The 64,007-nt window shown below is 32.7% G+C and overlaps 1 protein-coding gene and 1 pseudogene across 1 annotated transcript; both read right to left on the bottom strand.

Annotated features, from left to right (window-relative positions):
* Positions 1–8,860: 8,860 nt before the first annotated feature.
* Positions 8,861–29,024, bottom strand: LOC145241634 (protein FAM200C-like; annotated as a pseudogene).
* Positions 29,025–30,753: 1,729 nt separating this feature from the next.
* On the bottom strand, positions 30,754–31,500 carry LOC145241633 (uncharacterized). The gene has a single exon (XM_080104715.1). The coding sequence runs from the start codon at positions 31,498–31,500 to the stop codon at positions 30,754–30,756; it is 747 nt and encodes a 248-aa protein (XP_079960841.1).
* Between the last annotated feature and the right edge of the window lie 32,507 nt (positions 31,501–64,007).

The following is a 64,007-nucleotide window of genomic DNA, read 5'->3' as shown; positions in this document are numbered from 1 at the left end:
TCATGGATGGACTCTATGAATTCTGACGATGCTAGTTGGTTATTTCCTCTTCCTTTTGAGGATGTTTCTCTAGCTGAAACAATAGGTAAACTCATTCTGGACTCACAGTAAAGAATTTCATATATACACTTGTGCCCGATATTATTCATACCCCTCGGATCTTTGAGATTTCTATAAGATTATTGCTCAAACCAGAAGGTAGACAATATTAAAGGGATTTCAAACAATAAATCAAGCATAAGCATTTAATTTAAACTGAACAAATAAATAAATTATGCAAGTTTGAAACATTATACAAAGAAAAACAATAATGGCACTAGTTCAAAATTATTCATACCTCTCTTACTAATAGTCAATAGCATGCCCTTTATTCTTAATAACTGCCTGTAACCGTTTTGGATATTTATCAACAAGGTTTTTACAAGCATCAACACTGATTTTTGACCATTCTTCAATGCAGTAGTTCTCCAAATCCCTCAAATTTCTAGGTTTCCGCTTTTTAACCTCAGTTTTCAATATGTGCCAGAGGTTTTCGATATGGTTCAGGTCGGGACTCTGGCTAGGCCATTCCAAAACATTAATTTGATTATCCTCAAACCATTTCTTGACTATTTTGGCAGTATGTTTTGGATGATTATCCTGTTGAAGGACCCAGTTTGGTCCTAAATGGAGCTTCTCCGCATCCTGTCTAATGTTTTTCTGGAGTATCTCCAAATATTGCTCCTTCTTCATGGTTCCATCTATCTTGGCCAAACTACCTGGACCACTAGCCGAAAAGGAGCCCCAAAACATTAGGCTACCACCATCATGTTTCACCGTGGGTATGGTGTTCTTTGGATTGTAAGCTTTTTCTTTCTTCCTCCAAACGTAAGAAGCATCCATATGGCCAAACAATTCAATTTTTGTTTCGTGAGTCCACAAAATACTTGAGAAAACGGACTCTGGAGAATTCACATGGTTCCTAGTAAACTTTAGACGTGCTGCAAGGTGTTTTCCGGTGTGCAATGGAGTCCTTCTTGGTCTTCTTCTTTTCAGACCATTTTCATGCAGAGTCCTTTGCAATGTTTGCCTTGATATTTTTATGCCAGAAGACTCCAGATTTTCTAAAATGTCCTTAGTAGTGGTGGGTGGATTTGCATTAACACTTCTTACAATATTCCTGGTGGCTCTAGCATACAGTTTCCTTTTCCTTCCTCTACCAATCAAGTTGTTTGTTGTGTGGTGGCTCTGGAATTTTTTGATGATGCTCTGTACTGTTGCTGTAGGGACCTCAAATTTCTTGGAAATTGACTTTAACCTAAACCATCCTTATGTGAATTCGCAATTTTAGTCCTAAGATCATTATTAAGCTCTTTTTTCTTCCCCATTCTAATAATTTTTATTCTTTTATTGGTTTTCAGTTGATATCATTTTAATTTCTGAAAAATGCAAAAAACGAAATGAAATTAATCAAAGGTTGTATAAAAGCATTCAAAATAAGAATCAAACGGGAAACAAACAGTCAGAAACTCGATTAATACTGAAAAAATAAGGGGGTATGATTATTTTTGAACATTGCAGATTTTATAAATAGCTGTATATTTCTTTTATTACAACTATCCCGAGATTTTAAAATGACGAAAATGATCAGAAGAGGTTTATTAAGAATATGTATCAATATGGACGTAAACAATAAATTCTAACAAAGTTACACCTAATAAACTCAATTTTCAAGGGGGGGGTATGAATAATATCGGGCACAACTGTATATATATATATATATATATATATATATATACATGTCATTCTAAGAAGACGAGATGGAGAAAAACAAAGACAGGAAATTCGCGTCACCTAAGAAACATAGAACGGCAAATTTGAGTCAAATTAAAGAATCTTTATGACGGAATAATTCCGATAAAATCTAAACTCCATCTCGCAAATCAATCCAACAAAGTGTGTCAAATTCACACTATCATAGAAATTTACGCTATACGAAGTAGTATGTTTAGGATTTGTGGCGGACATCACAAACGCATACATATACTGTTCTTTCCAGTTTTAAATTATCTCTATGTCAGCTTCTTAAACCCCCATCCTTTCCTCTTTAGTCCCGTATTTCAACACAGGCAACAACCCCCACGGCTATTTCCTCTTCTTTACAAATAGATGTATATAATTACACACACCTATATATATTATATATATATATACGTTTACATATATATATATATATATATATATATATATATATATATATATATATATATATATATATATATATATATACTAGCATGGGTGTAGGGTGTATGCTGAACAAACAAAACGGTCAATTTTTTTAAAATTTGTCCCCTATTATTACCCTTAATTTTTTTTTTAGGGCTCAAATCAAGTTATTACGTAAGATCCATGTCCATTTCAAGTGTTTCGACCCAAAATTGTCGCAGGAGTTAGGTAGAGTTCTCAGAGGTCAAATCGATGAACATTGATCTCTTAACAGCTAAATTTCTGGCCGAAAACTGTTTACAAAAGTAATGTTTTTCTCGTTTTGGATTTATTAATTCTTTTTCAGCTTTGAGCATTCAGATTTCGATCTAAAAACTCGCGTGACTACCACATTCTCTTTGTGCTCAGTATTATATTCCCTACGTCAGATTTCGTTACTTAAGACAAATATTTTATCATTCGTCTTATTAATGCACGACATTTTCCGATTTCATACAGAGTGTATATATATATATATATATATATATATATATATATATATATGTGTGTGTGTGTGTGTGTGTGTGTGTGTGTGTGTGTGTGTGTGTGTGCATGTGTATGTGTGTGCAGTCAGTACCGACCCTATTCAGAGTTTAACCGGCTTTCTCCGATGGAGGAAGTTTTATGGGAGTATGAAATTCACAAGCGGTCCCCAGTCGCATGTATATCCCCGTCAGATGAGATGACGACGTTAAGTTTTTACAAGTTTTGGCAGGGAGCTGTCAACGTCCTTCTACATACATCACCTGCAATTAAAAAAGCTAAGTATAAGGATCGAATCCGGCCCGTTGAGGCAAAATTGTAAAGTAAAGTGTGAAAAAAAAAAAACCTGCGACGTTAACCATTGCCCCACCGCGAGATACTAACAGAAACACGTTTGAATTTATTTAAATACTTGGATTCAGCAGGTACCCGTTTATATGAGTTAATGAGGTCAAGTTTGACTGCGGGATAGTATTCATTTACTCCTGAGCGGTTTTTTCCCCTCCCTAAAGATGTTATCGGAAAAAGACTAACCCACATGCGGCGAGCGACAAATATTGAATATTTATCTTCCCGAAATCGACAAATTAAATAGGCAGGCGAGCTTCGTTGTTAAGTGTGAGATATAACGATTTATATTTGATATAAAAAGTTTTTAAAGTTGTGAAGCGAGCAACCGCTTCTCTGAAAGAAGCCTTTTGTAGACACACAGAAAAAGCGAACACACATACATACATATATTTTCGCTTTTATATATATATATATATATATATATATATATATATATATACATATATATATAATATGAATACGTATATATACTACATATATACGTGTACATATATGGATATGTGTATACTATACATATAAAAACGTACGTATACAATATATATATATATATATATACATATATATATATATATATGGGTGTGTATACATCCATGTATATATATATATGTATATATATATATTTATATATATATATATATATATTGATTACATAAATTTCTATCTGAACCAATGTAACGTAGGTTTTCAACAAGAGATGTCACATACAAATTTACTATGTCAAGATTATGTGACACTATTTCATGCAATTTAAAACGACAGTAAAAGAAACATTTAGTCGTTTAAATAAAATACTACCTTACGTCCTAGGAGAAAAATCATACCTATCGCAACCATCTTACGAGCAATGACTTCCTATCATTCCTTCTGAATAACAAGCCCTCCTAACGCTCCCATTGAATTTATATATAAGATCTACCTCAACATTTGTCTTTAGAACGATTGCTTTTATATGTTTTCGACTACGTTACTTAGGGAAATTTCATTCAATTTTTGCGGAGACCAGTAATTAGAAAACTATATAATAATATTATAGAAATATAAAATGATAATAAAATAATATTAATAATAACAATAGTATTATTATAGAAATATAAAAACATGGTTCATGCATTGTCATTCGCGAGCTACCAGGTTAGTACGAACGCGCGATAGAGAAATCTACATTTCTCCTACCGACACTGCTACCCCAACATGCTGAACATTGTGAACACGATTATCACGGTATTATTATTTTTTTTTATTCAATTTTCACCCCAGACAAGGCACAGTGCCACTTTGAAGCAGGGGGCTACTATTAGGGAATTAATTAGCGGGGTCATTATGAAGGGAGAAGAGTAGAAAGATGTTTGTTAACATTACACTTGAACTTCTGCATATCATTGCAGTTGGGAAAGCAGAATCCTGGAAGGGAGTTCCAAAGACCCGCAGTTCTGGGGAAGAAACTATTGGAGTAAAAGGCTTTCTTGCACCTAGGGATCTCTACTGTAAAGGGATGAGACTTAGTAGCTTGTCGGGTTTGTCGGGGGTAGTTACGTCGGGGAGGTACAATTGTTTGCAGTTCGTCAGAGCATTCACCATTAAAGTATTTGTAGAACAGGCAGAGGGATGCAACATCTCGTCGATGGGACAGAGGTTGAAGCCTAGATGACAGTTCAGGACCTATCAGGTTGGCGACTCTCTTTTGAACCCTGTCCAGGAGCGAGAGACAAACAGCAGATGCACCAGCCCAGATGTGACAACAGTACTCCATACATGGGCGAATGGTTGCCTTATAGAGATATAGGATACTGGCAGGCGTAAGTAGTTTTCTAGCACGGTAGAGGGAGCCAACCTTCCTTGCAGCAGCCTTGGCAATGCTCTCAATGTATCTATTCCAGTTCATATTCCCTGTAAATGTTATGCCGAGGAGTTTAAATAAAGTACTTTCAGGCAATGTGTTCTTGGCCATTGCTATTGGTGGCAGAGAAGGTTTCTTGTAGTTATTGAAGGAAACAAGTTTTGGGAGAATATGTTCCACACCACGCCAAATAAGGAGGTTTTCTACTCCGAAAGCAGTTCTTTACATTGTGTGTTTAGTGATATCTATTTCGAAAGCCGTTCTTAACATAGGGAATTTGGGATGTATATTCCAAATGCTGTTCTTACCATGAAAATCCTCAAAAATTCGACGTGAACAAAGTCGTAAATGTTTTGTTTCATATGTTAAAAAAGCTGACATTATACTTTTTAAGGAAGATTCGAACGGAAACAAAAACTTTAACAACAAACAAAAATATCTTGTACCTCGTCCAATTATTTGGATGACTCTGAACACTCAATATAAAGTGACAATCCCTTACTTTAAAACTTCTGTTTTTACTTTCCAGAATTATTCTAATTGACCATTTTCGTAATTTTATTAATTTACCCTGATTTACCCGTATCTTTATTTTTTTTATTTTTTCTAGTCAAGGAGTATCTGCATGTCATCGCCCGAAACTATCATTAATCACCAGTGAATACCAAATTATTTCATTCCGGCAACGGCCGCCAGTGTCCGAACTTGTTCAGAGACGGCTGTGGCCACCAACAAAAATAACTGTAGTTCACTTTTTTGCAAAGTGGGGCAGGCTTCCAGCGGGAAACGGCAGTAAACGGGTCCTGCGAATATCTTATATATATATATATATATATATATATATATATATATATATATATATATATATATATATGCATATATATATTTATATATACACGCATTTACACGTACATATATATATATATATATATATATATATATATATACTTCATTTACTCACATAAATTAATATACGAAAGTATAAATTTTTGCGTAAACTTTAAGTATTTACTTCAAAAGTGATCAATACGCATCAATTATGCATAAGCTGAAGAGTCCTAGAGTGGATGAAACGCGGCATATTCAGTGTAGCTTAATCGCCATATATACTTTATAACTTACTATATTTATATATATATATATATATATATATATATATATATATATATATATATATATATACTGTTTAAATACAACGGCTATTCTCACTTTTTAGGAAAGTTACCATATGCCATATTTAATAAAAGCATAATACACATTAATATTAGTTCATGGAAATCAAACGGCGAGTAACTTTTATGGCTTAAAAAGGAAATAACTACGACAGCTTTAATTAATAAGCTCATTTCTGATTTTAAACGCAACTGTAGTTAATAACTGAAAATGTATTATCTTAAAAATAAATTAAATCTAAAATAAAGTTAATTAATTAACTTAAAATATGTTATTATATAACGATTAAACAGATTTTAATTCTCAAGGAAAGTCAAGCTAATTATTAATGTAAAACGAAGGGGGTCCGATGAATGTAGATTTCTTTTTAATACATACTATATGTAGAAGTCATGTCGGTGATTTTCGGAAGTGATAGAGTTTGAAAATATGAAGAAAGACAGACAGACAAACATATGTAGTGAGTTTATAAATTATATGTTATTGTATGAGTTTACTTTTCACTGAAGCATGCAGAACAATCGTTTGACTGAGTTTGATGACCTTTAATAAAAAAAAAATCAGGTTTTTAACTATCGGAATTTCAAACAAATCTCCTTTTACGCTTATCGTTCGCCTTCAGATTATCTGCCTGTAAATCTGGACGAAGTAAGCTTAATGGATGGTAATCTTTTTGCACTGTACACTATATCTATCTACATATCTATCATTATATAAAAGTGTTTGTGCTTGAGAGAAAGAGTTCATTTGTTATGGACTCGGGAATAACTGGGCCGATTTATTTGAGATGTCACTTGAAGATATTGATATAGGTGGGAGTGTTCTTCCGAATGTTTTCTATCGGAACGCTTCTGATAAGTATCAAAAATCGATTAAAAAAGGCTAATTAAAACAAGAAGTTCAATTTTCACAAAAGTTATCATTTTATGCAACCTCCTCATCACAAGTGCATTTATAAAGTTTTATTATTGCCCTAGAAAAATATCCAACCAACAAAACCAAAGTGTACAATTTTTCATGAGACGGTATAGAGCAGGGTTTCCCAAACTTTTTTCAGGCTGGCGCCCCCTTGGCTTCCAGATAGACTCCAAGTGCCCCCTACCCCATAAACACCAGTGAGCTTTTTTTTCCAAAGTGAAAACAACAATAGTATACACAAAATATGTATTTAAAAAACAATGATGTAGTATACAAGCTCGACTTCGTTAGCTTGTAGATATTTTATTTGATCTTCACAATACCATTAATAATCCCATGCAAGCATTTTTTTTCAAACTGAAGACAATATTAAACACAAAATTTGCTTTTCAAAAATAATAATCAATCTAATAAACCATTTTACCCTTAATTTACACAGGCAACTTTTTTTTCCTTTTTTTTGGGGGGGGAATTAAACACAACAATATTAAACACAAAATATATATTTCAGAAATAAATAAACCATTTTATTTGGTCTTCACAATTACCCTTAATTTACACAGGCAACTTTTTTTTCTTTTTTTTAGGGGGGGGGAAATTAAACACAACAATATTAACCACAAAATATATTTTTCAGAAATAAATAAACCATTTAAATTGGTCTTCACAATTACCCCCAAAACAAACATACGAGCATTTTTTTTAAATTGAACAGAACAACATTACACACAAAATAGGTTTTTCAATAATTAATTTAATGAACCATTTTTATCTAATTACCCCAATACATACATTCGAGTATTTTTTCTTTTTCAAACTGAAAAAGAATAACATTAAACACAAAACATGTTTTTTAAAAATAATAACTAATTTAGTAAACCATTTTATTTGGTTTTCACAATTACCCCTAATGCACACAATGCGAGCATTTTTTTTCAAGTTAAAAAGAACAATATTTAATACAAAATATGTTGTTCAAAAATAATAATCAAATGAATAAACTATTTTATTGTGTTTTCACAATTTCTGCTAATGGGAGGGGTGTACTTGGTGTAGGGATATTAGTTTCTCCACATCAGGTTGGAACTCACTAAGAAGAAGACGTAGATCCCTACGTTCAGTAATTCTAAGTCTGTTCCTTTGATTGGAAATAAGCAAGGCACGTGCACTGAAGCCGCGTTCTACCAAATATGATGTAGGAAAAGCAATAAAATATATCTTCACCTTGTTCCATAATACTGGATAGAAGTCAGAGATTATTTTTTTGTAGCCAAAAATCTTGATATGATTTCTTGAATTTCGGACTTAGCTCAATGTCATTTTGGATTGAACTTAATTCTTCCTCTGCCTCTCCTGCTTCCTCATTGCTGACATCTAAGAATATAGTGATTAGCCACTCTGGGTTTTTTAGCAATAAAAGATCCTGAAATTTTTCAGAAATCTCTCTTTGCAACTCTTCTAAGTGAGCACAATACACTTGAAGGTCATCATCTGCTTTTTTTCTTTATCTCATTCACAGAGGCTTGGAAACTGGTAGAGTTCATGACGGGCTAAGTTTCATTTAAATAACTTACACTTATACAGGAAGGTGGAGATAGCAGATTTGACTTTGATAAGGTTGACATCATTTCCTTACAACTGCAAATTAACTTCATTGAATTTTGTGAATATATCTGACAAATAAGCAATGTCATCCTTGATGTTTTTTTTAGATAATCACAGAGCCCAGTATTAAAGTCTTGGAAAAATTCTACAACTGTATCACACAAAGAATAGAAGCGTTTCAGGCAGTTTCCCTTTGAAAGCCATCAAACTTCTGTGTGCAGCAATAAACGTTCAAACTCTTCATCATTATCAATGCACAGCTGTCGAAACAGTCTGGAATTGAGAGAATGCGCCTTGATCCTGTTTACTGCTGTGATAACAGTATTCCTTGATTTGTAAAGTCGACCACTTAGTTTTTTTTGCTACCAGATGCTGCCTGTGGATTACACAGTGCACTGTAAGCACACCAGGTACGGCTTTTTTCAAGAAACTGATGAAGCCACTATGACGACCTATCATGGATGGAGCTCCATCAGTTGCACATGCAAGAATGTTAGAAAGTGGGATGTTTTTCCCTTTGAAAAAATTCTCAACAACATTAAATACTGACTCTCCTTTAGTGTCTGTTTTAAGTTGTCTTGCAAATAACAGTTCTTGAACCAACTTTTCATCTTTGACAAAACGAACATAAGCGAGAAGCGAAGATTCATTTCCTGGTAGAGTGGACTCATCTATCTGCAAGAATGTTTCACAATGTTTCTTCAATGTTTTCAGTCATTTCATCTACTCTTCCTTGAACCGAGTTATCACTGAGAGGTATAGCTTTCATAATTTGATCAGGTGACTTATGTACAACTGTGTGCAGAACCTCTCTTACTGCTGGGAGAATAAGTTCCTCTCCAATCGCTTGAGGCTTACCAGATCTAGCAATCAGCAAAGATATGTTGTATGAAGCACGCAAACCGTCAGTGGATTGTTGTGAAGTGCTAGCAAACATATTTCCAATAGTTTTTCGTTTCTGGAACTTTTCCCGAAGTGACTGAAAATATACTATATTTTTGTCGACTTTATCAGAGTGTATTTTTCTCAAATGTTCCAAAAGTCTCGAAGATTTCATGGCTTCATTTGAATACACTTTCTCACACAACAGACACATAGGTTGCTGTTGGTTCTGTGGTGCCGATACAAATCCATATTTCAGATATTCCACGCTATACTGCCTACCCTTCTTTTTTTGCGTGGTGTTGGGTTGCCATCCTTTATTCTGGAAAAAAAAAGAACATTTAAGAAATATAAATATATATATATATATATATAAATGCTTAACACAGAGTACATAAAGGTAAAGGTAAAGCTTAGGTGTGTGTGGGTAGGCTATGTCTGTATGTGTGTATATGTCTCTGTGTGTGCATGTGTGTAGGTGCGTGTGTATATGTCTGTGTGTGTGGGTGGAGGGAGTTGAGTGAATGAATGGGTGTGTGTGTGCGTACGCGCATGCACGTACGTGTGTTCATGAAATAGTATGAACATGTATGAACACTTTGCTAAAAATGGAAAGATAGGCAAATAAACCTATCAGAACTAACCTAACGTATTTAGGTTTAACTTTTTGGAGAGAGAAAAAACAAATCTGAAGTTTGTTGTCTTCCGAAGTTTCGAATGCTTCCGAATTTTAGTATACACTGCACCGTAACGCTTTTAAACCTTTTAGTGTTCTTACATCAATAGACTCCTATTCTGTCACATATTTAATATATTTAAAAATTCTGAACATTACAAAATTGAAATTGAAGTGAAATGTTTACATACCTGAGACGAGCTTTAGAGTCGAACCATGTAGCCATTTTCTTTTACTAACTGTGAGACTGATCAGTTTGACAAGCGCTATTTATATACGGTTCATTAGAAATTTGTTAACATTGGACTTGAAGACATCCAAGTTGTAGTTCGGTGGGAAGCAGGCAGACAGAAACATGACCGGAAATAAGTAGGTTCCAGTGAAGGGTAAGAATTGCAGGATTAGCGGATGTAAATCTTTGACCGTGGGTCACGTAGTACAAAGGGAGACCGACAATTACTTTTATCGGAACCAGGTCAGGTCTGGTTGGATGTGATTAAGAGGTGAGAATTACAAGATTAAGAGCGGGCGTGGGAACCCAAAATCTAAAGGAGCCCCAGCAGGAGTGTTGATTTCTTTGAAGTTCACCGACATCATGCAGAAGATAAATTTTGTGTAATTATTATATATAGATATAAACATGCATATATATACACACTGAAATTCATCATCGCATTCTTACAAAACACACACACATATATACATAATCTACATACACACACTTTCATATATATGTGCATTCTTTAGCATCAAATACTTTGCCTATTTTCTCTGTATGTGTGTGTGTGTGTATGTTTTTTTTACCCTTGTTGACCCTTATCCTCTTGAGAGGGTAGCCATCCGGAGCTTATACCGGCTTCTTAGCGTTAAGCTTTGTCGGGAGGACGAATCCTCCACCGAATCTGTCGCAAGGAAACTTCCCCGGAATGCAATTGGCTAAGTTGTCTGATATTATACTGCTGGGTGAACAGAGGCAATTAGTGGGAAAAAATTGCCCAAAGTGTCTACTCCGCCCAAGACAAGAATCGAACTCGGGTCCTCTTGATGCCAGTCGAGTGTGCTAGCCACTGCACTACAAAGCCATATGTACGTGTGTGTGTATACATATATATATATATATACATATATATATATATATATACATATATATATATATACATATATATACATATATATATACATATATATATGTATATATATATATATGTATATATATATATATATATATTTGTATAATGAATAAATGACAATAAACTATATTCTAAAGTTCCTGATTTCGACTCTCTTATAATTCATTTCTTTAATTCAGTGAACAAAAGAAAAGAAAGTGCGTTTTGACATGATTAAAATCCGAACAGCTGTATCTAATAATATGTTTCCACTACGCACTTTACTTCGTTTTGACGGATTGATTTTTGCTATTTCTTCTGATGAGTTAAGAGCATAATAGATTCACGGATTGATATAATGATTAAGCTATTATTTTGCGCTAGTAAACAGATACTGTCAACAGTTGTAAATGTAAACTGAATTAAAGGAATAAATTATAAGATAGTAAACATCACGAACTTTGGAATATAGTAGTTTGCCATTTATTCACTATAATCCTCTGTAAATACCATGGGCTTCTTAAATAAGGATTGGTATATAAGAAAATATTGTTCACAGAAATATATATATATATATATATATATATATATATATATATATATATATATATCGGATTTAAATAGTACTGGGGCAAATGCCATTATTAAAATTGAGGACTTTTTTTTTTTTGACGTTTAATCAAGAAACACTACAAAGTCTAAAATCAATCTCAAAAACATGTAGTTCAAAATTATTTGAACTGAATGAAGGGGGAAAAAACGTATGAAAAAAGGGGGGCTAAAAAGAATTAAATAAACGGAAGACGTCTTTCGGCCGATCCTTTTCAAGAGTAACATCGGAAATTTGAGAGCAAAAAAAAATATATATACATATATCAAAGTCTAAAGACTAAAATAAGCGAATGAGGGGGTGAAATTAATAAGGATTGGAGAAACAGAGAAGCATACTCAAACCACACCCATAAGTTCAAGATTATGGGTGTGTTCTTTTTGCCTACGCAGAGTTGGCTTCCGTAGGATAATTGTAACCGCTTCGAGAATTTTCAAATGTATTCTCGAGCGGGCTCTGTGTAAAATGGAGAATGCTCCATCCGAATAGCCTCCAGTGCAGACTTGCCACTTTAATAATGGCCGAACTATGAGTATGTAAACGCCCGGATGTTGGCCATTGTTTGTGCCTACGTATCGAAGGGGAGACATGTTGGGAAATTCTCATATTTATATATATATATATATATATATATATATATATATATATATATATATATATATATATGTGTGTGTGTGTGTGTGTGTGGGTGTGTGTGTGTGTGTGGAAATATATTTCATATATGGCATAATTGCGGTGAGTTCAGCAATGTCGAGTTAAGCAACGTCGAACCTGATTAATACCAGACGGATGAAAATTTGGGAATTCTTTGCGCTGTTGGATTTATTTGCTTCCGCACTGAGCAAATTAGGCACAAGGCCGTTTTTTAATGTGGAGATAGGGGGAGGGGGAATGGAAAGGGAGGACCAGCTCCCGAGAGGTGGGAAATGGGAGCTGGATTAGTAACTGTTGGTATGAAGGGTTGCCCCTACAGTGACCAAGGTCAGATATGTCGGGTTACCCCCTCATATGGTCTTTGCTAGTCATAGCTTGCAGCATCTGTCGGAACAGATACAACATTTTGATCTTGTCCCCCGAATCGGGGGGGGCTGTCTTTGGGCCTGTTGGGGAATTCTTTGCGCTGTATGAGCTCTACGCTTATCTCGGCATTTGTTTCCAGACGTTCTGTAACTCTTCAATGGCCATTGGTATTAAACAATATCGACTAAGGAAAGGTTTGGTTCGAGGTTGTGCCCCTCCTGTCACAAAAATGTCACGCGCAGGCACCCCTGCGTGGATATCCATAGTCTGTCAAAGCCTGAATGAGTCCTTTCTTTTCACATATATATATATATATATATATATATATATATACATATATATACAAAAATATGTATGCATATGTATGCATATATACATATATATATATATATATATATATATTTGCATATACACTCACGCACGCACACACACACACATATGTTACATGATAAGGGCTGTCCCCTGTTCATGTAAGTATAAAAATAGAGAGATTAGTTAAAATGGAAATAAGAGAAAGCAGAAATCGAACCCTGGACATAAGTTTTAAAGAACAATAGGTTTAAATGGAATGTCCAGTAAATTGTTAATTCGGATGAAATAAATAATAAATAAACTATTCAATTGTTAAAAGAATGTGGATAATAAAATATGAGTTAAATAAATTAGATATGTAGGTTAAATTCCTTTGTGGAAACAAACAAGGAAAATAGGTTATTGCGAAATCAATGTCGAAAACGTGCAAAGTCGCGCATGTTGAGACACGTGAATTTTGCTCACGTGGCCGGGATGCATGGAGTTCTCAATATAGCAGGTGGGAGTTAGTTGGTCGAGAGAGAGTCGGAGAGAGACGGAGAGAGTCGGAGACAGTCAGTGAGAAAACTCAGAGACAGGCGGACGTCTGAAGCGAGACGTTACTTCAGAAACTAAGATGTGAAACTTTGAGTTCTTAATGAGGAAGTCGACCGGTCGTCAGAAAATAAATTCACCATGTGTTTTGGATAAAGCTTATCTTTGTGTTGTGATTTCTACAAAAAGGTAAATTGTATTGTTATTATATGTCTGTGTATAAAATGTCATTACAACAACATCTCTCTCTCTAAGATACAACATCATATGTAATAAGACAAGAACTCTCACTAAGACACATATCATTACTAATAAGAACTCACGTAACATACGCGCACAAGTGGTATCGTCTAATAATAATAATAATAATAATAATAATAATAATAATTATATAACAACGCTCAATTTGGTGTTCGTGAACCTTTTGCATCAGCGATGCAGAAACCGAACCTGGGGTCGATACCACGAAAAAAAAAAGAAAAAAAGAAACACAACGTTTTAAAGGGGTCCAACATAATTTAAAAAAATAAATAAATAATACCACGGAAAAAGAAAAATTACACGATCACAGAATTCGAAAAAGAAAAAGAAACACAACGTTTTAAAGGGGTCGAACATAATTAAAAAAAAAAAATAAATAATACCACGGAAAAAGAAAAAAATCACACGATCACAGAATTCGAAAAAGAAAAAGAAACACAACGTTTTAAAAGGGTCCAACATAATTAAAAAAATAAATAAATAATACCACGGAAAAAGAAAAAAAAATACACGATCACAGAAATGCGAAGAAAAAAAAATGATGAAAAAAAAAAAATTTGAACATACACGCACACAGAGAACAAAAGATACAAGAAATATTAAAAAGAAAAAGAAGAAAAGGCCGATATGCCGTAAAAAGAAATTCGTAGTAATGGAAAAAAATAGTAAACAAGTCACCAAACGTAATTCATTGATAAATGAATTGGCCTGTTAAAAAAAACACACACACACATATACGCGAAGGCAGAGACTGTGTCACCCTAATGTTATTGTTTTGAAATTTGTAGAAGTGTCATTATAAAATCTGTGTCAATATGAAATCGTTTGGACGAATTGTTGAATTTAATCTGTCAATCAAAACAGGAATTTCAAAGGTCGCATGTACTCTCTATGAAACGGCGTGTAAATTGTTTTGAAATGCATTTTGTGTTCATAGTGAACTTTTCGGCTTTTGCGTGTTCATTTATTTTGTTTTTGAAAAAAAAAAGGGACAATTGTTTTGGACAGACTGTTGAATTGTTCTTTTTTACAGATGATTTTTTTTTTTTTTGTTGTTAAAAAAAAAAAAAAGTTATAACTGTTGCAAAATGTTTAAATGTATTAAGGTATTTTTTTTTTTTTGGAAATGTTTTTATGATGTTGAACAAATATTGTAAATTGTCTTATGTATGTAATGTTATGATTTTCACAGCAAGAATTCAAAGTTATCCGTAAATATACATTAGATTAAAATGATCTAGTAGAAAATAACTTAAGACGTATGGTTGGCTTACAGATTCAGTTAGAATTTTAGAAGGGGGACAAGAATTAAAATCACGTAAACGGGCATTTGGAGAGATTTTAGATGTGATACGCCGTAAGAAAGATGTTTTGTTTTAGCATTTGGTTTTGTTGTTTTTTTTTTTTAGAGATCCTAAAATTTTTTCTCCAAGAAAAGTGACTTGGTAGGGATTGATAAGCACAAGAAGTGCCCCTATACGAAAAATTTGGGAACCTGGTTAATTAAGTGCTTAAAATAAGCTGGTTGCACGTAGACGACTCCAAGCAAAGTAGTAAATAAGTCTTGGCTTAGTTAATAAACAGGCGTTGGAAAGAATACGAAAATTCTTAAGGGGACCAGTAAACCGATGAGAGGTAGTCCCGAGGCAATCACATATAGCTTAATGAAGTAAGAGACAGGCAAAAATATGCCGTAGATTACGTAAGAAAGATATAACCTTGTATTTTTTTTTAGAGAAGCATGAATGTGGGATATATCTGCTGGATCTTGGAGGCTCTGGTGAGAGGAAAGAAAAATCACAAAAAAAACGGGCAATTAGATAGAATTTAGGCGCAATTACGGTGTTGGGCGCGAAACGTGTTAGTTAGTTAGGGGTGATATTTCTAAATCCTCGTCGAAGTTTCAAAAATCCAAGCAAGGAAATCCGAGTGAATCCGTATGAGAGAAAAAAAAGGTATATCTTAAACTTCTGAAGCCAACCACAAAGATTTAAGTATATGAGCTTTGGTATGTCCCGTATGAGATAGTTATAGAATAAAAAAACAAAAAAAAACAAAGCCATACTTAATAAGACTAACCATGCGGAAAGAGAGATCAGAGCACTTTTGAGACGAAGGAAGTCGTCCATTTCCAGAAAGGTGAAAACCTCTAGTCTGCGGCATATGGGTGGCTGGAAAATAGCTGATGTGAATTATAGGAATACCCTACACCCAAAAAGTAAATGCCACAAAGATCAGAAAGGTTCTGATCTTATAAAAAAATAAATAATTGTGAAATCGGCCGTGAAGGGCTGACTAAAAGAGATTTTTTTTGTGTTTTTTTAGCCTGATCTTTCTAGCCGTGTGGTTGTGTAGATGTAAAAATAAAAAAAAAATGTACTAAAGTTAAAAATGCATACATTTTTTTTGTGAAATATGGAAGGGAGGGATGTTACATGATAAGGGCTGTCCCCTGTTCATGTAAGTATAAAAATAGAGAGATTAGTTAAAATGGAAATAAGAGAAAGCAGAAATCGAACCCTGGACATAAGTTTTAAAGAACAATAGGTTTAAATGGAATGTCCAGTAAATTGTTAATTCGGATGAAATAAATAATAAATAAACTATTCAATTGTTAAAAGAATGTGGATAATAAAATATGAGTTAAATAAATTAGATATGTAGGTTAAATTCCTTTGTGGAAACAAACAAGGAAAATAGGTTATTGCGAAATCAATGTCGAAAACGTGCAAAGTCGCGCATGTTGAGACACGTGAATTTTGCTCACGTGGCCGGGATGCATGGAGTTCTCAATATAGCAGGTGGGAGTTAGTTGGTCGAGAGAGAGAGTCGGAGAGAGACGGAGAGAGTCGGAGACAGTCAGTGAGAAAACTCAGAGACAGGCGGACGTCTGAAGCGAGACGTTACTTCAGAAACTAAGATGTGAAACTTTGAGTTCTTAATGAGGAAGTCGACCGGTCGTCAGAAAATAAATTCACCATGTGTTGTGGATAAAGCTTATCTTTGTGTTGTGATTTCTACAAAAAGGTAAATTGTATTGTTATTATATGTCTGTGTATAAAATGTCATTACAACAACATCTCTCTCTCTAAGATACAACATCATATGTAATAAGACAAGAACTCTCACTAAGACACATATCATTACTAATAAGAACTCACGTAACATACGCGCACAAGTGGTATCGTCTAATAATAATAATAATAATAATAATTATATAACACATATATATATATATATATATATATAGAGAGAGAGAGAGAGGGGTAGAGAGAGAAAGAGAAAGAGATGTAGATATTAGTAATAATGTTCACTTTATAATTCGTATTATTCGTTTGTTTTCCTTTTTTATTAATATTCAAACCTGAACTTATTGGTATTCACATGTCTTATTGTCATTTCTGTCTGAAGTGAAGAAGTTAGTCGACATTGCAACGAAATATTAGATGCGAGACTCATTTTCCGACCCTGTTTAGTTGTAAGAGTCTAGTGGCAATTCACCAGCCGTAATCTTGCTAAAACACTATGTGCATGTTTAAGTAAATATTATTTAATAGCGAAAGCTTAAAACGTTGCCATCACAACGGTATATTCTGAAATAAATCTTTCACCGAATGCGTGAGTCTTGATCAACACCCTCCCCAAAAAACTGTCATTTTGTTTATTTGAATATGAGAAAATCTAAAAAAAATCAGTGTTCTACTTGCAAAAAAATATTTGTTCATATTGCGTAAATGAATCTGTTTTCTTCCTTTTTTCTGTGTCAGTCTGAGCTATTCTTTATTACTGCTGAGGCGTTATGTCGTTTTAGTTTCGAAATCAATATTTTATATTTCTTCAGAATATTTCCAGGCAATCTTTTAAAAATGTTTAAAGTGCATCACCCCTCTCATCCTTCGAAATCATAAAATTAACGAATAAAAAAGAACCCAGAATCGCCATGATTTATAGAAATCTGACATGATTCCATTGGAAACAAAAATTCATCAATGCTTCCATGACAGAAGCGAATAGATCCGAGGACAGAATATCTGACCGGAAGTTCATCCGGTTTATCGCTGTTTCTTGCTTTTAATAAAAAAAATTGAAAAAATCCTCGCTATTAATACAAAAGAAATGATACCAGGAAACAGAGATAATAAAAGAGAATCAATAGAAAATAGAAAATTATATATATATATATATATATGTATATATATATATATGTGTGTGTGTTAGATTAGAAAAAAGATGTTTATTTAAGTATACATGACAGTAAAATATGAGAAAACTATTATTGAGCATATGATAAAAATGTTGTGGTTGAATTATAATACCCTACAAAGGTACCCGTCCCGAAGCAAGTAATATGATGCTTACAACCTTATGGCATATAAAAAAGGAAACAATAAGAAATGTAAAATTGAATCTATCGAAAATATAGGGCAACATTAAAGTTTAGCCATGAAATTTAACCCTCATCGCATATGACATAGAACATATGAGTAAGCTGTTATTGGTTATATTTACGTTGTCGTCGTCATCATCATCATCATCATCATCATCATCATCATCATCATCATCATCATCATCATCATCGGATGAATCTACATATTCTATTGCTAGCATTAGTTTCTTCGACAATTTCCTATTTAGAATTATATTTTAGTAACCCATCGCGTACGTATTGGAGGGACCAGGTGAAGGTTGCCAACATCCAAAGTGAAAGTGACTCATATGGGTCCAGCTAGATTAGAATTTACAACATCCTCATTATACGAATCCGAATATTCTATTTTGAGCGGTTGTTTATCATAATTGTAATATAACAATTTATAAAACTATACTCAGTTGTTGACGCCGTTTTTTTTTTGTATATTGTTTCCCCAATAATTTTACATTGAGAATTATGTTTAAAAATACATTCAATGTTTATAGAAGGAAATACGTGAAGGTTGCAAACTTCTTAATTGAGGTGAATCATTGTTATACCAATTGATTCGAACGTGCAACACATTATGTTTATACGAATCCGAATAATCTATTGTAGGCTTTCGTTTCCCAATAATTTCCTAATCAGAACCCAATAATTTCCTAGTAAGAACCCAATAATTTCCTAGTCAGAACCAATAATTACCTAGTCAGAACCCAATAATTACCTAGTAAGAACCCAATAATTTCCTAGTCAGAACCAATAATTTCCTAGTCAGAACCCAATAATTTCCTAGTAAGAACCCAATAATTACCTAGTAAGAACCCAATAATTACCTAGTCAGAACCCAATAATTACCTAGTCAGAACCCAATAATTACCTAGTAAGAACCCAATAATTTCTTAGTCAGAACCCAATAATTACCTAGTCAGAACCCAATAATTACCTAGTAAGAACCCAATAATTACCTAGTCAGAACCCAATAATTGCCTAGTCAGAACTCAATAATTACCTAGCCAGAACGCAATAATTACCTTGTCAGAACCCAATAATTTCCTAGTAAGAACCCAATAATTACCTAGTCAGAACTCAATAATTTCCTAGTAAGACCCCAATAATTACCTAGTCAGAACCCTTTGTAAAAAAAAACGAGTACTTACGACTGGGACCACGTGAACATTCCCAACATTCCAAGTGAACACGTTTCTTATAGAACCACATAGATTCATAATTGCAACACCCAGACCGACAGTCCGCGTTGTATACGAGACAAGCGGCGTCAACCTTTGAGTATGGTTTTATAAATGGTTATATTAAAATTATGAAAAAATACAATGTTAAAACCTCCAGTACCAGTAAAATGAATCCCTCAAACATTTAACATTTTTAATACGTTAATATTTCCTACTGAATACTGAACGAAAAAAACACCACAATAAACCCTATATCTAGAATCCTCATAAAAAATAGATGCGTTTGTTTTAAGAGTATATCTAAAATAAAATGTCCAAGCTTAAATATTCGGCAGATAATCATGGAAACCTGTTCAATTACGTTTTAATAAGTACATATCAAATAAACGAAAATCTTTATAAGCTGGATATTAGAATATAAGGTTAACCGTACAAATGAATACTTTACTGTCAGTTAACGCTGCCTTATTCCCATGGCGTGTTTTGTCACGACAATTTTTCTTAAGCACCCATAATTTCCAGTTGCTAACTTCTTTATTGTCTTCCATCTAAGTTATCTCCTGGCTTAGTGAGGGTATAGCACATGTGCTATGGCACAGTTGTATTTAAGTTTTCCTTGGAGGTAGATGTCGCTGTGTCCTTCTGGGGGGTACTGTAAACGCAACTTACTAACATAGGTATGGTATTATATATATATATATATATATATATATTTATATATATATATATATATTTATATATATATATATATATATATATATATATATTCCAGTACGAAGGAAAATTTGTGAATAGAAGCGCATTAAATATATCTTGGCAAAATCATCCCACAAAGCAGCAACTTTATGGCAATCTACCTGCCATATCTAATGCCATCAGAGAAAGACGCCTACGATTTGCCGGCCATTGTCTGAGGAGCAAGCATGCATTTGTGTGTGATGTATTGCTATTGAATCCACGACACGGACGCACAAGCAGAGGACGACCTAGATCCACGTACATCCAACAAATAGCACACGAAGGCAACTGTGAACCTGAAGATCTGAGGTAACTGATGGAAGACAGGAAACTCTGGAGAGGAAGAGTCACGTTGATCCGGGCAAGGAGACCGTCATGATGATGATGATGATGTAATATCTAATGTGGAATTGATATGCTTTCTTATTTTCTTTATCATAAGTCTTGATGGGATTATTATTTAGTTTCAATTTATCACTTATTCAGTGTTGTAACTATGAGCTTAGATAATGTAATATCTTAATTTTACCTTAATTTTATAATTTATTTTATTGTATTATTTTATATTAATATCAACAATATTGTGTGATTCGAACTGTACAACAGTGCCTGTAAAGATATACTAAACCAGCATGATAATTACTTTTTTATAAACACTATAAACCTGTTTGTATTATGGTGCATACACAGCCTATGGTACTAACCATGTTGGGAACACCCAGATGGCTAACGCAGGGTTAAGTTGTAATTAAACTTTTGTTAAATTCTCATGAACAACAAAAATAACTGTTCTGCGACTGGTTTAATGAATTTTCCCAGCATCAACAATTTGCATTTCCCAGCCAGGATAAAGGTCAATATATGATTTTAAGAAAAAATATGTAATATAGAAAACATGAGTAAAAAATATATTATTGAGTAAACTTCATTTTTAACTCATAATAATGTAGAAACTTACGGCAATATTTATGAATTCCCGAAAATAAAAGATTTACACCAATTTTAAATTCTATGTCAAAGTAGAATCTTAATATATAATGCTAACGAAACTTATGTCTAGAATCCTGTATTTAAAGTTAAAATAAAATGTAAGGTCATGCGTACATGTAAATTCGGCTTCAATGTTATATGTAGATACATTAGTAAAGAAAATATAATTAAAAACAAGAAAGATACCGTTGTTTATTTTCTAAGTTTCGATTCCAATAATTTTCGCGATTCTGATACAATTACCGATTCCGATTCCGATTCTTTATAAATCTCTCAATATTTAAATAGAGAGTTGATTTTCCCCTAATTATCATAAAAACGCATTCTAAATATGAATATATTTTCCTAAACGAAAAAATTACACTTGGGGGAATCACTTATTGATCTCAGTTTTACTAATAGTTTAAAACCAATAAATATTTATTATTTTATGATTATTACCGACAAAGGAAGGTTTTGCTTTTTAAATATTTAAACAATAAAAATAGACAATTATAGAAGCGTTTTGGCATCGGAAAATGTGCACAAATTTGTTCGATTTCGATACCGATTCTGTTACCGCCAAATGCTCCGATTTATATGCGGCTTCCGATTAATGACCCAAAAACACTTTCAAAGGCGTTTAACGGATCCTACAAAAATCACTTCTAATAAATTCAGAAAGGTTTCTAATCATTTCAAAATATAATTATATTTTTTTATTTAGGATAACGATACGCAGACAATATACGTACAAACGCCTCTGTGCATTTAAATTTTGTACGTGGATGTATAAACATTGGGTCTGCATTTTTATTTGCTGTTTAATATTTAAGTATAAAACTAAAAACAATTTTATTTTCAATTAAAGTGACTCTGTAAATATACGTTTCCAAAAGTATACCGCCGAATCCGTAAGAATAGCCCTTTCAACGGATACATCTGTTGTTACATGATTCGAACCTCGTAATTGAGGTTTAGAAATAGATTACGAGAAAGAATTAGCAAATGGAATGTAAAAAAAAACAAACCATTGTTTAGCGTAGTGATAAAATAGTTTTAAGAAAAGAATGTGCATTGTCAATTCTCTTATGAAAATTCAATTGAAGAATGCAACTATAAAATAATCTAATAAACATGTTTTTAACATATTGGAAATATAGGTTACTGGGAATATAGGTTAAAATTCCTTTTGTAAACAAAGGAAAAAGCTTTGGACACGCATTTCCAGAACACGTGAAAGAAGACACATGTTTTACCATGTGTATGACGTCATGGAAAATGGGAAGTTCTCGATATAGTTAGAAACTTTAGAGTTAAGCGAGGAGAAACTGGGGGAGAGTCTGAGAGAGACACTGAGGGGAGAGACGAGAGTCTGGAGTCCAGACATGGACATTCGAACGTCTAGAAGCGAGACGGTCACCTTTGAAACTTAGAATGTGAAACTTGAATTCTTGACTATGAAAACCACGACCGGTCGGAAAAGAAATAAACCCATCATGTGTTTTTATAAACGTCGTCTTTGTGTTGTAATTCTACCAAAAGGTAAAATGATTAAATGTCTTATATATCATGTGTTTTAAAATGTCTTCACTTACACAATGTGAACTCTACATCTCATATCTACACTTCTAAGTATGACAATTTTATATATATGAATCTCTTCATAACACAAACACAGAACGCAACATCCCTCTTAATAAGTCCTAACAATAAAACAACAACAACAACAACAACAACAACACTCTAAATAAGACTCTCTAAGACTGCGCTTTTAATAAGACTCCTATATATAACACTGTTAGATAAAGGAACTTTCAGGTTGTGTACACACACATTTCAGGTTAGCAGAGAACAAAGGAAAATAACAAGTCGAACGTTGACACACATATTGACTCCAGAAAATAAGGAAAATACCATGTCGGATTTGTACATATATGCTGATTATTGATGGAACAACGACATAATCTGTACAAAAAAAAGCAATAGATTCGAAGAATAAAGAGTGGAGAGAGAAAGAGAGAGAGAAACAACGAGAGAAGGAGAGAAGGAGAGAGATAGACAGAGAGAGGGGACCACGATTGTTATTAGTTCGCTAACCCTAAACAAACTTTTTAACACTCAGCCCAATTGTTCGACTACCACTACAAACAATCCTCGAGTGCCCTCTTGGCCTTGATAAGTGATGATGTATTTGTACAAAAAAAATAATGATAAATAAATAACAGGTTTGATACGAAACCGTCTCCGTGTTTGATTTTCAAACGGCTGGGATAAGCTAGAGTATATATTTTTATTAGGTATTTTTTTTGCTTCCCCACGAAAGCAAAATGTGACGCGAGGTCATTTTTAATGCGGGGTAAAACCAGGTCCCCGCAAAAAAAGGCAAAAAAGGCACTATGTTTTGGACCAAAAATAATAATTGTCTCAGTATAGACGGTTTCCTTCGATTGACCGAGAAAATTACTTTAAGTGTAGCATCAGAAGATATATGACACTTTGATCCCGGCCCAAGCCCACAAAACAGTATGGATGTTTATTTAGCAGCACGCATCCAACAGGATTACGCATATATCAGCGATAAACAGATATACCGTCACTGCATGAACAGACAATGCAACGCAACTGTCGAGAGTGAGAAGTTGTTTAGGCCCAAAGGTTGTGCGAATAACACCCACGATGAGAATAGTAGTCCGAAAAATCCAAATTATATAAGCTGGCAATTGTCATCTAAAACAAAAATCAGAAACCGTATATCTTCTTCAATATTTATTGTTTAGGATTTGATTGCTTTAAGACACAGGCAACATGCCTTTTCAGACACAACGATTTCTTATTAATTTGTAGCCATCATTGGACGTCAAAAGCAACTCATTATTAAAATGTTCTTTGCCCGGCTATGACATCACAAAGATTAATTCAGTTGCGCTGGTTCTATAATAAAGATATGCGACAGCGGTTCATTTAATTTTCCGCTTATCTAAAATGGATTTATTCGTTTTTCTCTTAATAGACATCTCGATTCCAATACTAATATGACCCAACATTTAGTTAACTGATCAAACAGTGCACCCCTGATATAACAAGCATAAATCAATAGTAGAGATACTTAAGATCGATATTAATTCAGTTGATATCGACGGATAACGGCGCCGACGAAACTGAACTTTATATTAATGCCTTTCAGAGCGTAAACGTGGTGAAAACTTGTCTTCGTCGACCTTTAGTCTTTAAGACATTGGAATCAGTACAGTAAGCGTTATCAGCGTCAGAATTCATCAAGAGCACGCTGCACAAGCTCTGCAGTTGTGGTTCAGTAGCGTAGGGCGGATAATTTACAAAATTATGCAGCTATAAAATGTAGGATAGATGTGTCCACTTAAGCATAATCGGGGAAGTTGGTCTGAATATTATAATTTTTTAAATTTCAGAAATTACCTCAAAATATTCTTACTGAGTGTGTGCGGCTTTTGAGTGGACATTTGTTCAACCGAATTGTAAAATGGCTCACGTATAAATTCTTGTATAATCGAACAAAAAATAACACGGAGAAAATCTATACTTCCATGCTATGTTTCTTGTATTGATATTCATAATAAACCCCTTTTTTCTATTTATTTAGGTATTTATTTGCTTCTGCACGGAATCAAATGTGACATAAGGTCGTTTTTAATGTGGCGGGGTAACCAGCTCCCCTAAAATATGGGCAAAAACGAGGCACTTTGACAGTATCCAAAAATAGTAATTTTCTCAGTACAAAGGTGTTCCCCTCCATTGCGCAAGGACCAATTAACTTAAGCGTAGAAACGATAAGCCTGTGTAATACCAGATAAGTGAGTATTTGCGAATGCTAGACGCTATATAACATGGACGGACAGCACTAACATAAAAATGTACAGTAAGACCTCTCTTTTCCCTCGTAAGTCTGTGAAAGACCTTTGTGTTTGATAGAGAAACCACTTAACCCCATCGCCGGGTGTTATTGGGTTCTTAGAAAGCGACTCCTGTAATGTGAATGCAAGTAGGAATAACTCCGTACACTGTTTCGTATCTCCTTGCGTATGGCGAAACATTTATTTGTTGGCTCTTAAATACCGACATTTAGAAATCAACACATACGTAAAATTCACCAGAAATGCTTGCATCCTAACTAAAAAAAAAGTATTTGCTTTATTTAAACAGAAAGATAAATAAATCTTAGGCATTTTAGTTGTATTACACAAAAACATAATATACCTCCAATAAAACCTCTGTAAAAATACTAAAATATGTAATTTACGAAAATATACATAGACAATTCTAGGACTTAGAAAAATTTCTGTAAATTGAATGGTATTATTGCTATATCTTTGTTTTATTTTCTTAAGCCAATTTAATTACAATCTACAACACAATAACACGCCTCATTTTCCTTGTTTGTTTATAATAATGAATAATTTCTTAAGAAGTTCAAAAGCACTATCTAACATTTGTATGAAACAAAACAAAGACTATTTAATGAACTTCCAGTGTGTAAACAGAAACGCGTTGTTCCAGATATCGGTCTTCTAGCAATCATTTTTCTGTGTTTTTCATAATGTGGCGTTGTGTGTGTATGAGTAGTTGGTTGGTTGTTTTTGTTTTACGGCATATCATCCAGGTTATTTAATGCCGAATCCAAAGATATTGAAGATTTTTTTTAATAGAATATATTTGTTGTTTTCAAGTGAGTTTCTATTTAACCCATACCTGGGATCCTAACAGGTTCTACCACTCCTGGTCAGAGCGGTCCTGGGAGCAATAGCAATTAAGGGGTTGCTCCACACTCCCCAAAGCCCGCAAGTTGGGGGCTCACCACTGGATATAGTTTAAGCTCATATCCAGGACCGTGTGTGTATGAATATGCTCCATAATGATGTACATATTGAATAGTGGTGTTTATATTTATATATATATATATATATATATATATATATATATATATATATATATATATACACATATATATATATATATATATATATATATATATATATATTTGTACGTGCAAATGCGTGTATCTATGTATAATATCCGCTAATGTTTATATTTTTATATTTATGCAACAGTTCTAACAGGAAACGATTGACGTGGACGTACTGAAACAGTTGTAGACAAACAGTTTTTTTTAACAGATGTAAATAACACAAGACATACCTCGATTATTTACGAACATTTATTTTCATGATTTCAGGGGACAACTTCAAAGATTACAACTTTTACATCTTTGCTGCCTGAGATAACGCCGCGCACCGCGTCATATAAAAATGAACTCCCCTCTTCAGTCGTCTGTTCTCTCTGATGCCCAGCTAACGACTGACTAGAATCTCCCCAAATGTACAGCACATTGCGTGTTTCAGACAAACAGCTGATGTAACGTCAATCACGTTATATGTTTATGCAAAGCAAAATTATGTTTACATCTATTTTCTATTTTCACATTTCTTTTGGAGCAATATTATTTCAGCTGCCAATCACTTTTTAACCAATATCATTGTTTATTTTTCTAATTATAATAATCGATCTAGCGACCTGTCGGCGCTTGAATCAATTACTACTACTACTACTACTACTACTACTACTAATAATAATAATAATAATAATATTAATAATAATAATAATTGTGAGTTCACTTATGGGCGTCTCTCTGGAAAGGGATGGGATTCATTTCCAGATGATTTCCCTTAATCCCGGCTTCAAACCAGGAACTTCAAAGATAAAGGGTTTTCCTAAGGATGTTGGTGGCACATATAATTGCAGAGGCCTGAAGGCCGTCTAAAACATCGGGGATTTGTAGCTTTTTTATTTCTTCTTCCAGACGATTTGATACTACTCCTAGTGTACCAACTATGACCGGGATTATTTGCGTTTTAACCCCGTGTATACGCCTTATCTCCAAGGCCAATGGAGCATAATTGCTCCACTTCTCATTCTCCTTCTCTCTCACATTCCTGTCTCAGTGTACTAAAAAGTCTACAATCTGTCAGTTTTTTGAGACCTTGTCAATGACAACCAAATCCGGACGGTTATGTTCCAATTGCTTAGTCGTTATGACACTTTTGTCCTACCATACCTCTACCTTGGCATCCTAACTTGTTCTCACTTCATCAGGCACGTTCTCAAACCATTTTCAACACACTTCATCCCTACCTTCTTACCCAACTCCTAATATATCCGGAGTCTCATGCGATCGTGTCTTTTGCGGAACTCTCTCTGGGCCAGTCCACTACACTCTGCTGCAAGGTGCGCAATTGACTCTGAGACCTTACCACAAATCCGACATTTTGCAGCAACTTCCTCTCCTAGGACCACTTTTTTTAACAATCGTGTTCCTAATGCCTGCTCTTGTGCTGCACAAACAAAAGCTTTAGTACTCTTAGCAAGATACCCAGCTCTAAGCCATTACCCTGATCATTCATCAGCCACTTCTGCTATAGCCTGTAAGAACCTTCCATGCAGTTTCTTCCTAGCTAGTTCCTCGGTCCTTTCTCTATCCATACGTTTCACATAATCAGCCTTGGTCTCACATACCTCCACTTCATTGGCCACAACATTTAGCATCCACTCCTAACTTCTAACCACATGCTCCTTCGTACTTATAATAACATTAATAATAATAATAATAATAATAATAATAATAATAATAATAATAATAATAATAATAATAATAATAATAATAATAATAATAATAACACAGGAAACCCCTTTAATGCGGAGAATTATACAAGAAGACAATATAACGATAAGCGTTACAGGGAATGAAGAACACCGAAGCTGCATATCTACAAGTTCTACACCCCCATCATGCATACCCCCATAGTTTCAATACCGCTCCTCCTAATAAAAAAGTGACACTAAAGAGCTGAGAAAGGTCAAGAAGGACTGAAAGCCCGAGGAGAGATCCCCAGCCACACTTCGGTTGGACAAGCGCAAAGAGAACTGGGGCTTTAAGGACGCTTAGTACCATTCAAATTCCACTATAAACCAATGGCCACTGCCGGCAAGAAATCAATGGTAAGAGGCTATTGCGATGATGCAAATTCATTTACAAATACTATCGAGGGAGTTGGAGAGAATTAGACGTCTGGAGAGACTTGTTGTCACTCAGCCTCCAGAGAACACCACCACGGGTGTCCAATCAGATCGTTTGTTTACTTGTGTGAAAGCTCTATGTGAGCCAATAATAATAACGTTTTGATCCTTTTCCTAGCTTGCAACAACAAAGATACTACGCTATGATCACAGCCAAAGGGTCGTAACATTACAATAAATTATTATATTCCCGCATGTTAAAATATTTTACAACTATGTTGACATACCGAATTTTCAACACAAGACAATTACAAGGCAAATGGACGAATATCTTCCATTCTTTCAACCGCAAAAAATACTTTTCATTGTGAATAATTTTGTCTCCAAAAAATATAAAAAAGGAAGTCATTTATATTCATATTTTAAGAACGTTGAGTCAATAGCGAATCGCCGATTGGAAAATCGGTCATATACAATACAATAGGCTACGTTTAACCATACTAAGAAGCTCTTAACAATATTAATGCTGCGTGTATCATACGGTACAATTACGTTGATAACTGGTTCTCGCCAGATCACTGAATTTAAGCAATGTTGAAACTGGCCAGTGCCAGATCGGAGACCATTTGGAAAGGTGAGGCGCCGCATGTATCCCGAGTTAAAATACCAAGTTATATGAATAATTATTTTTAAATTATGTTCCAATTAAAGTGATTGGGTTTGTCGTCTCATGAGCATTAAGGTAAACTCACACACATACATAGAGAGGCTTAGTCAGTCTTTGATAGACTATGGATACGCACGAAGGGGTGCCTGCGCGTGAAATTTTTGCGACAGCAGGTGCGCAATCTCCAAGTACATCTCTACTGAGTCGACATTGTAAAATACCTGTGGCAAGTGAAGTGAATGTACAGGAGGACTGGAAACAAATGCCGAGCTAAGCGGAGAACACATATAGCGCCTAGCCGTTCCAAATGGTCACCTATCTGGTACTAACCAGGTTCAACGTTGTTTAAGTTCGGTGATCTTAGAGGAACCGATGTGGCAACGCGCTTATGCCGTATGAAGGTAACCATTTTATTGCGTAAATGACATGAGTAGTCATATTTTAACAAGAACTTGATCTGCTATTTTAGAATTTTTATTCTATTTGTTAATTGTTTTTCTAAAGGGTTTGTATATAATTTATTTTTGTCTGTAATTTTGCTAATACAGTTTAGCAATTTGTTTATATATTAAAACTTCGAAATTATAATTTACATGAATAATCATGATGTCAATATGTAGTAATAATTGCAGTTGGGATTGGCGAATTTTGAACTGTCAGTAATGAATCTCTAGTGAATTTTTGAATATATCTCTTTACTTTTTTTCTTTTCTAATTCTTATACCTAACTTTAATTATATACAGGCTTTTCATATGTATATATTATGGCTTGTCGAATAATGTCATATGTAAATCAGTTAACGCATTCTTCCATTTTTGTTATTAGTAGTATTATTAGTTTTTAGATATTATATTCTATATAGATTATATATTATAATATAGATATTATATACAATTACTTTTAAAATCACCAACATATTTTTATTCCTTCTCTCTTTATCAGGTTTTCAAACAGTATGCCTTCTACAGTTGTTTACTCTTATTTTTCGCAGATGTTTATGTGTATACGTCCGAAAATATACACACACGCACACATATGCAAAACACATATAAACAAACACACAAGGATAGACACAAAAACAAACACATGCATATATATACATATATATATATATATATATATATATATATATATATATATATATATATAGACATATATACAGGGTGCGGCATAAATAACGCCCTTTCTTAATATCCTTTTTTTCTTTATAATATGAATGCAATTTAAAGATAAATAAAAGTAAAAGGTATATCTCAAATTTATTAAATATCTAATTCAATATCCACATTCGTGATCTTTACAGTAATGATCTTCTGAACTAAAAAAACGATTTTTGGGAACAAAATTAGATAATAAAAATAAAATCAAAATAAATTTAATGAAAAAAAGGATACCAACTTTATTAACTTTAAAATTTAACTCAGATGTTCAAAATGTTCTCCATCATGTGCCATACAATTTTGAACTCTACCAGCGACACTTTTACAAACTTTTTTACACTCTTCAATGGTAATTTCATGAAATTTATCTGAAATTGCATTTTTTAATTCCTGAATTGTTTTCGGCTAAGATTGTAAACTTTATCTTTCAATATACCCCACCAAAAAAGTCTGGTGGCGTTAAGTCTGGAGATCGTGATGGCCATTCAATTAGTCCCCTTCGTCCTATCCACCTATCTTCAAAATTTTCATTTAACAATTCCCTAACTCTTAATCCATAATGTGGTGGAGCCCCATCCTGTTGAAAAAAATATCAGTCTGATTTTCACCTCTTGGCCAAAATTCCGTTTGAAGCATATGCAAATAATTATTTTGATTCACAGTACCCTCAAAGAATATTGGCCCTATTAATCCCATACAAGAAATGGCAGCCCAAACTGTTACTCCTGGCGAATTAACATCCTTTTCCAAGATGATATGAGGATTCTCATTACTCCAATACACACAATTATGGCGATTGATATGCCCATTTAACTTAAAGGTTGCTTCATCTGACCACCATATCTTTTCAAGGAAAGTTATATCTTCATTAACTTTATTCAAAAAGATTTCACAAAATTGTAATCGTCTATATTGATCTCCATCATGCAAACTTTGAAGAACACGTGGAGTATAAGTTCTCATCTTCAGCTTCTTCAATATTCTGCGAACACTCCTATCACTGATTGCTAACTCTGTAGAAAGACGTCTACTGGATTTTTGAGGAGTATGCAGCAACGATTCTTGTACTTCATTGGACTTTTCTAAGCTCGTTGCAACAACTGGCCTTCCGGATCTTTGAGCATCTCTTACACTTCCTGTGGATTCAAATTTTTTAATCAAGCTTTTGATATTTCGGCTTTGCACTCTTGGGATGTCATATTCATCTGATAACAATCTTGCAGTTTTAGCACCATTATTATTATTTTGATAATACAATTGTATTGCTTTTACTCTCTGTTCAATTGTTATTCTCATGGTTTAAAAAATACCTGAAAAAATAAATGTTTAAGAATTAGTTAAAGAAAATATACATAAATATAATAAGATATAAAAGGGCGTTATTTATGCCGCACCCTGTATATACACACACATCTTTATATATATATATATATATATATATATATATATATATATATATATATATATATATATATATGTATATATATGAATATATATATACATATATATATATATATATATATATAAATATATATATCATAGTACCATTAACGTACATACGTAGGTCGTACGTGCCATGGATTCAAGATTATAAATGATTATCTATTATAGATAGTAAAAGTATATAGAATATGGTCAATTATAGATTAACTTAATTAGTTATTAATTTATTTATTGCGAATTATTATCCTCATCTTTCTTAGATGTTGTTTCACGACGTTTCCTCTGGACTTCATCAGATGTTTACCGCGAAGATATATGAGCTCTGAATCTCCTAAGTACATTCTTAGCAATTACTGACATCCCTAGTTGTTGTCGTCTCACCATATAAGCCTCTGCTCGGCTTTGGGTAGGGCTGAAACCACTAACGCGTATATGCACTAAGCCACGGGTCCCGAGGGGCGATCAAGATTTGATCTTTTGGTCTTATAAGTCCCAGTTTACTTATTATCTGATCTTCCACGGTCGGGGTTGTACCGAATAGTATATATATATATATATATATATATATATATATATATATATATATATATATATATATATATATATATATATATATATATATATATATATATATATATATCGGCGCTACTTCAACATTAACTCTAATAATAACCAAGGAACTTCTCTAACCACATTAATTTAAAAACTTTACTCTAACAATATCCCCTTCTCAATCAAATGGACTATCATAAAAAACTTAAGTCTTATACTTCAGGCTCTAAGTCATATCGCCTCTGCACAACCAAAGCTATAACTATAATCACTTCTTCTCAAAGTAACAGTATAATAAGTTCTAAAAATGAACTGATCTCTTTCTGTAAACATAAGTCCAAATTTAATTCAGGCAATTTTGAAATTACATAGTTGTTACTTTTACCTTTTATATAGATATAAAAAAATCCCTAACTTTATCGTTTTACTACATGCTTCTTAATACTTTATAATTTAATAACCATTTATTTATTTATTATTTCTTCTTTGCATTTAAGCATTTTCTGCTTTATTTTTTAAACTTTCCTATCTATAAATCTACCGATACCTTCATATCTTGTATGTATATTTACTTATATTTTACTATATGCATTTACTTACTTATTTTCTTGCTTGTTCCTGAATTTGCAGATACCGGCCATCCTCTTCCATTAAATAATTTTATTTTATTTACTTATTTTATATTTTATATTTTATTTTTTATTTCTATTTTTTATTTTTTATTTTTGTATTTATTGTTTATTTTAGTATTTATTTTCAATTTATTTATTTTCCATTTAGTGTCTTCTAACAGTTCTTCTGACAGTTGTTAAGGGATTACCGGTACATTTCAGTTGACCTATAAGTTTTTGCCCTATAAATTTTTCGCGCCTTTAACATTTCCTATCTGGGTTATTTTGACATTTGTGTCTCTATTTTATATTTAATTCTATCACCATTTAATTTTTCCTCCTCTTTTTTTCTCTGATTTTCTTATTTATATTTATACCTCAGCAGAAGAGTGAAAAGCACATCTTACTTTTTTTATTAATATTATTGGACTTTTTTTCTTTTTTTCCCTTGTACACATTTGTGTGAATTATTCCATAGATTTCTGGCTTTGGATTATTTTAGACCATCTTCCAATTACGGGATTTCCTTAAATTTGCCTTGTGCAAATGGAAATTCAATTAACATTCTTAAAGTTATATGTTTGGATTTTACCGTCACTAGATTATTTATCTTCCACCAGACTATCCATTCACGTGTAATCACCTTTTCCTTCACAATATTCCCTCTGCTTTACTTTTGCGTTATGAAGTAAGTCTTTGACTTAATTGTTGTTTAATCAAATACTTTTGCATGCAAAATTCGATCCCGCATTTTATCTGATTTCTACCCTCTGATGAGAAGGAAAGCATTTCTTCGAAACTCCCCGGATTAAGGACTATCCATTTATCTAGTGTTTACTTTTCAGATTAAATATGTTTTTAACTCATTTCAAAGTGTTTTTAACATGTTTTATTAACTGTTTGCTCGTATATATATATATATATATGTATATATATATATATATATATATATATAGTAATTTAAAAATATATATATATATATATATATATATATTTATAAATATATATATATATATATATATATATATATGGCGATAAAGCTACACTGAATATACCGCGTTTCATCCAGGGCGCGGTGGATACGAGAAAGCTGATTGGCTAACTAAAATCTCAATAGAAGAGGAGCATATAAAAAGGATAAACAACCACAGAATTCGAGCATAAGCCTGAGGAGTCCTAGAGTCGATGAAACGCGGAATATTCAGTGTAGCTTAATCGACATATATATTTTTTAAATTACTAATTAGCTCTACCTACGTATTGAGCATTTTGAAGTAAATACTTAAAGTTTACGAATAAATCTATACTTTCGTATATTAATTTTATGTGAGTAAAATAAGTAGTTATACATATATATGTATATATATATATATATATTATTTAATTGGAATTCATTATTGAGATGGGTATTCTGTTATTGATTTATTTATTGCGGACTATTTCATCATCTTTACTGGTTGTTGGTTCACGACACGGGCCAGAGGAATAGTTGGCCGAAGCATGGTGAAACAACAAAAAAAAAGAAAGATGAAGATAATATTCCGCAATAAATAAATTAATAAAATGATACTCATCTCAATAACTCTTAGGTAACGAGGACAGAAACTTTTAAAAAATCACATGTGTGTGAAAATACTTTGGAAATACAATGCGATGCTTTGTTTTGGAGGAACAAGATTAAATATAATTTATTTGTACTTAAAATACACCTAGTCAGATTTTTATTTCTATCCTATTTACTTTTATCTGTTTTTTTTTTCTTACCACGTTAGGTGTTTGCAATTGTCGCGCTTTCGTTTTGTTTGTAAGTTCCCTAAATTCACTAGCTTTTTTTTTTAAATGTCACAACACATTTTGCAATGGTTGCTCGCCAATCTTTCACAATAAATACCCGTGTAGCTGAAACCACTGTCAATAATTTCCCAACTCTTTATCTGTGCCAAAACCAAAACGTAGATTCCATGAACAAAGCTTCTTTCTTAGAAGTGCACGCCTGTGGAACTCTTTCGTTTGCATGTTTCCCACCTGACTATAACTTGGATGACTTCAAGTCCAACATAAACAAATTCCTGATGAACTGCCCACTTAAGTAAGACATTTTATCAAATCTCCAATACTAACGATTACTACGATACTTTTCCCATTGATTATTGTACACGCAATAACGCTTATCACCGAGTGGCTTTCGGGCCTTGATAAGTGGTGACTACCATGTAAAAAAAAATAATAAGATAACTATTTTTAACGAAAAATCGCTCGAAACAACGCAAAAAATACTTAGATTAATGGGCTAAACGAAATACTACGTACAAGACAACAATTTGCCCACTAGAAGTGTTATAGTGAATAGATTCTGACCCAGAAAACTTAAACCGTCCTCTTTTACTCAGAAACATTATTAATGGAATGTAAGAACGAAACAATCATATAATGGAAGCCAGAGAGATGAAACTGACGAACGTAAATCTAATCAATTGCGTTGAAAGTCATTTTCTTTCTTAAAAAAATCCTTTGTTTCGTGTGTGCATACATGGTTTACTCTTGGTATTTCTTTTCCGGAACAGGCCTTTTATATCTAATGCGAATGTTTGCATTTCTAATTGATAATTATTTTTTTATAGAATTAATGAAAAAAAAAAAACGAAAATAATTTACCTGCTGTTAATAGGCGTTGAAAACTTAATAAAATGATAGAAGAATGTTATGTAGGTTAATTAAAACAGTTTGAATTCGATTGAGTTACGCAATAGCTGATTCTAGTTTCGAAGAATGTCTTGACATAATTAAATGATTTGCTATAAAAAAAGAAAAGAAAAGAGACAGTTGGTTGTGATGAATATGGGAATTCTCGCAAATTTAGCATATTATTAGTAGCGGACTTCATATGTATTATTATACAGCCAATTATAACTTTATTATTTAAATATACGTGATATATATATATATATATATACTTTAAAATACAAAACTTTACAAATTAACTTAGTTTAACGTAGTAATTTATTGTTGTATGTTGAAGGGGACAGCTCCCGGTTTTTAGAGAAAGGAAGTAATTAGGATCCAATATCTTTATTATTGAAGGAGAATTTTGGAATCGAACGCAGTTATCAAAAGTAAAAATGAGTACATTTTTGTTAGTTAGATACGATTCCATGGATGCAGTGAACTTATCCATTGCAGTGAAGAATGCAAAATTTAGAACCTTTGAAACAAAGAATTTGGTACACAGAAGGTTGTGTTGGTCTATTTGGGTCGAAGCAGGAACAATGGAACAATGAAATTAAAGAATATTCTTATGTTGTCAGATCCCGAGTTGGTGGCATTTGCCTGGGATGCACATATTTTGCTCGGAAGATGTCACATAGGATTTATATATGCACTTAAGTTAGACTAGAAACAGTTAAGTCAGAGAAGAACGCGAGTCAGAGAACAGTCCGTGATGGTCCGGCAGAGAGTAAGCTGAAACTCCTTAGAAATCGAATTAAACAAAAAATGTAGCAACTTAGTCTGACAGCGGATTTTCATCATCAGCTGGAAAAATAAATGTCTTATATTTGTTACGTAAGCATTTTGTTTCGTTCGTCATTTTAAAGGCAAGTTTAAGTGTTTGTCGTTCAAGTGTATATGTATCATCACTAGGGCTGTGACAAGAGAATATTCTTATCATTGTTTCGACTCTCGAGTATATATACGTCACAGTTAGACACTAGGTATCAACTGAGAACCACATTACTCTATCTGAAAACATATGATATTAAATGCTATATACTCGAGAGTAAAAATAATGAAAAGATTATATATATATATATATATATATATATATATACTTCAGAATAGTTTTTATTTAACAATCAGTTGTTATAGAAACGTGAGATTGTAGCTTTGCAAAATATTACTGGCAGTAATATTCTATAAGTTATCACATCTAAACAAGAATTGTTCGATATGCAAGATAGAGCAAATAAATTAAATTGTAATTCAATGAATTTCAAAAACTCTCATTGAAATGAAATTAAGTGGTTGAGTTTCATATCAAAGAATTTTTATTATTCTAAGCAAGACAAAGAATGCTTTAGAAAATTAACCTCCTTAACCTATACGGTTTCGATATCTACCATCTCATCAAAGGAGAGAAAAATATTAGCAAATAGTTATAAAGGTATGCACCCTATTTGCTAAAGTCAGTGAGACATGGAAAGTCAAAGTGAAAATAATACATTTATCAGAAGCCCTATAGCAGGAGGATTTGTAGAAAAAGGATATGGATATTTTTGTAGATACAGCTTGCTTGGTAAAATCCATGTTATATATATATATATATATATATATATATATATATATATATATATATATATATATGAGTGTGTGTGTGTGTGTGTGCGTATATATATATATATATATATAATGGGCTAAGAAATTCCAACTAAAGATGCATATTTAAATAAGGGGCTGGTCACCGACAATGTGTATTTTTTAACACAATTTTATTATTCCGTGTGTTGGTTTGTTGGAAAATTATGTTTAGATCATTGTAATAATGTTTTTAAATCAGTGAAATCGTTTTTAACGCGTTTCAGCCCTTCTGTGAAGCGCAGTCTTCAGAATGTATTTAAAATGATTAGAATATATCTATATATAATTAAAAATGTAAAAAAACATTTTCGTAGTTCATTTGAAATGTTTCGAGAGGTAGAAACATGTGTAAATGATTCTACTTTTCATTCGTATGTCCAATTTTTATTACTGGTTCATTGGGCTGGACTAATGTCTTATGTTTCTCTCTCTCTCTTTCTCTCTCTCTTTCTCTCTCTCTCTCCGCTTGTGTTTCTATTTATCTTTCTTTGTTTTTTTCTTATTTTTTTTCCTTTTTTACTCTTACTTGAGTGGGGGTGTGGGGCCCATTGGCACTTGGTCAACTGGGTGCATAGGGTAGAATGTGTGTGTGTGTGTGCGTGTGTGTGGGTGTGTGTGAGGGTGTGTGTGTTTTCTTTTATTGGTTTGATGAATGTATGTTCTGTTTTATAGTATTATAAAATTATTTGCTTCCCTGGGAAGGTAACTGTGATTCAAGATCGTTACTAATGTGGGTGTGGTAGGAGGGTACAGCTCCTCTGAAACAAGGTTAGGGGTGTTTTCATTCAATTTTAATATTTATTTTTTGGATTCTTAGATTTTAGTATTGTGATTTTTCATTTCAGTCTTAGACTGTTCGGGTATTCTTAATATTATGTTTTGTTTTTTTTTAGATAAAGAGGTGTATTATTAAATATACGTAAGGGATTTTTTTTATGTTTATATTTATTTGTCTCCCCATGTGGGTATGGCCAGCCCCAGGATCGGTTCTTAGTGTGGGGAAGATCTCGTCCCCAGAGGAGAGGAGCCACTTGGAGGGGTATAGTTATGGGAGGAGGGATGAAAGAATGGGTGATAGTTATCTCACTCATGAAGAGAAATAGATAGGTTGATAAATAGATAGATTGATAGATATTATAGTTTTAAAATAAAAATAAACTGATATAATTCTTTTATCTTTATATATTTTTTTTATTTTTGGTTTGACCCCTTTCTTTCGCCTCCATTTTCAATTATGTGCAAATTGTTTTAATTAAATTGCAGCCGACGTAACCTCTTGACAAGTGTCGGACGAAAGGTACCTCGAAGTTTTTTTTTTTTTTTAATTTAGTGGAATAGTCTTTTGACTATTTTTCGTACCCATCTTTTCTCCCTGCATCGATCTTCCTCCAATTTCTACCAATGACTCCACTTATTCCTTTTAAAACTTTAATAAATATGTGTACCACTAAAAACCTCTGTATGTACATACATATATATATACATAAACACACACACACACACACACACACACACACACACACATATATATATATATATATATATATATATATATATATTTCAAGAGTACCCGTCGTTGACTGGGTTCAAAAACAGCCTACAGAAAATGGACTCTGATTTATAAAAGTATGAGAGGTTATGAAAAGGAATGGTTGTAAATTTCGGTAGAATTTGGGGGGTATCAAAACCAAAGCAAAATATGACGAAAGTAAAAATAAAATAGATAAACCCCATATACAATCACTGTGTACACTGAAAGATTTATCACAATAATCTGTGGATCTATATTAAAAACCTTGTTAAACTTTGCGATATATTTCCATTCTATGGAGGTTAGGTGCGAACGAACACCCCATAATTTTATTATACCATATTTCTTCAAACTGAAACATAATTATCAAGTTATACTTACGCACATAGATATAAAAAGTCTTTATTAAAGTGTGTGCCTATTTCCATTGTATGGAGGCCAGGCGCGAACGCAGACTACATAATTTAATTATACGATCCCTATTTAAGTTAAAACATACTCACCAAATAAGTCTCATGTGCATCTTATAAAAACACATGTAAACGTTTTTTTTAATTTCTAATTTTTTTATTTCCATACTTTGTGAATATGGCGCAGACCCCGCAATTTTAATGACACACCGTTCTGCAAGATCAAACATACCCTTCCTGTGTGTCGATACATCTTCTATCATTATATGTGATCAGTTTTCTATAGTAGTCAACTATATAGGAGCCTATTCGTGACCAGACACACACACAGCCATTCAGCTTTATATATATATATATATATATATATATATATATATATATATATATATATATATATATATACATTAGCAAACAGTTAATAAAATATGTTAAAACCACTTTGAAATGAGTTAAAAACCTATTTAATCTGAAAAGAAAACTCTAGATAAATGGATAGTCCTCAATCCGCGGCGTTTCGAAGAAAAACTTTTCTTCTCATCAGAGGGGAGGAATTAGCAAAATGCGGGATCGGATTTTGCATGCAGAAGTATTTGATGAAACAACAAGTAAGTCAAAGATCTTACTTGAAAACAAAAAAAAGTGAAGCAGAGGGGATATAGTAAAGAAAAAATGATTACACATTAATGGATAGTCTGGTGGAAAATAAAAAAAATCCAGTGACGGTAAAATCCAAATGTAAAACTTCAAGAAAGCTAAAAGAAGTTCCATTTGTACAAATTATAAGCTCTATTTCCTATTTGGTTTTATCGAGCTTTTACATCTGGCCGAGATAATTTTATAAATATTAATTCTTTAATATTTATAATATACTTTAATTGTTCCATCTTGGATCATTTCTGTAAATTTAATTGTAATTTTATTTTATATATATATATATATATATATATATATATATATATACATACATACATACATATAATATATATATATATATATGTATATATATATATATATATATATATATATATATATATACATATATACTGTAGGGACAAAATTGTTTGCAGGCCTATTTTTTCTCAATTTCATGATAAATTTTCCTTATATTTTATTTTAATACGTTTTATCATATGCTACTTTACAAAACAAACACAGGATTTTAATATTGTTTTCAGTTTAGCTAAAAAATTATGCATGTTACCTAAATTTATTAATTATGGCTAAGGTAGAGTGAGAAGGGTTAAATTAGTTGCTACGAAGTTTACATTATAAATTTCTATAATTTTGAAGCGAGATCATCGAACTGTAGAACGTTTCGTAATTGACGGCAACGATAGAAGAAAACACACAAAAGTGATTAACTACGATATTTTTTCAGATGCAGAGCTATTTTCGACCACGCAAGCGTGTCTGCCATCTCTAAAAGTACACAGGATCGGATTCCGAAACAAATAACGGACCTGAGAACACCGAAAAATTGCCTCATTTGAGTGATATCAACTGTCAGAAGCGACTAGGATTGACCACTAAATATTTGAAAACCAATTTTCCAAATGTTCTTACGACTGATAAGGCTAGAGCAACTCTCGACGGTCCCGACGGTTGGATCAAGTGATGGCTTCTTTAAAGCAATAGCTCGCGCTTGCGATTCATACGTCCACAAGGAGAAGGAGGAGTTATGATTTGGGCTCGGATTATTAGTAGTGATATTATTGGCCATTTTACTTCTCCCTGTAGATGACAAAATGTATTCTATAAACTACTGCAAGATTTTTTAGTAGAATGCATTGCCCCGGTTGAAATCAGAAAATGATGATGTCAACAAGAACCATTATTTAACATGACAATGCTCCAAACCATTCTTCTCGGTTAAAGAAAGCTTCGCTTTTAGCCCAGGCGATCTCTGGTAAACATCTGATGGATTGGACACATCAGTCCGGGTTTGAATCCGATAGAGCATCTCTAGTCGACTCTGAAAGGAAGGTTTACTAAAACGGGCATCAATTCAGCAGTAAAAAGACGTTTAGGAGCGGATGAAGGTGTATCTTCTGAAATCCCACCCAAACAAGTGTATTAATAAACATTGTATGTGGATGGGAGGCTGATTGATTTGATTAAGAATGGGAAAGGGAAGCCCATAAAGAGGTAAACTGTTTTAAACATTTGTATTGTTTTGGTAATTTTATTCGAGCAATAACTGTTGTTTTCTTGTAATATGGTATCAATATATGTTACTAGTATCATAATGATACAATGTATAAAATTAAATACTATTCCTGATTTTAAAAATCCATATTTTCCCCAAAATATGATTATTTGGTTTCCGTTTTTTGAGCATTTACTTTATATATTTGCATATCAATCAATGAGAAACATAGCTATTATATTGAACAATATTAAAGCATAAATTAATCAGAATATACGTTTTGCAAACACGTTTGACCCCACAGTATAATCTTGAGAGGTATTTAACCTTTAAACTTATGTAACCATATTTATTTTTATATTTTTGTATAATTCCTTGAAAAAATATTTTATCATTAAATCATTTATTCATCTGCAATAGTTGCATCAAATTGTTTTCTCGAATTCACAATAGTCTTAATGTTATTTAAGAAATCATAATCTATCTAACATATAACAACACTGTTTCGAGGATTTAAAAACAAACCAGTATATTAAATCATAGCTCCCCAACAAGGTTGATCAACTACCACCTCCCTTAATCACAAAAACAAACAAAAAAAAACGTTCCAGATATTGGATCTAGCTCCCTGCTCAAGATCAATTTGGTTAACCTATTTCTGCTGCAACAAAATGTCGTTCATACATGTAAGATCCGCACTTGTCTTCGAATAAAGTTATATTATTCGATTAACCTATTGCACTACCTTCCACCGCCTCTATTTTAATTAATTTATTGATATTTACAGTCTTATCTTTGTATAAAAATATAAGAAATTAATATATATATATATATATTAATATTTATATGTACATACATATATATGCTATATACATATATATATATATATATATATATATATATATATATATATATATATATAATATAATTATAACCAGCATTTTACATATTTTTATATATTTATTATTATCATAATTATATTAATAATAATAATGCTCATTATTATTATTATTATTATTATTATTATTATTTTAATTATTACTATTATTATTATTATTATTAAAACACTACCGTGTTTCAATATATGGTTAAGTAGCAGATGTACTGATTTTGCACCGCTTTAAAGAGTCACCGCTCAACAATATCTCGACTAAATTTAAAATAATTATTACAGTTTATAGATCCCCTTCTCAGCTCTATTGTGAAAACAAACTTTTAATTTTCGTTCAGTAAGACACACGTTATTTTAAAACTTCTGGTGTTACAAATCGTAAAATCTATAAAGAGGTGAGCGACGCGTTTCATGACTTGTTTCCATTAGAAGCTGTGGAACAGCAGAACACTACTGTATGTGGAAAGTGGATAAGTGGATAAGTATATATATATATATATATATATATATATATATTTATATATATATATATATATATATATATATATATATATATATATATATATCCTGCTGCGAAAGATTTCATAACCTCATTATCGTCGGTCAACAACCCATTAAGTTACCTAAATAACAGGTGTAATATGTGTGTAATAAAAGAAACAAACTACTTATAGCAAAAAGAAAGCGGATCACGACAGTAATCAAGTAGAAAATAATACAGCAATTACATAGTGTAATTTATAAGGGTTATCTAGAGTATGTCCGAATAAGGAATGTGAAATTTCAATCATTAAAACTTTGAAAAGGTTAATAGCAAGCAACTGTATATATATATATATATACACACACACACACATTCACAGACATATATATATATATATATATATATATGTGAATGTGTGTGCGTGTGTGTGTCTGTGTATGTGTGTGTATGTGTGTATGCATATCTATATATATATATATACATACACACGCGCACACACACACCCAAACACATACATACACACACATATATACATATATATATATATATATATATATATATATATATATATATATATATATATATATATATATATATATATATATATATATATACTCATTTACATTGTAAGTGGCAGTAAAACCTTCATGATCTCTTATTACGGCAAGGAAACAACATCAGAAACATAAATATTTACAAGCTATGTATATACTTGTAATATAAATTTCATAAAGGCGTTATCAAAAAATATCATATTTATTTGCGACCAATAAAAACTCATTTGCACGTTCAGAGCATATGCATCATTAGTCAAAATATAAGTTAACGAAGAATACTTATACAACATCCGGTCTAATTTATTGGTAGTATGGTAGGTTAGACCCGTATTTTTGTTGACTTGTATAGATTGGCGAAAAAATACACCAGATACCTACATACTAGATATTTTTTTCGTATAACTATACTACAGCTGGGAAATGAAATCGAGTTCTTTGAAAGTACTAAATGTAGACTACAAACTACAAAATAGTGATATGGGGCGAGAAGGAGAAAAAAGCAACCTTACCATTTGTGTCCCAAATGATGCTGATTTAAACATATCTGAGAGGAAAAAGATAACGAAAGAAAAATATTTTACGTACATCATGAGAAGAAACTGGAATCTTAGATCTTCATCATTCCAATAATTATAGGAGCAACCAAACTCTTGAAAAGAAATTTAAAAAATTACCTGGTGAATATATTTGGTGAACCAAGTGCAAGATAGATACATACAATTGCACTTAAAGGAATGGTAAGAATCTTATAAAGATCTCTCGATAGGAATGTTTGCGATAGTGGGTGGATGTTTGGAATTCAGTATGATACTCCATCCTTAAAACAACAAAAAAATCAATAGAGACCAAAATAAAATACTATTAAACATCTACAGTCATCTACATTTTCTAAATCTGGAAATATTTCGTATGAACTATACAGAAACTGACAATCTATGATATATATGGGATTCACTTTTTACCACAATAATACACATATTTTGTACTCATTCAATTCTATCCATATCATAGATTACAACTTTATTATTCTAAATAAAATTACAAAAAAATTAATCCTGAAATTCAATGAATGATTTACTTTTTATATTGCGGGTTCACCCAAGGTAATGCACAATGCCACAGCAGGGATTTGAGCAGCAAAATATCGGTTTACAATGCACTTCATCAGGTCATGACGGTCGGGGAAGCAGCAATCCGAAAGTGAATTACAAGGTCTAACACTTCGGGGGAAGAAATAGTTATAGAGTAGATGACCTTCTGACATCTGGAAATCTCTCAGGGCGGAATGTTACTACTGATCGGGTTCGTCGAGGTATTTACTTCGAGGGAGTACAAGTGTGTGTGGTTCACGGAGACTATAGAATTAAAGTACTTGCCGAGCAGACAGAGGGATGCAATATTTCATCAATTGAGAGAGAGGCTGAAGAATAGCTAACAGTTCGGCACCTATTAGCGACTCTCTTTGAATACTGTCCAGGAATAAAAGACTAGTAGCAGATACACCAGCCCAGATGTGACAACAATACTCCATCCATGGGCGAATGGTGGTCTTGTAGAGGTAAAGGATAGTTTTATGTGTAACTAACTTCCTAGCAAGGTAGAGAGAACCCAACTTATTTGCAGCATCACCGGCAACACCCTCGATATATCTGTTCCAACTCATGTTCCCTGTAAACATTAAGCCGAGGAGTTTGAAGGAAGTACTTCCAGGTAATGTATCATCCACAATAACTATTTGTGGTTGAGAATATTTTTTGTAATTATTAAAGGAAAAAAATGCTTAGAATTGCCATCATTGAATATTACAATCCATTTTTGCCTTCATTCATCTACAGATTGGAGGTCTCCTCTAGGGTTTACGTTATTTCCCTACATATGTGTTAATTCGTTTTCCCTTTGTGCCTACTATAGAGGCCGATGTCATCAGCAAATTCTCTCATCTCAGGGACAATATACAAACTATGAAAAAATATAAAATAATATACAAATGGTATAAAAGACAATTATCCTTATACATTAGAATCTATATTCCACGAAATTATGAGAATACTACTGTTTTTGCATAAAGTATATGTTTATGACGCTTACAAAGGCGAATGATACATATTAAACTGAGCATAAACCTCATAAAAATGCCCCTCAAATCTCATAAAATAAATTAAAGTTAGTGATTATCGGTCAGTATCGCCGGTCAACAACCTATAAAGTTACATAAATTACAGATGTAATAAGTATCTAATAAAGAAAAAAAAACTAATAGCAACTCACTACTTCGAGCTGAAAAAAAAGCGGATCACGACAATAATGGTGTAGAAAAGAATACAGCAATTACATAGTGTAATTTATACGGATAATCCAGCTTATATCCGAATAAAACATTTTATTTATTGACAGCTCTATAGGCATGTATATATAGTAGTCATTGTGGTGCAAATTGAATCCTATAAATATTATGGAATATTGTACGCTTCTTTATTTACAACACACACACACATATGTGTATGAATTATATTTTTCTTTATTTGACTTGAGCGTGTACTTCTATATTTTATTTTATTTATCAATTTAAACAACCGTATATTATTTATTGTCTTCAAATGAATGTAAGCATTAATTAGTTATTATAACCTTAATATATTACTGTGTTTATATTATACTTATATTATGACACCATTAAAAATGTACACACACACACACACACACACATATATATATATATATATATATATATATATATATATATATATATATGCATATGAAAATGTAGAACAAATAATACGGATAGTATAAAAGCTTATAACCTTATTTGTTTTCTATTGTTGATACAAAATAATATTATGAAAAAATTGAAACACTTGAGAAGTACAACATTTTCTCTCTCTCTCTCTCTCTCTCTCTCTCTATATATATATATATATATATATATATATATATATATATATATATGGGGGGGTCTGAAAATTGTATATATTTTTCCCCAAAACCAAGCTATATGTAAGATTATCAGTTTACATTATCATACATTTTAAATATATCTCATACTATGCATATAAAAAAAAATGTCGGTAGAAAAAAAACTCCGAGGGGCAAAAATTACATCTTTACTTTCCACTAGGATTGATTGTTTTATTTTACACTCGCATGCCAAATTAAAGAAGCGGATGGCATACTTCAATCTATCATTGGCATACTTTCAAATGAGCACACATTATATCTATATTCCTCTTTTAATGTAGATGTTATCCATTCTTTTTGCGATACCTTTAGAATGAATTCAATTATTAATACAGAAGGGCATTTTTACGTAAATGCTAGTTGGGAATAATTTTCCCTTTATGTAATTTTGTACCCTCAAATGAGAAGTGGCATATGTAGTGTCCTGAAAATATAAGTACTGTCTGACACGTGTTTCGTCGTATACGACTCATCACAGTGGCTGAATATAGCGAGATTTAAAATCGGGGCCCTCTGGTAGGAAGCCTAATCCACTACCACTGGATTATCTCCGAAGATTGCTGAATGTATTACGTTGTTATGTAGATATTATTGATTTTTTTCTTTGCGGTCTTCATTAATGTAGCACTTGTGGATCCAAGGTACTCTTTACAATCATTTACAGTAAATATTTACCGTTTGTGCACTTATTTTGGTCTTTTTTTCAATTACATGGGCATTTATTCTTATTTCTACAGTTATTTATTTACAACAACATTATTTTTTTATTTTAATTTTTTTACACAAGAATCACCAAAAAGCTCGGAGGCCACTCGAGGATAAGAGTTAATGTGATTATAGCGTAGTAAACATGAGAAGTGTGAATTTTATGAATTCGGTTACTGAGGGGGGCGGTACATCAAGAACTTGTTTACGTTGGACTTGAAAACAATGTGATTGTAGTCAGCTGGAAAGCAGGCAATCGGAAGAGATTGCCACAGGTGTGCAGCTATAAGAAAGAAGCTTTTCTCGTGGAATCTACAGTTAGTTGTAAGCACAGATAAAGAGTGTGTGAAATTATTGATAGTGTTTTTGGCTAGACGAGTGTTTTTGTGAGACTTTGGCAAGGGGGAACATAGACTGAAGTTCGGATGAGCACTTGCTATGAAAATAAAGATAATGTAGAGAGAGGATCTCCACGTCTCTTCTGTTTGCAGGGAAGAGAAAAGGGCATCCCCTCCATATATATGTATACACAAATACATAGTACTCTGTGGATGTTTTTTTTTATTTAAATATATATAAATGGGCTTTTTCCGTAACCACAACTAAGATAAATGTTTCTCGCATGTTTTTCCAGTTAGAGACACCCCGTTTTTCTTTTCTATTAAAAACATGCTACATTGCCAGAAATGTGTTTATTCATAAAGTCTGAAGAAATGTTTTTTTTTTTTTTAAATTTTCAAACAATACAATGCTTGAAACTGTCGAACTGGACATTGAAACAATTGTAACATAATATGAAATACACTTTTCGTTGCAATCAACACCTTGTTTTGAAGTCTTGATTTTGCACACACAGTATATAAATATTAGTATATATTAATATATATATACACTTATATTTATATATACATATATCTATGTAAACATAGATAGATAGATAGAAAGATAGATAGATAGATAGATAGATAGAAAAATAGATGGATGGATAAATATATTGATATAAAGATAGGTAGATAGATAGAAAGAAAACTAGATAGATAGATAGATATGGGTGTGTGTGCATATATATATATATATATATATATATATATATATATATATATATATATATATATATATAGGGTGAACAGAAAGTCCTTGGACCATTTTTTAGTTTTAAAATTAAATATTGTTAAAATCACTTTTTCTCTTTTCGAATAAAGTAAGTATTTAGTCTAACTATTGATCTAATTATTTTCAACAAAAATATTAAAATAATTTTGTTTAAACTTTCAGAAAAATGAGCAAACGAGAGGCCATAATTCAACTTCATTGCGCGGGAAGGACAAACTCAGAGATTATTAAGCTCTTGAAAGTGGCTAAACCCACCGTGTACCATGTTGTGAACAGATTTAAGGAACTTGGTACATCCGAAGACCGTCCTAGGAGTGGAAGACCTCGCACTGCTCGAACAAAGAAGGTGATTAAAGCTGTCCGAGAGAGGGTAAGGAGGAACCCGAAGAGATCTGCAAGACAAATGGCTAAAGACATGAATGTGAGCGTGACCTCAATGAGAACCATCGTAAAAAACGATCTCCAGTTGTCCCCCTACAAGATGAGAAAGAGACAGTACCTCACACCTGCCCAAAATCACAAGAGACTTGAAAGAACAAAGCTTCTTCTTGGAGAACTGAAGGCTGGCACGGCAGAGCGAGAGATCGTTTTTTCTGATGAAAAACTCTTCACAATTGAAGCGACTATTAACAATCAGAACGACAAAGTTTACGCAAAATCTTCAGCAGACATTGATGACTCCGTGAGAATGGTTTTCCGCCGACAAAAGCCGCCTTCCCTCATGGTGTGGGCTGCAGTCTCCAAATCTTGGAAGTCGCCTCTGATTTTCGTGGAGCAAGGGGTTAACATCAACACAGATCGCTATATTAACGATATTTTGGTTCCAGCATTTGAAGTGATGAAGAAACACTTCAAAGATCAGCCTTTCACCGTCCAACAAGATGGAGCACCATCCCACACCTCCAGAAAAACTCAGGACTGGTGCCAACGTCATTTTCCAAGATTCTGGAGTAAGGAGATGTGGCCTCCTGCATCGCCTGATTTGAATCCCATGGATTTTTCTGTGTGGTCTTTGTTGGAGGCGAAGGTCTGTTCTGTTGCTCATTCAAGTGTTGATGCTTTGGAGACATCTCTTCTGAGTGAATGGGCTAAAATACCTCAGGAAACGCTGCGTACCTCGGTTGGTAACTTCAGACAGAGAATTCCACGTCTAATCGAAAGGAAGGGACATCTCATTGAAAATAAATAATTTGAATTTATTCGTGGTTTCCTAACTTATAATTTTCATTCATGTTTAATTTATATTTTTGTAATTTTCCATTAATAAACCACTTTTGAATTGGTCCAAGGACTTTCTGTTCACCCTGTATATATACAATTACATTATGGGCATTACACAAGTAATACATTTCATAAAATTACAATAAAATAGTTCAATTTAACCATAATCCTAACACTCCCTAATTCCGATTCTTTCTATTTGGGATGGGCATGTTAATTAGATGCTGGCAATAAAACAGATTGCCTGTCCCAGAACCAGAACGTTCACTGGATCCGTATTTCGGTATTTTTAACATTCAAATTCTTCTAGGAATGATGGGATATTTATGTAAAAAAAAATTGGATATATAAATCTCTTACTATGAACTGTATAGAAGTTTTATTTTGCAAACATTGTTCAGAACAAGAAAACTGTTCATAGAAAATAATTCCGATTTTTGAAATTTTGAGATTAGAAATATGTTGTAGTATTTTTCGGACTTCAGAACTAATTTTCTCATATTTTTTTTCTCCATAACACGGAAATCTTTCTGTCGAAATAAATTATCTGCTAGTAATTTCTAATGGAAAACTTTTATGTAATCAACACATTTTCTTCCCAGATACCAAACACACACACACACACACACACACACACACATACATACATACATCTATCTATCTCTCTATCTATCTCTCTATCTATCTATCTCTCTCTATATATATATAGATATATATATATATATATGTGTGTGTGTGTGTGTGTGTTTGTGTTAGAGGATGTGCATTTCCTAAAATGCAGCGTAAAAAGTTCTCAATATGTTAGTAGAGCTAAATATGTTTTTTTATAATTTCAACCTCGAGGATTTTTGCTTATATAACTAAAATTTGTATCAATCGACAAGAAAATAAAATAAAAAAAAATACCCTGCCGATCTCATCAGACAGTGTAATGGAATATTGGCTTAGATTGTCTGCTGAGATAGGCACGATCATATTATTGTCCTGTAGATTGAAGCAGCTTATAATATTTTAAGCAATAATCACCGCAGTTGAAATAATAAAAACTATACATATACATAATATATATATATATATATATATATATATATATATATGCATGCATGTATGAATGTATGTATGTATGAATGTATCTATGTATACCCAAATGAACAACAAAAAACTCCAGCCGTTTGAAACGCTGATATGTTCATCAGGATTTTTCGTCTAATTCTATGTATATTTAGTAGTAAAGTGATGTGTGAAGTTCGTCATCATTGTCTGCCTTCAAAACGTGAGTTTTTGTGTGCAAACATTTATAAAAAAAATCTAGCCGTTTCAAACGATGATCAGTTCATTCGGATTTTTCCTCTGATTCTATGTATATTTAGTTGTAAAGTGATGTGTGAAGTTCGTCATCATTGTCTGCCTTCGGAACGTGAGCTTTTGTGTACAAACAGTTTATTTATTTAAGAAGAAATAAAAGAAAGCAAAAAAACTCCAATCATTTCAAACGCGTTCATTTGGATGTTTCGTCTGATTCTATGTATATTCAGTTTGTTTTTGCATTTTTTTAAAATGCCAAACTCATTGAATTTTACCCATCACCTTCATCCTGATCATTGAGGATATATGACTTTTGGAACGCTCCTTCATGCGTATTTTACATGTATGTGTATGTGTACGTGTGTTTGCATATATAAGTACATGCTTATGTGTGTGCCTCTATGTGTGTAGGTTTGTATGTGTGTACATGCCTATGTATATTTGCATGCATTATGTGTGCATGCATGTGTTTATTTCCATGTGTATGTGGTGTGCAGAGGGCTCCCGTAAGCGGCGGTGAAGGCAAACCCTCTACGAGAAGTAAATCTCTGATTTCAAAAAGACGTAAAGCGGGAGACCAGTACTCGCATTAAGCTGGTCTGCAGTTTAACTTGTTGCTGGCTATCTTGGTCTTGCTTGTAGCGGGATCTCAACATTTTGAAACGAGAGACAAATGTAGAATTCGTACGAAGCAAAATCTCTGTAACATCATCTTTATATAAATACTTTCTCTGGAATTTGTCTATAAATATATTCCTATAGCAATGGCAAAGTTGTGACGCGTGTAGGCTTGAAATGCTGGAAACATGTAATAATTGACCTGCCATCAATATAGTATCCGTGTGTGTATGTACGTATATGTGTACGTATGTTTATATATGTACATGTGTATGCATATGTATATATATATATATATATATATATGTATATGTATGCATAAATGTATATATCTTTGTGTGTTTGTATGCATATATGTATATATATGTTTGTGTGTATGTATATGTATATGTATATATGCATATGTGTATGTTTGCGTATAAATGCATAGCTATGTATGCATATATATGTAGTTAAATACATGTGTATGTATATGTGCATATATGTGTACGTATTTGTATATGTATATGTGTGTATGTGTGTTTGTATTTGTATATGGGTGTATGTATGCGTATGTATGCGTATGTATTTATGCATGCATCAGCTGTGTATTTATATGCATTATATATTATGTAGTGTGTATATATGCCTATATGTGTGTATGTTTATGGATATATGTCTGTGTATGCGTATATATATATATATATATATATATATATATATATATATATATATATATATAGCAATGACCGTCTTCAGTGCTATGCCTGCTTGAGTGTGTAAATCTGCCGGTACCACTAAACAAAAGTCATGTTAGGGTTCATTGACTTTAAGTGGCTTAGGGAGTGGCACTAGTCTGACAAGACGTTGCAAGCATCATATATATATACATATATATGTGTATATACATATGTATATATACGTATATACATATGTATTTGTATACACATGTATATACATATATGCATAAATATATACATACATACACACACATATATGTATGCATATATATATATATATATATATATATATATATATATATATATATATATGATGTAAAAGTAAATGCACTTCTTTTAAAATCATGGGAGCATAAATTTTAGAAAACATATTTATTATAGGTTCCAGATTAAAATAATTCATGCACAGAATGTTTTTACGTATATGCCGCCATCTTTTTTTATCTTGTTTATAAAACTTATTATGTATTTATGTCAGTATTACTCTTTGCTTGTTTCATATTTTCAAATAATGCCTTCTCAGAAACATGGAGAACGCTAGATAGCTTAATCATTTAGTCTTGGCTCGTTTAAATAGTATATAAGGCGTCAAAAAAGGGTTAAATTTTCAAAATATCCTTATACATTTTGTAAATTCATCGTGTTTTATTTTTAATCAGCTAATATGCGTGTCGTATTTGTCCAGTGGTAACGGCAGCAGCTTTAGATGCATCTTCAGTTACACATTACTCTAATTCAAGCCATAGGTGAGTTTCAGACTCAGCTCTGCTCTTACTAGTCTGCCTTGTTATACAGACTTTGATGACCACTTAATATTTTTACAGCATTGGGGACAGTGGTGATTCGTCTATCAGCACATTTCTATAGCAAGTGATCACCATGAACAAATTTTTCATCTTGAACGTAGAATAACCAAATTTGGTTACGTTGCTCACTGGACATAGAAGAAGATTCACACACAAACATACTCACACATACACACAGACACTCATACACGCACTTTTTAACGGAGGAACTGTTAGCGCCGACTAAATTAGATATATTTATGGTAGTGATTGTTGGGTAGAAAGAGATATTCCGGAATACAATAGCCCCTTGGTACTTGTATTTGTCACGAAACGGTTGATTTATTCGGGCTTCTATGGGAAGACCGTGGAAGAAAAACGCAACAATTGCTGGCTTATTGATCGGAGTCTGTCGATTCCGCGAGGAACAATTACACGGGTTTTCTTTCTTTATCTAAGAATAATACCGTCGGTATTTCGAAATCTCTCGCTGGCCGATAATCATTCACGAAGTTCTAAAATCCGTGCTTATTAAATCCGTCCGTAGAGATACCTTTACATTGTTTGAGAATCGTAAAATAGCGATGCAAAGGATAATATATAGGTATATAAACGATCATTATAACATAGAAATTTAGACTTTGCCTCCGTTATATATAGCGGTCATTATGATGTTAGTGTGGTTCGCGTTTTATAGTACGGCACAATCACGGTCACAAACCGGTTCTCCTCAGATAACCAAAGTTAAGCAACGTTGAACCTGGCCAGTACCAGATGGGTAACTATTTAGGAAGTCTAGGCGCTGTATATGCTTTTGGCTTATCTTTGCATTGTTTCCAGTCGTACTGACCCTCCACTTGCCACAATGTCGACTTAGTAGAGCTGTGGTTGAAATTGCGTAACTCTTGCCACAAAAATTTAACGGCCAGTAACCCTTACAGGAGGTATCCATAGTCTATCAAGACTAAAGGAAGTCTCTAGGTTCTAGCCCTAGTGCTGGAGCTTAATGTTGGCTGTGAATAATAACTTGTGGAAAGAGTACATACAAATGAGAATGAAACAAATATAATTTAAATATTGTAGACATATTTTTTTTAGAATAAATAACAGCTTTTACATACAGAGCCTTGTATCGTTTTTTGTCCGTATATGAAGTGTACAATATTCCATAATATTTATAGAATTCAATACAATATTACGGGCACTGTCGATGGGGCATTAGAATACGCCGACTGCCCCCCTGCAGAGGATAAAAATCCCTCAATGGGATCTTGGATATGACCTTAAACAATATCCAGTGGTGAGGCCCCAGCTTGTGGACTTTGTGAAGTGTGGAGCCACCCTTTAATTACCATTGCTCCCAGGTCCACTCCGACCCGGAGTGGTAGTACCTGTTTGGGTCCCAACTATGGGTTAAATAGAAACCGACGTGAAAACAACAAGTATATTCTATTAAAAATATTTGTCTTAAAAATCTTTGGATTCGGCATTAAATAACCCGAAAAGGGTTGATATGCCGTAAAACAAAAACAACCAACAATATTACAATTTTAACATTTATATTTTACACAGAAAATTCGATCCTCAAGCTTAGAGTGTAGGGTGATGTTATCATTCATTAGCTGGCTAGAAAAGGAGACGGTAGGTGGAATAATTTTTAAAATAAGTTTAGGTATATTTATCAATTCATAATCACTTCAGATAAACCAAACGTTTTGTAGAATCAATTGAAACTCTTTTTCACTATTTCGATAGTCACTGGTAATTACTTAAATTGCTAATAGATCACCTTGAGTTGGCGATTGGTATATACGCTTAAACAATATATTTTAGCTTTGGTAGCTTTCGTATTGTACGAACATTTGTGACCGTACAAATATGTTTAATTTATACATGTTTAATAGTTAACAAGTAAAGGACCAGTATTTTATCGATTGTTGCAATATATAGTAACAATTACAAACGTAATTTTTCAAATAGACGTCATAGTCTGGTGAGGGATGCCCTTTACTTTTACCTAGTCCCTTTTTCTCACGGAAGTGAAGTTGCGAAGCTGTCCATGCTTTGCCGTTATTTTCATGGTAAGTGCTCGCCTGAGCTCACATCTATGATTGTCCCCTCAAGACATTCACGAAAAACACTTTTCTAGCTACAACCACTATCAATAACTTCCCCCACTCTTTATCTGTGTCTATACATAAAAGTAAATTTCAGGAACAAAGTTTGCTTTCTGAAAACTTCACGCTAGTGAAACTTTTTTCCGTTTGCCTGCTTTCAAGCTGACTACAACTTCGTCGTCTTCAAGTCCAACATAAACAAGTTCTTGATGAGCCGTCTCCTTAAGTAATCCAATTTACCAAATTTTCACTACTAACTGCTACTACGATAGTATCCAATTGACAACCGTACACGTATTAACCATTATCCTCGAGTTGCCTGCGTAAAAAAATAAATATTATGACTTTTGTACCATCAGCTAGAATCGAAACCAAAAAAATTAGCTCACAAACTTTATTCGTCACCATATGAACGACGTCCATACGCATGCAGTATTTCAGAAATAGTGTTCTTAAAGCTATACATATATGTTTTCCTATAAGACTTACGAATACCATGTTCTCATATTTTTAAATTATGCATCCTTTAACCGGTATACTTACCGGCTTAGAACTCAATTTGATTATTTCATGTCCAAAATTCCATATACGACAAGTAAAACAAAAATTAATAGAACATTTGGTAGAGACTTTTCCTCGGACAGAGAGTATTAGCTATTAACAAAAACATTCGGTCAGGAAACATACTGCAGTATTGAAAAGCGAGCAATTATCAAGATTTAGGTTGCTGAAGGGTGAATACCTAGTTAGAATTCATGAAAAAATATCATTTGTGTATGGTGTTATATATATTCGATAAAAATGTATTTATATGGGCTAAAATCTGTAAAGAAAGGCGAAGGAATTAAATGGGGGAGAACATGCGTAGGGGGTCTGCTATGGCTGTGAATTCGTCGCAATAAAACAGAACAACGGTGTAAGTGAAGACGTGCATTAATTAAAAAAAAACAAACAAACAAAGGGTTACAGAATGAAAGGAGTGTGTGTGTGTTCCACCGAGCCGCGGCGATTAACTCAGAAAATAGAGCTCTACGTAGGATCGGTAAGAGTTCCGGTATATATGGACGACGGTTGAGTCCATTCAGTGGGTGGTTCCCCAACAGCATTGTCCTATACGTGAGGTCTCCTAAGATGATGGAAACAGTCAATGACGCCATTCAGTCTAGCAGAAGAACAACAATAGATTGCATGTCAAAGATTTAAAGATTAGTTGTTTGGACAGCACACAAAACTGTTCCTGATGACATTGGTTACTCGAAGGTAAGTTGCTAGTGGGTGCCAAAGATTCGAACTTCAGAGCAAAAACGAAAGGTCGCGATGTCCTAGTAGTTTCTCTCCTGCTATGAGAAGAATCCTGATGAGTTTCCGAAGAAGGTATTAATACCTAACGAGAGTGTAGTTAAGCACTATGAGCCTAAATTCAAACGCCTGTTCATGGAATGGGTGTATTTGGACTATCTGGGGAAGAAGTTCAAGATAAATGGTCCAGCAGGAAGAAGGTGATGCTTACATTTTTTTTTGTAGTGTGGATATTCGAAGCCCAATCACCATTTTATTCCTTAGGAAATAATGAACTTTAGAAGTAAATATTTACATGGATCTAAAAAGATATAATTGTGCGTTGGGTTTGACTACGGGGAACCTATGTAAACATAAAATATATTTATAGCAAACCATTGCGAATAGAAAGCATTGCGTAAAATGAATATCTTATTCAGCAATAAAAGCTATATAATTATAAAAATCACATCTGCTTGTTTGCTTGCTTGTTGGGCGATTGCACCAGCTGTTCGGTTTGCGACTTCTGATTTAACAAAAGTCGTCTGCTTACATATTTCCTGGCCGTCATATCTCAAATTAAAAAAAAAACAAAAAAACAAAAAAAAAACAAAAAAAAACTCACAGATACACCAAGTACCTTCAAGTAAAATTTCAAATAGAGACTCAGCCTTTTTCGACTCCATAGGAAACGAGCTCACAAGTACGCACTAGACATAGAAAGTCAACTTTTTTTTAAATAAGAGACTATATATACACACATTAAATTGAGTATTTTTCTCGCTCTAGCATAGATATGAAAGCTACTTTTTCTATATTAAAAAAATATTTAACCGACTTTCAATATACTCAGCCATGTATATGCGAGCGATTTCATGAATTTGTGTATTCATTATTTTGTTGACTGCTGTCCTGATCTTCTTGTGACACATCGTTTCGGCCAACTCATTTTCTAGCCCCTCTTAAGTGTCTAACAACAACTGAATTGGAATGCTGAGTTATTATTTGGTCTTTCGTTGCCGAGTCCTCCCCGAATGCTTTTTTCCAGCTTGAGAGTTCAATAGAAAGGTTGTTTTAATTTGAATAAAATTAAATACGCATCAAATTCGCTTGACACCAAATCACAACGTACTATTAGGAAAATAAACAAATATTTTACTTGTTTGAAATTTATAACATAAATATATTTCGGCAGTAGACTCCATCTTCAGCGTGTTGTTTTGTGTCATTTTTTCCTTTTCTTCTTCGTTGCCATGTTGTAAATTTGGAGAAAGAAGGCAGTTTGTATAGACCAGCGCGTTGTATCTGGCGGTTGTATTTGGAAATGTTAGAACTGTGCTTAGGAACCGCGAGAATAACGCCAAGCATGAGAGTTCAATAGAAACGTTGTTTTAATTTGAATAAAAGAAAATACGCATCAAGTGCGTTTGAAAGCCAAACTGCAACGTAATATTAGGAAAAAAAAACAAATATTTTACTTGTTTGAAATTTTTAATAAATATGTTTCGGAGGTATACTCCATCTTCAGTGTGTTGTTTTGTTTCTTTTGTTTAGACGAGGCTTTATTATGTGTGGATTAATTCTATTGCAGACTGTTGTTCTCATATTGATAGTTTATTGATGTGGAACAATGTTTCAGTCGACTTGCCTGCTGTTCGTTTTCAGGCGATTAACCCTAAGAGGATATGTATTTTCCATTTTGTATCTGTGCATGCTGTAATTACTAACATTTAGTGGGACCAAATAATCGGAAACATGTATGCACATATAATAACAAAAATGTGCATATCTATCTATATACACGGCATACTCACGTTGACACACCGGTTCTCGTCAGAGCTCCGAAGTTAAGCAACGTTGAGCCTGGCTAGTACCAGATGGGTGACCATTTGGGAATTCTAGGCGCTATATGTGCTTTCCGCTTATCTCGGCATTGTTTTCAGTCGTCCTGAACCTCCACTTGCCACGGGTATTCAACAATGTCGAATCAGGTGAAATGTGCTTGGAGATTGCGCAAAAATTTTCCCGCGCAGCCACCCTTACTGTGGGTATCCATAGTCTGTCAAGACTGAAGGAAGCCTTTATATACGTACAGTCATATATTTTTGTGTGAATTTATTATTATGTATGTTTATTTTTTTGTTTTTATAATGAATCGTCAATTCTCAAGGCATGGAGGCCACTCGAGGATAATGGTCAATGGGTATTCATTAGACAATGTATTATAGCTTTCTTTAATAGGTATAATGATTTTTGTAAGTTGGATTATATAGGAGTACGGTTCATCAAGAACCTGTTTACATTGGACTTGAAGACAATCAAATTGTAGCCACCTGGGAAGCAGGCCCCGGAAAGTGATTTCCAGAGGCACGCAGTTTTAAGAAATAAGTTCTGCTCATGGAATCTACTTTTAGGTCTAGGTACAGATAACGAGGGTGGGAGACTATGGATGGTGGTTTTGGCTAGACGAGTGTTTTTTGTAACACACAAAGTTTTACATAAAAAAACCAATAAACATACTTATATGGAAACACATATAATATCTCACACCCAACACACATACATACACACAGAAATATATATATATATATATATATATATATATATATATATATATATATATATATATATATATATATATATTCAAGACAGGAGGTTAGAAGAACGACCAGGCGCAAATGTTTATATCAAATAAACTCTGTTCCGTATGCCTGCTTCCAACCGGACTACAACTTGGAGGTCTTCAAGTCCTACGTTAACAAATTCCTAATGAACCGTCCCCTTAAGTAAACACTTCATAAAATCTCCACACTAACGTAATGTACTTGCAATAACCCTTATCCCTGAGTGGCGTCCGGGCATTGATAAGTGGTGTAAAAAAATTATTATTTATTTAAAATTTAATTATTTGGCTTATAATAAATAAATCCCTCACTAGGATTAAAAAAAAAACAATGAAATAATTTTTTTTTTACTTGCCATTATATATATATATATATATATATATATATATATATATATATATATATACATATATATACATATATATATATATATATATATATATATATATATATATATATATATAGAATCAGGTATGTATTAAGTGACGGTAATAAATAAATATTTTATCTTTGACAAATCAAATTTATCACTATAGAAAATGTTACTATACATTTCCACCAATATACACGAACACAGCTACACGTCTCTCTCCCTCTCTTTCTCTTTCTCCCTCCCTTCCGCTCTCTCTCTATCTCTCTCTCTATCTCTCTCTTTATATATGTATCTATACACACACATATATATATACATATATACATATGTATATATATGTATATATATATATATATATTAAGTAATGTGATTTATAATTTAAAAGTTTTAAAATTTTTTAAATTTAACAATCAAAATTTAATTAAATTAAAAATCAGTTTCATAAGAAGGAACAACAACAAAGTCAATTATCTGTACGATCGTTTCGGAAATCCGTGCTTTTTATTTGTGGTATACATGAAGTCACGTAGAATAATTATACATAGTTTTTTTGGTAAGCACGGTCTCCTCATCAGCAAATTTAGGAGGATTTCTATTGAATTGAAAAGACACCAAAAATCAACCTAGCATTAAAAGTAAGGCAGATGAATCTGAAAAATTGAAGTAAAAGGTTTGGATATAAAATTTATAAGAAAATTAATAAGAAAATTTGTATAGGTTAGAGATACAAATGAGTAGAAAAAAATATATATTTTTGAATTTACATAATAAATTTGATTTAAAAATATATAGATATATAATTACCTTTTGGTTTTTCTTTTTTTGAAATCAGGAACTGTATTTAAAGTAGTCATTTAGATGTTTGCTATAGCTTTTTATTTTATTGAATGATGAATTTTAAAAGGGCGACGCTCGTGCAATAAATTGTTTCCGTTAGCGTATTTTGATTTAGAGACGCTACAGTTAATATCTATAGAGAGAGAGTTTTTTTTTTTTTTTTTTTTTTTGCAAGTTTTTAAGGGGAGATAATTGTCATGGCTTTATTTATTATTTGATTTACGAGTCTAAGGGCGGTAATTGGTTTAACTTAATTTATTAAAAAAAAAAAAAAAAAAAAATCTATTTTTACTAATGAGTAATTTTTAATAATTTAAGGTGGTTTATATTTATTAAATTTAAACCAACGTTTATGATTACACGATAGAAGCTCGTGTCTTGAATTTACTAGTTTGGTTGTGCTTTTTATATCTTCATGTTTTAAAATTTTTAGGGTTTCTTTTGTACATAATGTACAAAATTTATCTCCTGGTTTATATGATTTGCAAGTCTCAATTATTTGCCATTTTAAGTTGAAAGAAATATTGCTATTTTTTAGTTGCCAAATATAGTTGGATAGAGTAGTTTGGTTTGATAGAGAGTTATTTTTAAAAGAATGTTTGTGCGTTGAAATTCTATGTTTTATTGGGCCAGATGTGGAACCAATATATATATTACCTCTTGATTATTATGATTATTTTCCGTTAGGTCTATTGTTGGATTATAATGTGGTGGGTTGGTTAATAATTGATCGGTAGATTGATTTAAGTTGGTGTTATTATTTAATATGGTAGTTGAGTTATGGCTGTTGATAGGTTCTTGTATATTTGGAGTTTTTGATACTGTGCAGCTATAGATAACATTTTTAATTTTACATGAGCCTTGTAGGGGACATTTATTTTTTCTTCTACAGTTACAGTCCGATGTATTTTGTATAGTTGCATTTTGTAGTTTATTCATTTTATTATTATTAGAGCTAATTATTTTCTGATGAAGGTTAGGCATAGTAGAGTAAGAGACTTTAATTGTGTTCTTATTGAAAATCTTATTATATCTATGGGGGGCTTTAAAGTTCTTATCTAATATTTTAAAAAATTCTCTAGCTATGTTTGTTTCTAGGTTTTTGGAATACGGGGGGTTGAACCATAGGATCTCCTTGTGTCTATTCTTACGTTTGCGGGTTTTAGTTTGTTGTTTATTTATATTATTATCTAATATTTGTAGTTTGGTTTTATCTTTTTTTGTCTCCTGGTTATTTTTCTTAACTCGTATACGGGAAGACATTGCCATATTATATGTTATTACGCTCTTAATAGATTTATTTTTAATGCAGTTTATGTTTCTATCATTTTCATTTATGAATTTAATTTGTGAATTATATCCAGAGTTTTTAAGGGCTTCATTATAGTATTTTTCATTTTTGGTAAATATTGATTTAGTAGAAGACAGTCTAGACATTCTTAGAGCGATATTGGGAACTATTGATTTTAATATTGATTTAGGGTGGTTTGATTGATTGTGGACATATAGAAATGATTGGTTAGGTTTATGGTATGGTTCAAAGGTAGAATTTTCAAGATTTAAGGTTATGTCTAAGAAATTAACAATTTTTTTATTAGGGTCGATTTTTATACTAAGTCCATAATTTTTAAATAATTTATGTAGAGCTTTAATAGCATTTTCATAATTTTTATTAGTAGAATTCGTTATGAAAAGTGCATCATCTCTATATAGCCCTCCTTCAAGTTTGAATTGTTTATGGAGTATACAATGTATTTCATTTAAAAGGAAAAGGCCAACTAGATCAGTGACCTGAGTCGAGTCCGTCGATCCCATTAAAATGTTGAAGTGGTTAGGGGTATTTTTCCTGGTCCAATATTTATTATCAAATGTTATTAAAGACTGTCTAGCTATAAGTATTAGTTTAGTTTCGTCTTGAGTTATATTAGTTAATTTTCGTGCCATTAATAGAGATTTATTAAGTAGGATAGGTGATATAGGTGTATATATATATATATATATATATATATATATATATATATATATATATATATATATGTGTATATGATATGTGTGTGCGTATTTTTCAAAGATTAGGAGATTAACTTCGCTTATTACATTTGTAAACAATACTTAATTCCTGCATGTTTTGTTCCCAAGAAATATTCCGTTGATGAACATTTTTCCAAACTTCTTTATATTAAAACATGCAAATACCCGCCATTTATTTAAAATCAGATTACACCGATCTTCCGGAGATTAGGACCTAGTGTCTTCACGAGGGAAATTTATTCACAGGCTACTAAATCGAACTTGGGCGTTTGCTACTCACAACTCACAAGGATTGATACAAGGTTTGCGACCCGAACATCATGCTTGCCGAATATTAGAAGTCTTTATCTTCGTATTCGCATAGAGATAAGTGGGAATTTCTCGTAAATATCGTTGGCTGAGCTATCTTTCCTCGTCAGTGATAGCCTGGGACCTCTGTATCTTACTCGGCATCAGGAAGAACCTCTTTGGTTAATTCTTGCCGGAAAAAAAATCGATTATGTATTAATCGATATCAATGTTTAAGTATATTAATACGGATTTCTTATTTGTAAAAGTAACGCATCATTGGAATGTAATAGATTCAAAGATCAGATAACCTCTATTATTGGGAATACTTTATTTCGCTATTGGTGAACTTGCCTTCCTCTACTAGTGAAAATAGGGCATTCTCTATTCAAGCGAATATGTTATTTACAAGGTGGTCGCTAGAAAAGCGGTAAATTTGAAGGTCAGCTTAGATCGTGAATAAATTGCGTGATTGCTATATTTTGATTTGTGCCGTGTGAGTGTTGTAAAAATAAATCGTTGTTTGACGCTGCAGTGAATTGCCCGGGCGATATTTTGAGTATCTAGGAGTATACTCTAACATTTGTTATTGAAAATCTTTGCAGAATTTATTATTTGTAAAAATAAATCGTTGTTTGACAAATTTACCGCTTTTGTATCGACCAGTCTGTATTTATTGGAGTTTATAGGTTATCACATAACGATTCATCATACACTGTGCCGAGGGTGTTCTTTTATAAGAGTAGAAAGTGTATATTAGGTTTAGTTTAAGCATACGCGTACCTCTCGCTTTTCTTATGTTAACCATTAGTTCTCACATACTAGGAGCGATAATCTTTACAAAGAGTAGGGAATAGTTGTTTTTTCGAGACAGATTTTTTTGTGTAACACTTGTCGTTGGTGAGCTTTTAACCTGGAAGTAGTGTCATTTAGCTAATTTTATAAAGTGTTTTCATACGTTCTCTAGAGCGATTTCTATAAAATTACAGTTTTCAATAGATCTGAGATATTATTAGCAGTGAGGATCTCATTATCCAATTGGCGGTGTTTACTTAGATGTGTGATACTTCAAATAGGCTTCAAATACAAGTATAGGAATCTACCATTATTCAGCGTAGAGAAATGAGCATTACGTTAATTAATACATCACACACCCGAAGAACTGTTGCAAAGAGCAGAATATTAGAAACCCAATCAGCGTAATGTGACTCTGCATACATGTCAGAAAGATTTTCCAATGTTTGTTCCCAACGTGAATCTACTTAATTGACGACCCAAGTAAATATGTATTAAGGTCCTTGCATAATAAAAATGACGTCAAGTCTTAAGTCTTATCAAGCAAAATCTAACAACCAGACTATTGATGACAAAATATATTTACAATTTTTTCAAGAGATTTTTTTAAAAATAATAACAGATATCCCTTTGGGCACGATCTATCAAGATACAGACTCAGGACTTTGTACTAAACAATGTTATGTTTTACTCCTAGCAAGCAAGATTTGTTGAACAGTCAGGCTGTCAATGATAAAAACTATTTACAGTATTTAGAGTTTTTCGCTACTATTAAGCAATATTGTCTTTAGCCACGACCTATTTTTAAGACAAGATGTCCTCGTTCGCTGCGAAAGCCAATATCTATCAATAACTTTGCACTGAATAACGACGTCTTGTCTGAAATTATAGCAAGCAAGCTCTGTGGAACAGTCATACTATGACTCATAACATATTTTTATAATTTTTTAAAATGCTATCTTAAGACAATACTAACCTGGAACTGTAGAGATTCAACGTATCTAACTACTGTGCCACGAGAAAAAAAAAACGGTTTAATTAAGTTGTAATGAAAAAAATA

This window comes from Euprymna scolopes, chromosome 20 (assembly GCF_053919585.1).
Source record: "Euprymna scolopes isolate OS-2025 chromosome 20, ASM5391958v1, whole genome shotgun sequence".
Lineage (NCBI taxonomy): Eukaryota > Metazoa > Mollusca > Cephalopoda > Sepiida > Sepiolidae > Euprymna > Euprymna scolopes.
The sequence above is the reverse complement of the archived record's forward strand: the minus strand, read 5'-3'. Positions and strand labels throughout refer to the sequence as shown.

Bases quoted from the DNA above. Each gene is read 5' to 3' on its own strand.
- LOC145241633 (XM_080104715.1), bottom strand. From the start codon at position 31,500: ATGAGAATAACAATTGAACAGAGAGTAAAAGCAATACAATTGTATTAT.